Here is a 54,568-nt window from a genome sequence, read left to right on the forward strand (position 1 = left end):
TCACTCACTCACTCACTCACACTTAAGTACGCACCCTGTTTCATATAGCCTGTTTCGCGTCACTCGGATACCTTAACACATTCATGGCCTGTGACCGGTATATCACCTTGCTAAACTGAACCCCGTAACGCTGGAATCGTAGCAGCTCGCATACGACATTCGAAACGCGAATCTTTTTAAGGTCGTTTTGAGAAACGGGACCCTTGAGTTGAGGCGAGCCGACGTTCCCGGTTCACAAAGCAATTTAACACTACGACCATTGTAAGTTTATGTAAATATCACAGTTACGATAGCCGCAGTTCTTCGATCGCATTCATGTTTCTCTTGATGAAACCGACCTCCGGCTCCGTTCAACAGACCGATCTCACCGCCGCGTCCATCAAGTTGGTTGGTTGGCATGTTGTTTTACGCCGCACTCAGCAATATTCCAGCTATATGACGGCGGTCTGTAAATAATCGAGTCTGGACCAGACAAACCAATGATTGATATAGTGAGCATCGATCCACGCAATTGGGATCGATGACATGCATCAACCAAGTCAGCGAGCCTGACCACCCGATCCCGTTAGTCGCCTTTTACGACAAGCATAGTCGCCTTTTACGGCAAGCATGGGTTGCTGAAGACCTATTCTACCCCGGATCTTCACGGGTCCGTTCATCAAGTCTATGTTAGTAACATATATGTTATTCGGAGCGCTAAAGTTGCTTTGACGAAAGAGGCCCCAAAGAATTAGATTGATGATCTTGTATTGAGCGTTTAAATAGTTAACAATGGAAACTGGATCGGTTTAGAAGCAAAATATTCTTTCAATAACATTCACATTTAAAATAAGAAGACATTTTGGTATAAACTTTCCGCAGAAACAACTTTTATTATTGTTCATATTTTTTTTTATATTTTTTTTTTTTTATGAAAAATGTAACATAGAAAGCATTTTAAAATTACAGATGGGCAGGGAAACATCCAAACTATTCGGATGGGTAGAAATATACTGAGGATTGGCCGGGTCAGCGTGGAGGACAGTTATAGGGTTCAATAAGGTGTCTCGGATTTCAACAGCAGCCCTAATTGTATGCGGCGTCTCACCAGGGGGAGCCACTGACGACACTTACAGCCAACTGGTGACATTAATCATCTCCTAATGTGTTTTCTCTGATGAGGAGGGATAGTAATCGCATTGTCATAACGGTATCCATAGAGGGTAAACTTCAGCTTTGTTATATGACACGCGAGTTCACATGCTAACATGCCCTTCGGTCACACAAGCAGGTCGCCCTGCATGCAAATATTATTTACTATAGTACTGATGAAAGAAAAAAATATTGCGAACAAAGCCATTTTGAAGTAGTTAATAAAAAGAATATAAATGCTATAAAAGGATCTGATTACCTTGGACTACATGGCACGGTTTCAAATCACATCCTCATATGGTTAATAAAGATAATGATATGTCTCTTTATGATTGATGGTTGTCTGTTTAGTAAGGGACGCGAAATGGATGATCATGTCATTGTGACAATGATGTTGTGATATTAATCAGAGATGGGGAAATTTAAAACATAAGATGATTAGTCGTTTGTCCTGTTTACATTGCTTTCCCACATATCAAGTCCGTCTAATAACGACCCATATATCACTGCCCTGACAATACTAGAATCCGTCCAATTTGACCGTATACTTTTTCCCTGGCAATACCAGAAGCCGTCTGAATTACCGTTATGACATTATCTTTGCAATTCCAGAGTCCATCTAAAATGTGACCTTTCTAACATTGCCCTGGCAATACCAGAAATACTAGAAGCCGTCTAAATTGCCGTTATAACATTGTCTTTGCAATCCAGAGTCCATCTAAGTTGCCCTTATGACATTGCCCTGAAAATACCAGAAGTCGTCTAAATTGTCGTTATAACATTACCTTGGCAATTCCAGAGTCCATCTACTTTTGCTCTTATAATATTGCCCTGACCAATGTCAGAAATACCAGGAGCCGTCTAAATTGGCGTTTTGACATAAACTTGGTCATTCCAGAGTCCATCTTATTTGCCCTTTAACATTGCCCTGACAATACAAGAAATACCAGAAGTCGTCTGCATTGCCGTTTTAACATTAACTTTGCAACCCAGAGTCCATCTAATTTGCCCTTTAACATTGCCCGGGCATCTAATTTGCCTTTATAACATTGCCCTGACAATACAAGAAATACTAGAAGCCGTCTGCATTGCCGTTATAACATTAACTAGGCCATTCCAGAGTCCATCTAATTTGCCCTTACAATATTGCCCCAACAGTACAATAGCCCCCTCATTTACCCTTGGTTTATTAGAGTCTGTCTAATTTAATCTTGCAACATTGATCTGGCAAACACGTACGTGTAGGTATGCTGTACAAATATTCTTTCAACATGTTTTATGCCTAGCGAAAGGGATCAGGTACGATGTATCACTACTTAAAAGACCGTCTCCGCTATTACAGAGAGTACATATCACTGTAAAATAGTAGAAACTAACCTTGTTAGATTTACTGATTATGTTCAAATATATGCTGGGTTGTCACGCAGTGTATGCACGTTATTTGTACCTTGCTACAGGGGAATGATATCTTGGAACACAGGCCATTCGGTGTTTCATAACAGGCCAACATTCCAAATTACATTACATCTATCTGAAAAGAATAGAGTGGCTGTAGTAACAAGCGATGAATCGTGCAAGTTCCTCTATGGAAATGTCATCAGTGACTTTCAAATTAATGCCACAATTTAAATATATTCATCAAACATATAAAAATGTTAGACACACGTATTATAGATTACCCTTATGAAGGCCTCTCTAACGTGCCGAAACGCCATATCCTTAATACATCCGAAATTCAATATTCACGTGACGCTTTTCAGATAGTTACAATAGTAACCATTGGCCATTTGAAGTGTTCGTGTTCATAGTTTTCATGCGATACATCCAATTTCGTTTAAACAATAACAAAAGTTACTACCGGCCATTTAAATTGAATTTGAATTTGATTATCCGGTTTCAGTTGTTAACATTGACATCTTTATTTGATTATTATTCCTATATTTGCATGTAGAGTTCATGTAAAAAATCATCACAGTTAACACTGGCCATTTGAGTGTATATGTTTCCATAGACTTTATACAATTTAGACGATTTCGTGTAAACAATTGCAACTCATGTATCATATATATATACATATAACTCAGTGGTCATATATGTTTGTTACCATATATTTCAAGTTATCCGATTTCGTTTACATAATTACAATAGTTATTATTGGTAATTTAAATTGATTATTTTTTCAGATATAGTATACGAGTAATACTATTTCTTTTAAACACTTACTATGATGACCATTTATGGTTCGAAATGTGTTATATCACATGTTGTATATGGTTTATCTGAGTTCGTTGAAACAATTATAATAGTTTGTTCCTACGCTACAGCAATATATTTTCGTTACCACTATGCATCATGACTTTTTGAAAATTTGTGTTAGGTTGTGATTTTTAAACCAACTTCTTGACATTAATGGTAAGGCAAACAGACGAAAAGGGCGTTCATAGTAAACATATTTTCAATCAATCACAGCATTTGTACATTTCTTTAAACTTGTTCATTTGAAGGCTGTAGGACAGGTTCATACATAAAACAAGAATGATTTGCCTGGCGTTTTAAGTTTTATTCATAGTAAATGTTTATACGGAAGCGCCTGCCTAATAGCTGGTGAGTTTGGACTTGTTTCAAAGATGTGCATAGGCAACATGTGCACATAAGTGTGTATTATCCTGTATCAATGTGTGTGCGTGTGGTCGCATGCGTGTGGCCTTCATTATTTTGTGCACATGCATGTGTGTTTACGCGTGTCTTCATTTCTTCAATTACATGTGTCTTGAGGTGTCCAAAGACCCATATAGGTGGCGTATCGTACACGCATGTTTTTACACGATTTTGCTCGTTGAAGAAATATTCGCGCATGTATGAGCAACACGTTCAATTAAAAAGCGACAAAAAAAATCCAAAGTCATAAAAATTATCAACTAAATCAGAGTCCATTGTACGATTCCGACCATATCATAGGCTTGTGTTTATGAATCATATCAAATAGTGATGATACCAAGTGTTCAGGTAAAGGTGAACTCATCCTGTCCCACCGCCACAAACACATGCAAAGTCAATTGTTCGGTTGAAAACACTGGAACATTGTTTTACAAGCCAAATAGGAATTTGCATGGGACATCAGCTCTGTTAGTGATGCTTTCGAACTGATTTAACAATTGATTTTGATTAGGTTAAAAGTACTCTTGCTAATTAATATCAAGGTTACTGGTTAAAAAACCATCTTGATTTGAATTTTACAGTCATGGAAATAGCTGAATCTGCAAATAGGACACTTAGTGTTATAATCTGAAAATTTAAAGCAGCTGGTGGTTTGGCATACAGCATCTTTACCACTTTGAACGATAATTTAGCCCAGCTTATCTTACCCTATGGGTTCGCAATTTGGGGTACTAAGGAATTACTGAGGAAGCTGTACTAACGCTATAAGTACGCAATGCCATATAGAAAGTGGTCAAATGTAACAAATGTTATATTTGCGATAACATTTCCTCAATAAAGTACAAATTCTCGTACTTTTTTCAGCTGAGTCCCATCCGGGATTCGAACCCACACTCTCAGAGTGAGGCAAAATAGCATTAAAAATTGTACTTTACTAAGGAAGTGTTACCCATCTCTGAAATAGAATTAGACAAATTTAGTCCTCCACTATCTCCGCTTAATGAACGTATTTGTAAACTATGAAACAGTAATGTGGTTGAGCATAAGATATATCTTTTTGCTGTGGAATATAGCTTCTTATTTAACGCTGCACTTCACGCAGATGTTTGCTTGTTTGTTTGTTTGTTTGTTTGTTTGTTTGTTTGTTTGTTTGTTGTTTAACGCCGCACTCAGCAATATTCCAGCAATATGACGGCGGTCTGTAAATAATCCAGTCTGAACCAGACAATCCAGTGGTTGACATCATGAGCATCGATCCACACAGTTGGGATACGATGACATGCATCAACCAAGTCAACAAGCCTGACCATCCGATCCCGTTAGTCGCCCCTTACGGCAAGCATAGTCGGACATTGTATATTATACAGACTATTTCTACTGTCACTACTTGTCGATTTACAACGTGTGACACTATAATAAAATAAAGTACTTCCTCTTCTCAAATTTGATACCTATGAAAACAGTGAAACACACACACACACACACACACACACACACACACACACACACACACACACACACACACAAACACACACACACACACACACACACACACACACCTTAATACGAACAGCACCACGTATTTATTCAAATCTTCATTAATTCAATCTGAATAAACCATTATGTCATGGACATTTCTCTTTGACAAGTGAAAAGGAGACATTGCTATTATGTTGACAGATTAATGTTGTTGGGGATGTGTTGATATTAAATTCAAAATTCCTTGACTGAAAAAAAATCGAAAACGACCTTGAATAAGCACTGAATGTATTCACGAAGCGTTAAAACATTTTTATTCAAATTATTAAACAGTTAAGACACTGTATTTTAAGACAAATCTGTTTTACTTCAAAATTACTATGCGTCAACTCCTTGAAATTTGTAACGCTTATGTTGAACTTCGTCTTCAGTATTTACCACAGAAGTATTTTGTACATCCTACTCTTGCTAAATTCAATATGCTTATGGCGGTAAACAATGAAACTGTCATTAGAAATGTTGCAACTTTTATATACCATGCTATGAATGTTAGACTCCAAACACTAAGCCTATAAATGTTAATGATGGACCAAATATTGTACCATGGGCCGCTGGCCTACACATGTACATGAATAAAGAATTGAATTGAACTCCTTGAAATAATGACTCGATGATTTACCGAGGGATCACAGTTCCCATTTGAAAAACCTGACTATGCATATGTGTTTGTCATCATGGAGCGAGGGATCCCCATACTTTTAAGGACAAATTTATTTGGGATAATTAGTCGATGAGTTATCTGTTTTATTAAATATGTATTGATTTTATCCCTACCAATTAACGGTCATTAGGTACAAACTTTAAATGCATAAAAATGCGCGTGCACGTGCACGACTGCAAATGCATTCGCGAAGGGACCTCCGTCAGTATAAAATGCGGACTGGCGTCAGGGTGAATATTCATCCCCAGTGGCTGTGTATGTATAAGCCCTCACGGACCCCATTGTTTTCTGCATTAGACTTTAACCGATCAACAGCTCCGCTAGTGTCCAGATTAGCTCAACTGATATTTCAATTAAAGACCATTAGGAGTGTAAACAGAGCAAATAAGGCATCACTTACCGAGTGCCTGATAAACTCCGACGAATGTAATTACCCGCGAAAAGTATTTGTTATAATAATAATGGCCACGACCTCACCACGTTCACCAATAGCAGGGCCTGTGTTCCTCTCCTTGCCCTACAGATTTAATTACTGCAATCGACATTGTACAAAGAAAGTAATTAAAGCATATTAGCTGCCATAAATTAATATCGATCGGTTTGTGGCTATCAAACACTAACATTTTGGCCCCCTGTTGTTTTAAATAAGAGTACGGACCGCGTGTCAACACAATCTGTAAGTGACCAGTGAGTACACACGACTCAAGTGATTTAACGTGGTAATGAATATCGAACATTTCTTTCCGTCTTGTGATACTCCATGGAACTGTGGAAAAAGTGGCCGAACAGTTAATAGCGAGCTCATGCCTCATTGTTTAATACCGCAAAATGTCAGTTTGCAAATATTTTCTGTGTTTACGCAATTTTTGTATTTCTAATTGAATTTTGTGTCATAACAGTGTTATCGATATATGTATGTGTGAGAACGGTGACATGGAACGGTAAAGGTGAGGTGAGGTTAAATGGGCTGGACGTCGCGTCCAAGATTATTGCTCTTATATAGCGACGTGCATGCACGTGTGTGTGTGTTTGTGTGGCTGATTGTACTAGTCTGGACTGATGCCGATTTATCGTGATAGTCCACTGAGATACAATGCCGCAGCTTAACACGAATACCCCACTCAGACACAGTATACTGACTCCGAACCGACCAGTCCTTGTTTTATTCTCTTAATGTCGAGCGCCAGGCAGGGCAACAACAAGTACCATCTTTTAACGTATTTTGGTATGTCGAACCCCGAGGAAGATCAGATAGATAATGGAAGATTACAGGGATGGATGGAAGATTAGAACATGGGAGATCAGACGGTTGCTAATGGAAGATGGGGATGCCTCGATGAAAACGGCAACTCAAAGAAACTGCCTAGATGGATGGAACATTAGAATATGGAAGATCAGATAGCTCGTGGAAGAATAGCTGGATGGATGAAAGATTAGAATATTGCAGATCAGACAGCAGATATAATGGAAGATTATGTCCTTGGAGGGAAGAATAGCTGGATGGATGAAAGATTAGAATATTGAAGATCGGACAACAGATATAATGGAAGATCAGATGGATGGAGTGAAGATTAGAAGAGAGGATGGCCGATTAGAATATGGAAGATGATGTAGCTAATGGAAGAATAGCTGGATGGATGGAAGATTAGAATACGGAAGATGATATAGCTAATGGAAGATTAGATGGATGGATGGAAGATTAGAATACGGAAGATGAGAGGGCTAATAGAAGATTGGATGGATGGAAGATTAGAATACGGAAGATGAGATAGCCAAAGGAAGATTAGATGGATGGATGGAAGATTAGAATACGGAAGATGAGATAGCCAAAGGAAGAATATATGGATGGATGGAAGATTAGAATACGGAAGATGAGAGGGCTAATGGAAGAATATATGGATTGATGGAAGATTAGAATACGAAAGATGATATAGCTAATGGAAGATTAGATGGATGGATGGAAGATTAGAATACGGAAGATGATGTAGCCAAAGGACCATTAGATGGATGGATGGAAGATTAGAATACGGAAGATGAGATAGCCAAAGGAAGAATATATGGATGGATGGAAGATTAGAATACGGAAGATGAGATAGCCAAAGGAAGATTAGATGGATGGATGGAAGATTAGAATACGGAAGATGAGAGGGCTAATGGAAGAATATATGGATGGATGGAAGATTAGAATACGGAAGATGATATAGCTAATGGAAGAATATATGGATGGATGGAAGATTAGAATACGGAAGATGAGATAGCCAAAGGAAGAATATATGGATGGATGGAAGATTAGAATACGGAAGATGAGATAGCCAAAGGAAGAATATATGGATGGATGGAAGATTAGAATACGGAAGATGAGATAGCCAAAGGAAGAATATATGGATGGATGGAAGATTAGAATACGGAAGATGAGATAGCCAAAGGAAGAATAGCTGGATGGATGGAAGATTAGAATACGGAAGATGATGTAGCTAATGGAAGAATATATGGATGGATGGAAGATTAGAATACGGAAGATGATGTAGCCAAAGGAAGATTAGATGGATGGATGGAAGATTAGAATACGGAAGATGAGATAGCCAATGGAAGAATATATGGATGGATGGAAGATTAGAATACGGAAGATGAGATAGCCAAAGGAAGAATATATGGATGGATGGAAGATTAGAATACGGAAGATGATATAGCTAATGGAAGATTAGATGGATGGATGGAAGATTAGAATACGGAAGATGATGTAGCCAAAGGAAGATTAGATGGATGGATGGAAGATTAGAATACGGAAGATGAGATAGCCAATGGAAGAATATATGGATGGATGGAAGATTAGAATACGGAAGATGAGATAGCCAAAGGAAGAATATATGGATGGATGGAAGATTAGAATACGGAAGATGATATAGCTAATGGAAGATTAGATGGATGGGTGGAAGATTAGAATACGGAAAATGAAAATGACTGAAAATGAAAGCGTCGATGATGAAGGGAAGATGGAAAACAAGGTGGTGAGAGAAAGATGATGGAAAACAAGGTGGTGAGAGATAGATGATGGAAAATTTAACTAATGTATGGATTATTAGATGAAAAGGATGGCTGATTGATGATGAGAAACAAGAGGTGTGATGGATATAGATGTATGATATGATGGAAACATGGCGATTGATAAAGCTTAGATAATGGATGGATAGATGTATGAGATGATGGAAATATGGCGATTGATAAAGCTTAGATAATGGATGGATAGATGTATGATATGATGGAAACATGGCGGTTGATAAAGCTGAGATAATGGATGGATAGATGGATTATATGATGGAAACATGGCGAATGATAAAGCTGAGATAATGGATGGATAGATGGATTATATGATGGAAACATGGCGAATGATAAACCTTAGATAATGGATGGATTGATGGATTATATGATGGAAACATGGCGGTAGATAAAGCTTAGATAAAGATAATGGATGGATAGATGGATTATATGATGGAAACATGACGAATGATAAACCTTAGATAATGGATGGATAGATGGATTATATGATGGAAACATGGCGGTAGATAAAGCTTAGATAAAGATAATGGATGGATAGATGGATTTGATGATGGAAACATGGCGACTGATAAAGCTTAGATAAAGGATGGATATATTATATGATGGAAACATGGCGATTGATAAAGCTTAGATAATTGATGGATAGATGGTGATAGATTGGTGGATAATGGGCAGTTTATGTCGGAATCCGGTGCCGGTAGGAGAAATTATATGGAATACGTGAAAACCGTATAATTCAGATGATACCATTCCGCGTAATAATCCCCCGGAATAGCAGACATCCAGACTAACGAATCGTGTGTGCTCACTCACTCACTCACTCACTCACTGAATATAGACGAGTTTGACTGTGTGTATTGTTTAACACCCAATGTTATGAAATAGATATTTCATTCTGAAAAAGTATTCAGGCTGAAATATTATTCCGGCAAACCCAACCAAATGGAACTCAGATAAATAAAATTTGTAAATTTAATTATTGCACTTTTTTACCTCTTGGAAATAACATATATAGAGACATAGATATACAGATAAATAGATACATATGCCTCGATGGGAAAAAAGCAATAACGTGTCTTAAATAGCGATGTTATAGATATCATGAAATTGCCTAGATGCGGAAACCTATTATTAATGACACATCATTACTGAGAATTTCACTCTTTTCGGGACAATACCCTGTTGTCTAATGCGGTAGGAAGTTCATGGCCCTTAATTCTAAATCTCCTTGTTTCATATACGTTCACAACAAAATAAGTTTTTACCTCGAGGTGATATTTGAAAAAGACTATCCAGGTATACTTAGGCAAATTTGACACCATAATCTAGCTGAGTCATTACCTTGGTATTCAAAAAGATGAACTTTTGATTTACTCATCATCTACTTGGCTGTGTCAGCTGTGACGGTGAACAGTGATCGATATAGCTGTTATACGAACATTATAATATATGTAGGGTGTCAGAGTGAGTGATGAGTGCTAATGATCTTGTTATCATATTATCATTGTGTAAGATACACCTGTAAGAGGGTGTGGTCATCGCTGAATCAATCATAGCTCGTCATCTTTCTGTCATGACAGTGTTGGAGTTGAAGAGATGCAACATATAATATTGTTTTGTTTAATTTTAATTTAGCCTATATTGTAAATACATTGATGGAACATACGTTTGCAACTTATTTGGATTGAAACGGCGCAAAATTGGAATATTTTGAATTTTCAATTAACTGCTTATAGTTGAAGTTTGCAAACGTTCTCCATGTATTTTTAATATCGGCATGCTGCATTACGAAGATTTCCTAAATAAATGAACGGCTTGTTTACATGTCATAAAATGAAAAGATTAACTGTCTGTTTCAAATAATGTTGCATTATACAATGTATTTATGTTACAGAGGTAAACAAAATAGTAAACGGCTCCGCAAAAACATACGTCGCCGACAGGATTCGAACCTGTGCGGGGAGACCCCAATGGATTTCGAGTCCATCGCCTTAACCACTCGGCCACGACGACTGCTAGTGATTGGAGGAATTATGTCTTATATATTGTATTCGCTGGTAGTCAATGAAAAATTCAACTTCCGTGTTCGTCATAACTTAATTTCAATTGTATCAAATTACTGATAGATTCGTTTATACTTAGTATATTGGCGCACTATTGATTGGTTTATTTGTTTATATGCTGAGGCTTTACGAACGCTTCTCTTAATATTCAAATGATTATGCGTCCTGCAGCGGCGACCGACCGTCGAGTTCCTCAGAAGTTCATCCTTTCATTGTGAGGTCTCGATATCTATTATTTTACTTCGATCTCTCAACCTAGTAGCCGCACAAAGGACAATCATTAATTACGCGTTTCCTCTTATTGTTCCCAACACCTTTCAAGCAGCTTTACTAAAACTAGGCCTAGCGGCATGTATGTTTATATTGTATATTCATGGAAATGGAATAGGTTGATTTAATTTTAAACTTATGATTCAACAATGAAATAAAACTGGTGAGAAAAATAACTTATTTTAAGATCCTAGTCCCTGTGCAATGCCTGGTGAAAAAATGGGTTGTTTTACTTGTATTTGAGAATGTCACCTATATAATATGGCGTGGCGTTTAAATGCAAAACCATAAGAGTTATCTTTCCTTCACGAACAATGCCACAGGGTTGCCTTCAAGTTAGTCATAATTAGTTTTCTGTCCCGCTGAATACTAACAATAACGCGCTTTGAGAGATACCTGTAGGCACCTGTACATATTTCATAATAGTAGCAAGAATTTTAAACTTTTACATAGACAACTTAAACGAAACTATAACACAAGCTTCAGCTTAACATTTAACATACAGAATTGGGATAGTGAGACAGAATATGTCAGCACTCTCCAATCCTTGAAAGACACAAAACACAAGACCTATCAGCAATGACAATTTATACAACAATGACTGTACAGGGTAATCTGTTGCATATCATAGGGGCATTCATTACTTAACTTCTCCCTGTGAAGAAACAAACTCCAACACTTCACCAATGCCTTGGTGTGCAGAAAATAGAAACAGCCATAAATAATCAGACTTTGAATTATAAAGATTTTAGGCATACCGTTTTTGCCTTGTAAATTATATACACTGACCATTCATTTTTGACATTACAGCTGAGAGCGATAAATATGAAGAAGAAATATTTTAAAAAAGCAACATTTAAAACTCGTTTTCTAAGTCTCTAATAGATTCTAGAGACTTAATAACACAAGTTACAGCAAAAAAAACACACTGTCACTAAGCAAGAAAGGATTTATCAATGTTCTTTGTATACAAGTATTTACCTTGACATTCTGCGATTTTCATGTAGTTCTTTTCAGTGCTTGCTTTTGGTTGAAGATTATGCACACTGCAAATATCACAGAACCTGCATGTTTTTTTTGTGGAATATTAAACTCCGCTTATTTGAAGAAACTATAAAACTTTCACATATTCGTTACATGACAGGCACATTCAGGATTTTGAAAAATGGGGTTCCATTTAATTGGGCCATTTATTAATCATTTTATTTTAACAACCAAATCAACATGTTATCGTGGGAGGAAATGTGCATACAAAATGTCATCAGATGTGAAAAAAAGGTGTTTGTTTGGCTCTCCCCCAAACTCCCTCTGGATCGCCACTGCATGAGATCACGTTATATGCTGTGTGTATTCGCCTGGTGTTTTAAACAGTGAATAACTCCACATAAAGCATATGCCAGCTATCATAACAAACCAAAGTGCTGTGTCCATCCACTAAACATAGGCGCAAAATAGTCAGGACATCAAGATTGCTTTGTTGAACTGAGCTCAGGTAGAAGTAATTTGGAGCACTTAAGCGCTAACCATACTATTAATCACTAATATTAAAAAAATGAAGAAAAGAAATCAAACAAATTCTTCTTCCATGGCAACAATATCAATGGCACAGTTCCCATTTAACTACAGGTAGCGTATACTAGCTGAGTACAAAATAATCAATAGTATGTCATAGCTTTTAAATAACATCAAATGGGATGAAAATATATTATTTCTGTACAAAATCAATTGTTATAAATTAACAACTAAACAAATGCCTCATGAGAAAGCAATACACAATTCAAAGAAAAATAACACGCAAGTGTCAAGTAATCCTTATCAAACACCTATATATTCCACATTCTTCTGGCTTATATATTCCAGCAATCATTATATGGAGACAGTGGCTTATTCAATGTTTTATATAGATGTTTAACTGAGGCGAGCATACATCAGTTCACCTACATATATATAACTGAGCCATGTAACTCACACAGAGCATATATTGAAGGATTTACAGTAAATCCCAAGACTATATCAGTCATGTTGATCATATTAGTATATTTTACAAAACACTGCAAAAATAGTAAATAAAAAATATGGGATATAAGGGTTTCAAAGAAACTTCAGTCATATTTTAGACAAGACAAATTGATATATATGGGTCAAATAAGACTCTCCATTACTCCGAGTAAAAGATCTGACTTTAATAAGATTGAAGGGAGACAAGCATAGGCTAAATACTGTTCCATTTCTATTGCAACACCACAGTAAGGAAAACATTTCTCATTCAGATGCAGCCCATTTCTGGTGTCCCCCGCCATGATATTGCTGGAATATTGCTAAAAGCGGCGTAAAACCATACTCACTCACTCACTCATTCAGATGCAGGGGACATTTTGATACCATAACATTAACATTGATAAACAATTGCGTTATCTCTTGCTTGGTATGTTTTCTTTAAAGTTTCTACACATCCATATTTTCAATTTCCTCTGTTAGTTGTACAGGTCTGACATTACAAGCGATTTGTTAGTTTTATTCACTGGCAGGTCACCTGAACAGACAAATACACAGCAAGTCATTCCACTAATCTCCACAAGAACATGCCTGTACATCCTCGATGATCCAGTGTTTCATCTCCTTTCTAATTTCATAAAAACCAAAACACAACCAAGTTTCATTTGGAAACACCATCTTCATCACCCTTAAATCAAATGGGGCGGTGGGGTAGCCTGGTGGTTAAAGTGTTTGGTGGTCACACCAAAGACCCAGGTTTGATTCCCCACCTGTGTCCCCTGCCATGCTATTGCTTGAAAATTATTAAAAGCAGCATAAAACCATACTCACTCAATTCCAAAATCAACAACAGAATTTCTCTTGCTCAACATCTTGAAATCAACAACCAATCAAAATGAATCTTCTAAACAAGAGTTCTGCATAGATCTAACTTCAAAGTCTCAGCCTCAAACAAGCCAGCCTTCAATTCATTTACAGGAATCGAAGACTGTTATGATGATCTTTTCACTGGATTTTGGTTGGTTGGTTGGCTTGTTGTTTAACGCTGACTCAGCAATATTCCAGCTATATGACGGCGGTCAGTAAATAATCGAGTCTGGACCAGACAATCCAGTGACTGATATCACGAGCATCGATCCACACAATTGGGATCGATGACATGCATCAACCAAGTCAGCGAGCATTACCACTGACTTCTTGATGCATGTCATCGATCCCAATTGCGTGGATCGATGCTCATGATATCAATCACTGGATTGTCTGGTTCACTGGAAAAATCTTTCCTCGGTAATAAGATGGGGGAGGTAAGTCCTAATGCTAATGAAATTATGATGGTCCGGGGTATTCATCAAAATACATTAGGATAATACACTGGATAATTGAGGCGGAATGTTCAAAATAAGCAATCTCAATTCCACATTATACAGAACAAACCAAAATGAATGAAATACTGTATTCATACCATATTTTGTGTATTAACCACCTTCCTTCACTAAAACAAAACTACAAGGGCTCTTCACAACAGTCTGAAACTTCATATATTCGTATGTTCATATGGGGCAAACTTATTTCCTCCCATTGTTAGTTTCTGGGCTAAACATCTTTTTACAAAAACTCCAACCCAAATATCAATTGGTGACCATGACCATTCAGTGATTAGAGCTTTTTCTCATCAGTTAACAGGCGGTTTTGAGGATCTTATATTACATATGCATGGTTTTGAGTAAGTCCACAATAAGACTTGGAGTACAATAGGTGTACAGTTAATGTCTTGATCACCAAGTACAAAATTGCATTACCACAACTGCCCTCTCAATATACATGTACAGCTTGTAAAAAACACGAAAACAAATTAACAGGAAATTTTCATCAAAACATTTTTCTAAAGGTGAGGTGGAGTGCACTCCTACCATCATTCTCCAAGAAACCACAAAAGACTGAGGTTTCTTCAGTGAGGTGGATCTAGATGAAAATATCATAATTACTTTCACATAGACAGAGCTTTAAAACTTAGATATTTGTTTAAATATGCCAAAAAGGCAGGTCCCAAATTACAGTTAAAACCATTTCAGGGTCAGTTACTTAGTAAAGAACATATCCTGAAATTAAAGTTTTCGACAAAAAAAATGAAGTTCATAGCCTGCATAATTTCAATGAAGCACAGTGTCTTAACTTATTATTTTACTCTCTGCATAAATTAGACTACCTTCAAACAAGAAGCTATTTACTGTCCATATTGATAGTGTCATTTGTACAGTACATTTCAAAGACATAGTTGCACACATAAAGGGCCCCTGTTGAAATGAACATAGCCCCAGAGTCATTTTATAGAAGAGTGCCCAGAAACAGATTGCTCAAAGTGCTAATAATGCTATGTCATATAGATATGTTAATGTACTTAATTTTCAGTAGTTGTAACGCTAGAATTGATATGTTGAAAGGCCTCAACAGATACAGTTCAATCTGAATTGTCCAACTCATTGTTTTGTAGATTTGGAAAAATATATAGTTATTTATTCCCAAACATAAAATCAATCTCATCAAAATCCGATCTATTACTCCAAGATGACACCTCTCTGCGTGTAGATCCAACAAATCCTTCATAGGCTACCTCAAATGATCTTTCTACTCATGAGTATTCAGAGCAAGATGTCTGATGTTGTATTCCAAAATGAACATAAACAGGCAGTTCTGAATGTAAAATAAAGGTCATGCTACTGTGGTGAGTATATTTCACACCCTGCCATTTCTGAGCACCATGGCAATTCATGTTAAAATTAAAATTTCTAAATCGAGGTGGTAAAGAAATGAATCTCGACCATACCAGAAAGCTGATATTTGATTGGCTCAACCTAGTAAGCTGACATCTGATTGGCTCAAGAACCCATGCATCCTTCATTTGATTTGATCCTTCAAAGTTGGCCCATTGTTCACCTAATGTGACCTCCTATGGAGGTGTCTTCATACAGAGAGGTACTGTACCAGAGTAAAATGGTTTCACTTTAGATTTCCATCATATACAATTCCTCCTTCTGTCAGTAATCATACAGAAACAACACAAGGTTCCTTCATAACATTCATGACAAGTACATGTGAATTTCCATCTCAAATACTCCTGGAAATTATCATATAATAGCCCTGTATTTCATCTGTCATATCAATAGAGAATACATGTTTATCTGGAGCAGACCAATGAACAAGATGTGCACCCCATAACTATTTGGTCACTCTAACATTAGCTGCTGAATAACATAAGGATGATGTGCAATAGAAACATTTCCTTTCAAGTTCACCCACTTAAACAATGACATTCTCTTAACGAAACCGATGAATGATAAGCCAATTAGCTTGAATAAGACAGGAATGGAAACAATTAGGAATAGAGATAACACAGGGTTTTGTTACTTCATTTAAGGATTGACATCTGGTGGATCATTGTGAGAGGGATACAAAAGGTAATGACTTATTTCTGGTCACAATGGTTTGTCAGAACCCTCCAACTTTACATCGTCAATACTTCAAGGGTATGTATACAATACGTTTCTCATCACCCTTGAATACATTGGGCCGACAAGCAGTGTAGTGATGACATGTGTCCATTTTTAGTCAGGTAGTGAAATGAGGTGGGTTGAGGTGAAATGGGGTTTAACGTCATGTTCAAGATTATTGCACTTACATATAAAAGTGCATGGATGTGTGTATGTGTGGCTGCTTGTATTAGTCCGGACTAATGTCAGTTTTGTAGTGCGACACCACAGTGATACCATGCCGCAGTTTAACAATGATACACAACTCAGACACAGTATACTGATTCCATGCCGACCTGTCCTTGTTTTAGCCCCTAAATGCCGAGCGCCAGGCAAAGTAACAACAAATACCATCATTTAACGTCTTTTGGTATGACGCGGCCAGGAATTCAACCCCCAACTTTCCATTCTCTGGGCAGACGCTCTACCACAAGACCATGGAAAAGAAACCATAGACGTCAAATGAGCCCAACTCATAAGCGCTCTGTAAGCACTCTGTGTGAACCATACCATGGCCCGGCATTAATGATGACACTAAAAGCGCTTCATTATTATCCCAGTCAATGGATCAGAGTGCACTTGATTTCCCTTCTCAGCTCCCTGGGGAGTATACAACCCAAACTACCTGTGAGGCGCTTGAAGGTTGATTACATTGCCATCTCATCCTAATGGGTACCCATTCACTGCACTTGGTGAAGAGAGTGCTTCAGTGTGAGTCTGAACCGAAGTCCAAGAAACTTTCAGGAGTCAAGCTGCCAAACCCAGTCATCGATCCAACTACTTTCTGTGACCAACACTGCTTAACTTCACCTGATTTGTGACCTGTGTGTTGCACACAGAGCCACATGCCACCATGAGAAAGGTGATGGCAAGTTGCACACAACTGCATGAGAGAAACACTGATGTCTCTGCGATGTAATCTGAGCACTCACTTGTCTGAGCCAGGTCGTTGCTTGATTCATTGGTTAAAAAGTAGCGACTACACAACAAAGCAGCCATATCAAGCTACAGGTTTTGAAAGAATGTAGTCTTGTTCACAGATCCATGAAGTATTAACGATGTCAATAATAATGTTCACGTACATTTGCTTACAGAAAGATGCTCAGGCAAAGTCCAAATCAGTAAACCATCCTCGCTGGAGAGCATATTATACATGATTTGTGACAACAACAAACCCTGACACCGTGGAATCACATCTTCACTAAAGAAAGATACCATCTGACCACACAAATGTTATGAAATTAATTGCCTGAAAATGAACTGGTTTGACCTTTTCATTGATTTCCAAATATTAATCTGTTACCGTAAATTCAGATGTATCACAACAATCTCATACTTTCAATAAAAGAACTTTCAACATACAACACTCAAATCAGATTGCAATCAATACTACACAAGATCACAGTCTTAAATGAAGAGACAAAATTCTGCGATAATTGAATCTAGAATGTTAGCTACAGAGACCCAAGGGAGATAACCATGTAGAGAAGGCACACATCTGCAAGATAATTAGTCCATGTCAAACTGTGTCTCTTTTCGTTTGGGAGTGGCGTTGGCAGTCACAGGAGTGTCATCATCACTGTCCTCGGCACCCCCACCATCGAGGAGACTGTTTAACAAATTCCCTGAAAGAGATACCAGCATATGATAAAACAACGCATCACGAGCATGAATCAGATATCCAACCCTGATTTCACAAACACTATCCTTGATTTATACTGAACACTTAAATGGTGCAAAAGTGTAAGTGCTCGAGAAATAACATGTTGAGATTCATGTCCTGCAAGTACAATAATCTATGGATAAAATTCAAATGTCCTCTAAAGAATATGTCACATGGTCATGTTCCCTGTGCTGAATTATTGAGATGTTTGTTTTGTTGCTTAACGAAGCACTCAGCAATATTCCAGCTATGTCATGGCATTCTGTAAAAAATCAAGTCTGGACCATACTGAGTGAGTGAGTATGGTTTTATACCGCTTTCAGCAATATTCCAGCAATATCACGGCGGGGGACATCAGAAATGGGCTTCAGTGGACCATACTGTCCAGTAATTGACATTAGCAGCACACTATGCTATTGTGATAGGAAAAACTTACGCTTCCAGGAACCATCACAAAGATTAAAAAGGGTTGGACAATGAAGGTATTCAGGGATTTATCTTGGCCACCTCAGAGGCCAATATTTGTCCCCAAGTATGCAGCAAATGTCAGTAAATATTCCCAATTTGTACAAACTAGTTTTTCTGTTGTTGTTTCACACTGCACTATATGACCACTATCTGTACATAATCGAGTCTGGACCACACAATCCAGTGATTGACATCCTGAGCATCTACGCAATTGGGATACGATGACTTGCATCAACCAAGTCAGCAAGCCTGACCACCCGATCCTGTTAGTCGCCTCTTACAGCAAGCATGGGTTGCTGAAGACCTATTCTAACCCAGATCTTCACAGGTCTGTTAAACAGTAGTAGATTCCCTGGATAAATCTGGGGTATTGTTATCTGAATTCCTAACTCATGTATTCACAAACAGGAGAATGTTTTTTTTACAAAAACTGCAAGTAAGCCAGGGGTCTGGGGGACGATGTGATTTATGTATATATTGTTATGGCATGTATCACAAAAGTGACCCTTGATGTAACGAAATCCTCAGAATTCTTCAAAACATATGAAGTGGGAACAATTGCCAGTAGAGATACTCACCAAACAATCCTTGGCTGACTTGAGGGGGAGGAACACCAAAGAAGATCTGGCCTATTTTGTCTAAATACTGGAAATAAGAATACAGAACTATTCAGCATTATCGGTCAAAATCTCATTTAAAATCAGATCTTAGTTCTCGCTATCGCTAAACAAAGATGTGAGGACATCCCATTACGGGTCACGTCATAATGACCTTTCGCGAACTTTGACCAACCAATAAAATAAATGACAAGAAATCGACATTCGCCAACCAGAAGGCAGCTTTCTTGAGCTTTCAACACAAGTTTCAAACTGGTGACGACGCCTTGAAACATATTTTGACGTATTCTCGATTACAAATTTTTAAAACTGATAAATAGAACGTTCTGGAATGGCTTATAGATGGCCTCTATTGTATGGATATAATCATAAAACCCCTAACTGTCATACGGAATACCCTCTGTCACATTTTTCAATGTTGCATGATAAGAAAACATATTCCGTCCATCACTTTCATGATCTGGTAAGCAACGCTCTGATTGGTTGGATGAAAGGTTGTTCTGACGTGACCCGTAATGGGATGTCCACAGATCTTTGTTAAGGGGTTGCGAAAACTAAGATCTGATTTTAATGTGATTGGGTCAAAAAATAAATATCAAAGTTTCAAAGGAACAGTTTGTTCGAGAAAGAAAAACAACACTAAATAACTGAACACAGGTTATATGCCTAAATAAAATACTTGTTCGCTGGACATGCTGAAACAAATAAAATTGTATGTTTTGAAGCAGTGATGGAAAAAGAAATTCTGTCTCTAACAAGAATCCCAGGCCCCCAAGAATATTAAAGGGCATGCACTTTAGTACCATTTCCCCAGTAGTTACTTACTTCTTTATAGCTTGGGTCTCTTTTCAAGGAAGGTTCATATTTTTCACACAATATCGTAAACACTGCTAATTTGCCTCTGAAACAGGAAAAAAAAAAATGAATTGTCATCACGAGGAAACTGTTATGATACAACATGGCATACATGGCTCATATACAAGGCTTACTCATACAGAATCATTGGTCTTCAAGTTGAATCCAGCCAAGATAATATAAGGGAGGTAACTCTAATTCATTCATTGAGAAAGAAGGTGAACTTGTCTTCCTGAAGCATTCAGCATGAAAATGAGATTCATTTTACAGCATAATCCTGATAATGTTATTTGGACAAAAATATCATGTCTTAAATAGGCTCAATTTGATTGTAATTTGAAAAAGGCATTATCTGTACCCTTTATAAAAAACTATAAACTGCACTACTCAACATTTGATACAGACGGCATGGTATCTCAGTGGGCTAGCACCATGAAATTGGCATCTGTCCGGACTAGTACAAGCAGTCACACACACACATGTGCAAGACTGTTGCTATAATCTTGGACTTGTCGCTACATAAGTGCATGGATCATGACTCCATTTCACCTCATCTCTGCACATCAAGAAATAACAGAAATGTCCCTATCAACCGTTGAGTGGTATATCACATGTATCCTTACCCTTCTAGTGCCAGTAACAGGAACCAGAGAAAGTTCAACAAAGGTTTCACGAATGGGGGACCCTTCTCCAAATGTGGATGATTAGTAGTGTATGCAGTAAACACGGCATGTGCTGTGTCTTTGTTTTGGAGGCACAAATACCTGCAAGTCAAACAGCATGATGAGTCACACAGAAAGCAGTACAGGACAACTTGAAAATGCATTACCATCATCACATCTACATCATTTGTTTTGTTTATTTGTTGTTTAACGCCACATTTTATGGCCTGTAAACAATAAAGTCTGGACCGATCTTCCCGAGGCAAACTTCCTGAACTGCAAAAGTCCATTTTCGACCCTTGCCGAACTCGGCTGGAATTTCTGGGTTCAATCATAGCGCCACCTGTGCCTATAACGAGTTATGTCCCTTCTTTGTCCCTCCTATTATCCAATGAGATTCTACCCCTCATTACTTGCATTTGCTTCAAATAAATTGGTGTCGCCCGCTGAGATGATCTGATCCATAATCCCGATCTATATTGTAATAAAATTGGTCTTACTTCGCGAAGTGCATCAAATCACATTAGCACCTTGATTAAACACATGAAAAGATTTGGAAAATATCTGTTGACACTATTCAAAATTTTGAATGCACTATGCATAAACTAGTTAATCCAGCCAAAATATAACTCCATAATTCCAGGCTAATTCGGCAAGGGTGGAAACTGGACTTTTACAGACAGTTAACTCCCTTCAAAGTTCAAATCGCATAAAAATTTGTGGCTCAGCACATGTGAATCAAGGGCAGATAAGTATATTTCTAAAAGACCCTATTGTTGTGTCGAACTCGTGGGGACCTGGAAAAATGTTTCAGTTATCTGGGGTTGGAGACAACCAAGAAAGTGAAAAACCAAACATCGTGTGATTAGAGATCATTACCAGGTCAGAACAAAACACTAGATTTCAAGGTGTACATAAATTCCAGTACGCAGGCTGCTGGTAGTGATGGGGGAGGAAACTCAGGTGTATCTTAGCCATCTGGGCCCACTTGCACAAAGCGATCTTAGCGCTAAGATGATCGTAACTCCCATACTTTAACATAGGCTTACAATAGTTGTAGCACTAAGATCACTTTGTGCAAGTGGGCCCAGATGGCTAAGATACACCTGAGTCCAGCTGAGGAGCAATCCAAGCTCACTGATCACATTGTTTTTACAAATTGCAGGGTGGGCTACAAGCCTTGAGACAGCCTGTTTTACCCAACCAGCTACAGTTGGGTGGGTTCATGCTCAAAGATGGACCTTTGACACTATGGTCACATCACAACATGTTCCCAAATACTCACTGTAGCACAGCTTGTGCGATAAATAGGTCCACCTCGGAAGGGTAACCTTGACTACTATGATACTCTATCAACATGGCTGCACATCCTTTCCCATCTGTGGAGTGGATAAGGTGGTAACGAGCTTGTGCATAGTTTTTCTCTGAAAAAAACAATAAGACGTTGAGAAGAAAAGTTAAGCCAGAAAATGTTAACGCACATTCAGTACTATATCAGAGTGGCCTGCAAATAATCAAGTCTTCAACATACAGACCAGTAGTAGATATCATGAGCAACTTTTCACGTCAGGATACGAGTGACTAAGTCTGACCACCTGATTCATATGAGTTGCTTGTTATCCCAGGTATACATTACCATCGATATGATGTTGGTTTGTTGGTTGGTTTGTTGTTTGACGCCGCACTCAGCAATATTCCAGCTATATGACTTTGGTCTGTAAATAATCGAGTCTGGACCAGACAATTCAGTGATTAATATCATGAGCATCAATCGACACGATTGGGATTGATGACATGCATCAACCAAGTCAGCGAGCCTGACCACCCGATCCTGTTAGTAGCCACTTACGACAAGCATAGTCACCTTTTACAGCAAGCATGAATTGCTGAAGATCTTTTCTACCCCGGATCTTCACGGGTATGATGTCAATAGACTTGCACTCAGATGGTTACAACTGTTAACTAAATTACCAGGGCCCCACTCCTTAAAGCGATCAAGCCTTTGTTAACAGGTGGGAGTTACAATCATCTTAGGTGAGGTGAAATGGGATTTAACATCGCGTTCAAGAAAATTGCACTTATATGTTGACATGTATGTGTGTGTGTGGCTGCTTGTACTAGTGGCCGATTTTATAGTGCTAGCCCACTGAGATACCATGCCAAGGCTTAACATGAATATCCCACTCAGACACAGTATATTGACTCCGAGCCAACCAGTCCTTGTTTTAGCCCCTTAATGCCGAGCAACAGACAGGGTAACAACAAGCGCCATCGTATGATGCGGCCAGGGATCAAACCCCAGACCTCCCGCTCTCCAGGCAAACATTCTTCCATTTGACCTGGGAGGCACAATTCTTGTTTTTTGTTGTTTTTTCGTTAATACCATCCTATGTTTCTGGAAAAGTCCATAACCAAAATTACTTGAGTTAAAGAAGAATGAAACATACCCTGCCAAAATGTAATTCCAAATCGTTGATGCAAGTCAGGATGACCTCGTTTGTGGTCTGCATTCACTTTGTTTGTCCACCTAATGGCTGAGGTCAAGAAATTATGTCTTTCTGGACAGTTAGGGTCCATCTGCTGGAAGAGTGTCACAACCCGATCTGAAGAGACAAAACATGCATCGCTCATCATGGCTGTGGACATCACACATAGATGTAATTAGTAGTGACAATGTAAACAAACTTCTAGGCAAAGAAAGTATACACTTGAATATCGAATTTGACCTAAACATTACAAACGTAATCATTACAATACAAGGCTGAATACAGGACCGAAAACTGGTAACTTAAGGTCTAAAACACAGCTATGATACCATAATAAATTACCATCAAATATCAAGTTCTTGTTTGTTTGATTTTAAGCCACCATCAAACATGGGTGTGTAATTTGTTTTGCCCGTCCTCTTAGTAGGCAGGCAATCTGTGACTTCAAACTCTAGTTCAAACCTGTGAGTAGTGTTTTAAGTCCTTTTAGCGATATTCCAGAAATATCACGACGGGGGACACCAGAAATGGGCTTCACACATTGTACTCATGTGGGGAATCGAAACCGGCTCTTTGGTGTGACGAGCAAACGCTTTAACCACTATGCTACCCTACCACCCCCGCTAGATTCTAGTAAAATGTTGTTTGGCCAAGTACATGTAGTACACTCAGCAGAGAAAGTCCACATATTAATACTAAAATCTACTGAACATGATAACAAGAGGCCATTTCAAGCTAGTGGACTTAGAAGCTTGTTGATACAGATGGGTAGGTCTCTGCTTACACACAGAAAGAGATTCAAACAGTTAACTTACAGTACTGTTTAGTGTTACCTGAAATACTGTCTACAGACGTTTCTTACCCATTGTAACACCGCTAACTTCCTGTTTTGAGCTGTTCAAGACATTTACAAGGAGTAAAGCTAAGTCTGCTCCACTGGAATACTGAAATAAAGGAAACAGCAGTCATAAGAACAAGAATAGCTACCCTTGTTACCATGGTTACCACTATAATAAATATTCATTTGTTTGCTTGTTTGTTGTTTAACACCACGCTCAGCAATATACGCTCTGTAAATCAGTGAGTCTGGACCAGACAATCAAGTGACTGACATCATGAGTATTGATCCAAGCACCATCCAAATCAGCAAGCCTGACCAACCGATCTCACTAGTCGCATCTTACGATAAACTGAAGACCAATTCTAACACAGATCTTCATGGAGGAACTAAAATACTTAACCACAGCTAGACTACTTAAATGATACAAATTAACAGTGTTGGAAATATTTTTGGTCAATGTCCATGACGTAAGTCACTGGCTAATCACACATTCATATATTTCAATGAATACAAAGTCAACTCTACATGCAGCCTATGGTTAGGTGTATTTGTCTGTTCACGTCTTGCACCATACATTTTGCCTTTGCCATCATCTTTAACAGCATCGCTTACTCTTTGCTTCTCTGATGTAGTGGCACAATAACACCAATCAGTTTGTCAAATCTTAATTTGTAGGGATGTGACATATTATCAAACACACTGGTGCATCTTAATAAATGTCTCATTAAATTTCTATTGCTAGGTCAAGTTTTCATGGGGACCTTGAGGTCTGCTGCAAGAGTTTTTTCTTTGGAGCTAAAATCTTAATGTTTCAACATAATGGTAATGAGTATAATGACATGCACTGATGGACCTCTCATGTGAGTGACAGAGTGAGGGAGTTTAGTTTAATGTCCTTTAACAGTATTCCAGTTATATTTCAGTGTGTCAGCTTAGAGGAAAGCCTGAAGTGATGCAGGTCTTTGACGTTAACCACTTTGATAATACCCACATGCACAGGTATAGTGCAGCCTGACTAAACACAAAACATCATCATGACAAACTGGGATTCAAACCCACAATCATAGGTTTCTGGCATACCCAAGAGACACAACTCTGCACAGCAAAGTGCGATGCCTTATACTGCATCTATATATGTATAAATGATTTCAGCATATTAGGAGTGAGTGAGTATGGTTTTACGCCGCTTTTAGCAATATTCCAGCAATATCACGGTGGGGGACACCAGAAATGGGCTTCACACATTGTCCCCATGTCAGGAATCGAACCTGGGTCTTATGCGTGGCGAGTGAACACTTTAACCACTAGGCTACCCGACCGCCCCTCAGCATATTAGGAGGGAAATGGTACATGACATGAACACAAGACATTATTGTCATGGTATGTCCATGAATTCCTTAACAATTGTTAAAAACATGGGCTCATGCACAGAATTGTTCAATCCAACTTTCATGGGTCTTCACTGTTAGACTTACATATTTGTTCAACCCTGATCAGAATCAAACAATTCTTAATGCATCATCATTTCATCAGAAAGCAAACATGGCAAATAGAGCCAGTACTATCGGAACTTGTTTCTTACCTGGTTGTGTTTAAGTAACGTCAGGGAACCTTTGTAGAGGAGGTCTGATGCCTCTGCATACTTTTGACCAGCTGCATACCTGGAAATATTGAAAAGAAGAATTTTGTCATACATGCCTTAGTTAAAGAAACGATGTGAAGCGATGTGGTCTTCGGTGCAATACATACACCTACATACTTGCATCATGATTCTTGACCATACAAACTACACATTTGTAACATACTCCGGTACTTAACAAAACAAGAATGGATAAGCGTAAGTTTGAAAAACCACCTGTTTCCAGCAAATCAGCTTTTGGGGATCAATTTGGCTCTGTGTTACCTTTTTGGACGGACAGTTAAAAAGGAGGAATCAGTCTTTCGCCTTTTTAGTAGCTCAATTTTAAACCACAGGTATTTCAGTTTGTGGCCTTTGTGTTGTGATTACCGTATTCGACGTAATAAGCGCCCAGGGCGCTCTCAAAATTAGAAATAGGGGGCTCTTATTAGAATATTATTTTGGTGGGAAAAAAAAGAGTTGAAAGATAAATTTCGTGGTTTATGGTGACAGCCTGAAATGTTTATGTACGACAGATATATTTTTCCAGAATTTAATTGCCCTTAATTAAAGGTGCATATAACACACGAGTGTGCATATGCGCGAATAAAAAAGTCTTGTGTACATTGTACATTAAGGGGTGCTAATTAGGATTGTTTACTATCCAATATATCAGCAAATATCGCCGTGGGCGCTTATTAGAGCGGGGCGCTTATTACGTCGAATACGGTATGGCAAATTGAGATGTGTATCAAATCGTGACCAGTATATCGTGATATGTGTCGTATCCTTCTGTAATGTGCACCGCTAATACAAGTGCTGCTGAAAAATGCCCATTGCTATACCATCTCTAGAATAATGGCACAGATTTCAACCAGCTACAAAACTAATGCTGTGTACCCTGGGACAACACAGTACCTTGTCCAAAGGTACAACATGGAATAATTCAACACCTGGCAACCAGGTGCTTTAAAGCATGCAGAATCAAAACTAACACTAAGTCACTTACTGAAAAAGTTTGAATGGCAATGTGGTTGTTTCCAAATTGTTGTCGCACAACGACAAAAAACTGAGGAAGCAAAGTGTTCAAAACAATTTTCATTCAAGACTTCATCGCAGTTTTAGGCTTGCACATGGTCACATTTTAACTTTCAAGTCATGAATATGTCACATGTCACAAATATGTACGTAAAACATCATGGATGACCCAAGGGTGCAGCATTACACATGGAAACAGTTCAAACACATCAATCTCCCGCAGTTGCAGACAGATTCGTTATTCGCAGTTTTCTTTAGGTATTTGGTATATTTTTTTCTTCCTGGGGTCCAGTCTTTTGGTTATCTTTAAAAGGTCGTTCTGACGTGGCCCGTAAAGGGATGTCTTCAGATCTTTGTTTAGCGGCAGCGATAACTCAGATCTGATTTTAATGAGATTGGATGTGTGTGTTTTGGCTACCACACAGTTGCCAAGATTGCTGGGATCTGGTGGGCAAGATGTCAGACATGTACAGTGTGTTTGAAAACCATACCTGACTACTGCCCATTTATTTGAGATAACTGATACAAGAAAACATGTCTCCCACTTTAGATAACAAATTCTGATGCATAAGAATACTACTTGCTCCATGCAATTGGATTGTATGTTTTATAGTCAAGACTTCATGTCATACTAATCAAAAGAAATTACTTTGCTTGCCACTTATTAGTTTATCGCCGCCATTTCTCGCACACTGTGTTTTTTTTCGGAAAAGGTGTTGTCAATTAACTAAGATCTGCTGTTTACGACTACAGTCAAGGTTATTCCGCTGCAGTTGACCGATTTTACCATGGTGGCTGAGCACAGGGTAACGACCACTGTCAAGTCCAGTAGTGTTTCTTTTTGTTAGCATAATATATGCATTGAGTTCCAACACGGAGGCTGTGCTACCAATACGCCTTCATTTTAAACCCCTTCAACGCTTTTTATCCCAAAAGATAGGAGGGCCTGACTCTTGCTTTGTTTAATTTTCCTGCTCACAATTTGTATGCAAGCAAATCAAAATTAATTGAGAAATGGGGATTAATTTTGTGTATTGTTGTAAATATGAGGCCTATCTGGAAAGTAAAGAACAATCTTAGTGGTCTGTAGTTATTGAACCTGGGCTACACACAGCTGTTGATGTGCCACTAAACCAAACATCTTATACAAGAAAAGTCTGGAATTGGTGAACCCATAACAGAGGCACCGCAGACCACTGGTACTGAGAGACATGGTGGACAAGACATTTGTTACATCCTTGTAGGATATAACAAGAAATAACATGGATAACAACTTCTGTATTTGCACTTTAGATAATATTAATAAGGAGCTGGTTAAAATCTTTTGTATCTGACATGTCACATGGAATGCTTATATTGAGTAACTTAGAAAGAAAAGTATCTGAGGCTGTCAATTAAGTCAGGATGTGTTCTTATAAGTTATAGTGAGTGAATACAAAAAAGTCAATGTCATTTGTCAATGTCAATAGCACAAAATCTACACAGTACATATAATTACTTGTCTACATATAATTACTACAATATTATCATCATGATTATTACCTTAACTAGCAACCACTGTGACACACTATCTATGTATATATGAAATAATAAAAGCATACAAACATGATAAAGACAAGGAAATATCAATAAATGTGATGTATATTGATGAGCATGATGAGTGATACATGATGATAATTGAGAAGAAGAAATCTGAGTTGGTCGTAACTTACTTTATACTGAAGTTAATATGTCATTCCCCTTATGAATCTCCAAAGGTCATGATTGATTAGTATTTAGCCTTTCATGAATGAGTGAGTGAGTGGGTTGGGTTTAACGAGGCTTTTAACAGTATTCCAGTTATATCGCGGCGTGTCAGCTTAATGTGGGAGGAAAGCTCGAACTGATGCAGGTCTCAGTTGTTTACCACTTCGATGAAACCCACGAGCACGGCTATGGTGCTGACAAACCTAGAAACAATCGGGGCGAACCGGGATTCGAACCCACAATCATAGGTTTCTGGCGTGCCAAAGAGACGCAACTCTGCACCTCAGACGACTGGGCCACCCATGCCCCCTAGCCTGTCATGAAATCCCCACACTACGTTTCAAAGTGTAAAGACAGGTCGACCAAGTTGAACCAAGTCAAGAAATTGTCCTAAACTCTCTCTCATTGAAGTAACTGTGCCAATACGTTTATGTAGTACATGTATGAAATATACATCTGAAAAGCAATTCTGCCAGTCCTGTACATATTTTATCCAAGTTCATTATCATGATTATGCGACACCAAGATAGCTTTTGATTTTTACATCGCTTACATTATGTCCACTGATGGGGATGCACAGTATTGGCCAGCTGATGCTAAAATAATCAAACAATATAGGAAAAGAACTTAAGATCTAGGATTCTTAACTAAGTGCCCCCAGTATTCAAATTGTGAAAAATCGTTATTTTGTTATATAAATGCACATATTCTTAAATTCAGAGGTATTTGGAGATTGCATTTAATGCAATAAGTTAAAACGAAGCATTAACACCTGTTCCCATTTGTTGGTCTTGTAATAATTGAATGCATGTTACTTCTACAAAGCCATAAGTTAGTCATTAGTTATATGTATATTAATACATTGTACATTATGTAACATGAATTTGGAAATGTTAAGTTCCAAATTGGGAATTTTTATTGTCATTTGTTGCAGACTTGGGGCCGAATATCAGCCTCTGCGCAGATCTTGATAAATCCCTGCAATTTATCGGTTAATAATAAAGTTATTTATTTTGTATGTGTATAAAAAATAACAATTTACATCATTAATGAATGCACATGTGTGTGTGTGTGGCTACTCATACCAATGCTGATTTTGTAGTTCTAGCTCACTGAGATACCACAGTTTAACATGAATACCCCACTCAGACACAGTATACAGACTTTAGTGCCGATCGCCAGTCAGGGTAACAACAAGTACCATCTTTTAATGTCTTTGGTATGACGCAACCAGGGATTGAACCCCGACCTCCAGCTCTTCGGGTGGATGCTCCACCATTAGACCAGGGAGGCAGTCATTGGATACTCTGAATAGCCGTCCATTGGGTTAGGCACAGTTAGAACTAAACACAAAAGCTTTACTAGCCTGGGTAAAGATAAAAATTAAAATGCACTTGTAATGTAAAAACAATGGGGCTCATGTTTTCAATCACTGGATTGTCTGGTCCAGACTCGATTATTTACAGACCACCATCAGTATTCACATAGCTGGAATATTGCTGAGTGCAGTGTCAAACAATAAACAAACATAAAACAGTAGGAAAATTTGGAAATTTGTACCAGCCTGCTGGAATCTGCAATAACCCCGGGCAAGCAGGCTGGTATAAGTTCTAACCCTGCTAGGGGATGACATTTCAACAACTTACAATGATCATTGTTGTACAGGCATTGGCGACTAAAAATCAGATCAAATGTCTATTTTGTGTATAGTCCTTGCATTAAGAGTTAATAAACAAACAAGAATACTTCAGGAGCAACATTTACAAAGTACTCAACAAAATGATAAATGCAGTGCAATCTGCATGAATTTTCAAGAAAATCAAAAGCATTGAGAAGCCTGGTAGTTTTTACACTTGTGTGTTGTGTGCAGAATGTAATCACATTAAGACAAATGTAGGTCACATGTTATGTCAGTCTTTTCAGCCTCTCAGTATGTCTAAATTGATGGAATTGTTACGTATAGGTAAGCATCTTAATGTATTAGTACACAAGAAAACTGTTAAGGGGTCAGCCCAATTTTGATATGAATATGTGTCAATACCTGTACAACAAGAATGAACTGACTCACATTTGATCAACAGATGCACATGATTATTACATTACTGAAGATATTCTAATTGCACCCCTAGGCTAAGTTCTGTCTCTTAAAGCCGATTAAAATGAATATGCATGATGGGTTGGGTTTTTTAAGTGTTTCGCGGGTTCATATCATGCATGTTCATTGCAGACCCTAATACACTGATATAATCACAAATTAATTAATTGCATTTTCTTGGAGTGAAACATTAGTTTCGACAAATGTCCCAGACTGTAAAATAATAACAAGATGAAAGATCATCTTTGGTCAGATGACGATTTGATCATTCGGATTTTTTCTGGAACGTTTCAAAATAAAGTAAAGTAAGTCAACAATCCAAATACAAAATCCTATAGACTGAATGATACTGACCTAAAATATAAAGTCCTGTACATTTGATGGGCTTCATAAAAGTTACCAGCATCTACACATGCTTGACATTTCGCTAGCACACGCTCTACACCGCGAGCGGCCATCTTGAATAGTCAACTTATAAAAAAGATCGATTTGATATCGAAGTTAGATATTGCTTGGAATGTTATTACGACCTTCCATTGGTGTAAATTTATAACGGAAAAATCATCTTTATATATCAAAATTATTGGATCGGTCGATATAAGATTAACTTCCGTAGATTGTTCCAGTTTGTTTATAGATAAAACTTTCTAATTCGCGCCCCGAGTCATGTTTTAGATATCACCGAAACAGGCTTAACCGGAAGTTGTCTTTGTTACCTTTCCTGAGCGTGGCAAAAATAATCGTGTTGGAGACATATTCTATTTGGTACGTATGGCAAGTTAATAATGAATGTGGATAAAATATATATGGTTTTTTTTTATTAAATTAATGGTCTGTTGCTAACTATGCATGGTGTAACCTATGCACAAAGGATCTAGCCTATAGGCCGAATTTAAGTCGAAATGTTTGCTTTGTTTCTGCATGATCGTTGACAGAGACAAGAGGTCTAGTGCCTACTTACATCCGTGTTTGGATGATGATGTTGACCAGTAGAATTCCGCACTGTTTTAAATATTTCAAACATCATAATCATGTGATTATGATTTCATATGGAAAATACATGATAATTTGAAATTATATACTGTAGTCATCTTAGAGTTGTTAAAATTTTAATGATTCAGTGCAGATATTAGACCATATACACAAGTACTGGTCTGGTGGTGATGGTTGGCTAGTTGTTCTAGTCTATTGAATATATATATATCATGTCATTTTGTTCACATAATTTCAACAAACATTATTCACCTTATTGTTCCAAAGATATTATTCTGAAGATTTTATACAGGTCATGTAAGATTAATGTTTTGCAAATAAAAAGACTTTGACCAATTTGTTATGTTATTTGTTTTTCCATTTTTTCAGATTATGGCTGATGAAGAAAATGTAATGGAGACTAACTCCCCTGTTGTGAGTAATCCTGGGACTCCACGATCAGTTGACCCATCAGAAGTTCGTGCCACTCCCCCATTACCAGGTGTGGTTCCCAGACAACAGCAGCTCCCACCAATGGCACACCATCAGCAAATGAGCAAATACAGTCAGTTGTTGGCAGTTATAGAAGACATGGGCAGAGACATCAGGCCAACATATGCTGGCAATAGGACATCGGCTGAGAGATTGAAAAGAAGCATTGTTCATGGCAGAATCCTTGTCAGAGAATGTTTAATGGAATGTGAACGAAGTGCAAGAACTTGAAGATCATTATTTGAAAATATGGAGAGAGGACATTTTATACTTGTTGACATATGCACAGTCTCATGAACATTTCTAAAATGGCCATCACTACCTTGTCCGGTTTTTAGAGAATGTTCCATGTACCAGCAAGGCTGAATAGCAATCAGTAATTTGCATGTGGATGTGAAAAGTATTGTTATGTAATGTGAAGGATGAACATACAGTCCAGTCTGGAAACAAAGCATGTGTCATGTGTGATGATCCCTAAAACCACCACGCCTTGTCAAATGTTGTTTGTGTTAACATGTGTTAAACCTGGATTCTACTGTTTAGGTATTGTAGTGCTAAAAACATTGAGATAAAGTCATTTACCATATTCTTCAAAATGCTTCAAAAGCACCCTGACAAACCCTTAGACCAATCTACAAGTACTCCGCCTTAAAGTTACATGACAGTCTGTATTTTGTTGTGTATGAAATATAAAAATTGTTTTTTTAAAACAATGGTATACATGGTATAGATGGGGGTGCATGTTATGCCAAATGACATTTAATTTTGACGTTCTCTCCAAACACATCACAGTTAGCAAAGTAAAACTGATTATTGACTTTGTTTTATAAGACTTCCAACAAATCTGTGTTTATGTACGCCATTTACACACACCCATTTGTCAATTTTCTAAACTAAAGAATGCAGTTAAGGTGTACTCAGACCCTACTGTGAACACTGCAAAATATTGGAATATGAGATAATTCAAATTGGAGGAAAAATGTATGTTGCTAACAGTTTCATTTTAATGTTGTGCTCATGTGTAGGTTTGTAAATTTAACTAAATTAGTTATGAAATTTTATGAGGTCTCTACGAATTACAATAATTCAATATGAGTTTTTAGCATAGAGGTTTGCTGGACATCAACAGTTGACTGTTCCCACCTGTCTGTTTCTGCTGTATATTGTATGTATGATGTGCAAGGTTTATGTTTGAATAGGTGTTAGTGGATTCAAAGAAATGTGTTGGATCTTGTACAGTATTGAATTCATGATTATTGTGGGAAAAAACATGCAGTCATTGAAGAGCAGCACACAGCAGGAGGCAAGGTTATTTTCATGTACTTGTACTACCATCATACTTCCAATCCTGAAAGGAAAACCAAGTTATTGTTAAAGAGCCATGAAAGAGACCAATGATGAGTGTGCTTCCATCATTCTGAGCAGGAGGATCTGGCGGAAATTATCATTACTGGATATTTTGTTATAGCCTAGTTATGATTAATGTGGTTACTTTAAGAAATCCAAAGACCTGGGTTTGGTTGTCCAAAATGTGACCTTGATGCCGATGTCTGCTGCCTTTTGTTGGGATATTAAAAGTGTCACCAGTCACCTAAATTATGAATGCATTATAAGTAGGTAAGAACTTTGCTTAACTTCATGAATATTACGCTTTCGTTTCAAATCAAAACAGACTGAAATCATGAATCCTGGCTTACTTAGGACTGATTTCCCCCTAAATGTTAACATTTATCATTTTTGGTAATGACGATGATGCCTTGACTTTCATGCTAAATTTCCAACATTGGGTAGATGCAACATGTATAGTATCATCAGCATGATAGATCATCAGGTATATATTAGTGATGTACTGAGGTGTCAGTAAATTGCGACATCCCCATGTGATACTGATGCAAAAGAATAGTAAAATCTCATTCACTGTTTTAAGACATCTGGCAGGTCACTGTTTTGTTGTATTCATATTCAAGTCAAAGCATTTTTCACATTCTCAGATACATTTGTCTTCCATCATGACCTTGAAAATTGATACTTTAAATCACTGAAGTGCTAAAAGTGCTTCACAAATGAATCATAGATTAGCTGATGAAAAACATTTATGTTTCTTCATTTAAAGACTGAGTTATGTCATTTGTACTTATTGTGTCAAAGGGAGTTGCTCAGCATGTTCAGCTCTCATCTGCACAATACTTAAATATATAAACACCTGTATTAAGACAAATGTGAATAAAATTTTCAATTTGTTTGTCTTTTGTTTATCATGCCTATAGATCCAAATACAGCTTTGTTGTAGGGCTGGGACAAGTCCAAATTTACTACCCGGGCATCCACCCCCTATTTCTTAACCCTATCCAGGTACCATATGTCAGATTGGGAATAGTTTGACCATAGTCCTGGCACAATGTATTCAGATACACATATTATTAGTTATGGTGTCCTTAGCTGCCGTATATACAGTGTTATATTAGGTTGGCAGAACAAATATTGGGTGTTAGCAGAGCCTTTAAAAGACAAAACAGTGTCGAATAACAAATTTCTGTACCAGAATTTTTATGTGAGGTAGGTGTTAGAGAATCAAATATCGCTGTAGTGACGGCATACAGACTCATATGGGGTTAGTAGTTCTGCTCTCTGATTGGTCAATCTCACTTTGAGGCATAATAAAAAAGGATCTGGTCATGCATACACTGAAGTTGACTAGAGTTTTTATCTTTATTCAAACCTATAAAGGTCAGAAGGAATGGGTGCATAGTCAGAAGGAAATGCCAACATTTCCCAGAACTGAAATCTTGCATCCTATGTGAAAAGAAATTGAAAATGGAAGTCCAAAAAACACAGAATGCATCCACTGGGACACAGAGACATTTGTATGTTTAAAAAACAGCTGCAACTACAGGTATTTCATGATATGCTACCTCTCTAAAATATATGTATATTTCTGTATGTGATCAGCTACAAACAGAGTGTTTTTTCCAGGTGGTGGCACACACTGTCAGTATATACAAGTAAGCAGTTGGAGGGGTAGTAAAACAACTGTTACAATGCCACAGTTACAAAACATTTCAGTTCATAAGTTATTTTGGTTTCTGTTTTTCAATATAAGTTGCTCAGAAAAATAGTTCATGATCCAATTTAAAAACTGGCAATTTTAAATGGAAATAAATAGCTGGTGCATGAAGCCAGGACGGCTTCATACCTCCTTACCTTCATTTGCGACACAACATGCGACACTATTCACCGCAAGAGCAACAATTCAAGGGATTTCTGTCCAGACAGTGAGGAACTGCTTTCGTGGGGTAGGTCTCACATCCAGATTGCGTGTCAGAGGTGATGGTTTGAGGCAATAGCAAGGTCAACCGTGATAGCGGTGTCAAGCAAACAAAGCTTGGCTGTACAAGCCAGGGAGAACTGTTGGCTTCAGCGACCAGTCAATTTGTCTGCTTCAAGCATATTAGAGAGCCAGGGTGTACCGACCTTGCCATCAAGCTTTACCGACAGCTGCATATGAATGATGCAGATACAGATTTTGAAATGGCAGCCTAATGCTGTGGGCGGTAGTCTCTGTCTAAATATCCAGCTTTGAACCTGACATACCAACTATGGGACGAATTGGAATGCCGCCATGACAGCTTCATCAAGAAACAAGGTCATTGCACTACATGCTCAGTGGGCTAAGTATTCCCATTGTGTGATTCGTACTTACATTTCGTCTGTGGGTAGGTGTCAGGCAGTATTTTGAGGCTAACTGTGGACAGACGAGATGGTGAGTTCTCATGACCATGACCTTTGCCATTCTTGTAATATCTTCTTATTGCACAGTGTTCTGTTTGCAACATGTCATCACTATTCAAGTGTTCAGATGTACAGTATATATGTGTTATGTCCCACACCATAAAACTGGTTATGCGTTTCTTTTCTTTTAAGAATACGTATCAATGAATACACATCCTGTATTGTCAATCTCACAATGCCATTTCTTTACTTCTGGACAACTCTTTGATAGGCATTTAGAAGTGAGGTGATACCACATAGTCAGGGGATTATGACAGAGCTGAAGGTGTATACAAACGATGGCATTACAGTAATATTATTATGTGGAGGCTTTTTTTTTGTCTTTGAATATCTATTCTGCGCACGGAGTTTATAGTGTCATGACTGACCTGCGTAAAAAAAACTATTAGTTTCGAATACCACCTGTTTTATCTGTAGTGGCACAGATTGACACGCTGATGAATCTGGAACTAGAACTTGTATGTGTAATGTACCCAGCATCTCTCCATGAAGAGTAAGATTGAACAGACAGGGTCAAATTAAGGGTGGTACTAGGATGGAATAGACTGACGCATAATCTCTGAAAACATATAGTTTTAGCAGAAACAAACAACTCCATTTAAACTGAAAAGGAGACCCAGTGAGATCGGAGATTCAGAACCTGACGCAATCTAGACTTAATTCATTTAGTGCTATAGAATAACAGTAAGGGCTGGGTGGAAGAGAGAATAATCTGGTTCAGGGATTGTGCGACAGACTATGGGATGGAAACATTGTACCTTAGAAAATCACCCAGTAAGCACAGGGCCTGGCAGCACTCATGTGTAATCTCACGGCGACCTTGATCTACATTATTCTCTTTTCCACAAGACCTGATTTTGCGTTCTGGTACAGACGAAATTGTTCTCACCGCTGTTTAAAAATCAATTTTTACTATTCTTACGGGACCGGTAATTTGGTATTTAAGTTTGGAGAGAGAAGAAAATCTAGCAAAGTCGAAGTTTAGTTCTCTAAGTTTGTGGCTCGCTGAAAACATATAGGTCTTACTGTGATCAAAGTTCTCCCCTGATTCATACTAACATAGTAAATTCTATGGGGGGTCACTGGTGGCCTGCTTTCGCCTTGCTAGGATCCGCTTGTTGATGGTTCGAATCCAAGATTTCACAAAAGCAGCAAACGCCATTGATCTGCTTTTATTTGGGATTTACACGACGTGTTGTGTTTGAAATTCTGTTGAAGCGGCGTTAAACGCACCCTCTCACTAATCCGCACCAACCACGTCGGGATTCCGGGTTAGAATAGGTCCCCAGCAACCTATGCCGGTCATAAGAGGCGACCAAATGGATTAGGTGGTCAGGCTCGGTGACTTGGTTGATAGCGTATTCTCGTACCCCGACAGCGTGAATCGTTGCTCACAATATCCGTCACTGGATTTTCTGATCCAGACTCGATTATTTACAGGCCGCCGCGATACAGCTAGACTATTCCGGATTGCGGAGTTAACAAACTCATCCACACCAAAATACGCAATTCTTCCAATGTTTAGTGTACTATCCCTGTGATAACTGAGCGGTTTAAAATTATTCTGACAATCATTGCCAAACTGTAATTGTTATTTTAGATCTCCGGTCAGCTATGGCTGAGGGCTCACCTGACCCCTCCAGTCGCGGATTGGTACAGACCTTTGACACAGAACTGAATGCAGATTCAGTGGAATGGTGCCCAGTGGAGGGGTGTCAGGATGTGCTGCTGTGTGGCACCTACCAACTGGAGGAACAGGACAAGGTATATAAATTATTTTGTATCTAATAGAGCGTCCTCGATTATCCAGACCATATTGTATTGCTGGATAATTGGGAATGGTAGGAAAGTAGGGAATGTGTATTGACGGCCCAAATATTGTGGTGATCATCCGTGGTTATTGCATCTTAACAGACAAATGATAAAAAAAAACATCATTTGAAGAATATCGAGAATGCAATAGCGTCAGTTGTTATGTGAGTGGGTCTAGCCTTTTGCAATATTCCATCAGTACCACGGGGAGCGCCAAGAGGGAATCCATTAACCACAGTGCTACTGTGTCAAATCAGATATAGTTGTTGTTTTTTATCAAGATAACGTGGACCAATCAGATCTCATCATTCAGACATGGTGGTATGATAATAAAGAACATATCCGTGAAAGGGCGACAATCATCGCCTAATCCGAAACAGAATTCATCTGCCGCAACGCAACGCAACGCAACGCAACGCAAACAATCATATCATACACAGCATAATAGCTCGCAGATTTGTCCTAAAACCCTTTTTTCAGATGTACTATTTTTTACACACACAAACAAAATTATACTAAAAGTGCAGTACAACGTACATACAGGGAGAATCAACGTGTGACGAAAAGCGACCACAGACCCGAGTAGGCCAACTGAGGGTGTACCGCTTAGAGTCCACTGAAGCCAGTCCCAGGAGCCTCTCATTGCATCATTGTCTGGACATGCCGGGAGTCCTGGACATCAAGTGGTGTGCCCGGGCCTGTCTACTGCTCACGTGTGGACTGGTCAACGCTGCGGGTCACTTACAACTGTGGCAGGTTGCCGACACCGCCCTGATGACACCCCCGAAGAAACTGACCCAGATTGACCTGGGCCTGACGTGTCTCGGTCTGTCCCTTGACTGGAGCGACAGTAAACATGACAGGTAATGTATGGTGTGTATGTTGTAATATTCCCCCCGAGTGTCAAATTAGCATTAGTCGGAAGCGCACGTAAAATCTGAAAACGCCTCACAAACGCAAGCAATCTCATTAAAATCAGATCTTAGTTTTCGCTACCGCTAAACAAAGATCTGAGGACATCCCATTACGGATCACGTCAGAACGACTTTTCGCGAATTTTGACCGACTAATGAAATGACTGACAAGAAATCGACATTGGCCAATCAGAAGGCAGCTTTCTCGAGCTTTACGACACTAGTTTCAAACTGGCGACTACGCTTCGAAACATATTTTGACGTATTCTCGATTAAAGATTTTAAAAACTTATAAGAAGAACATTCTGGAATGGCTTATAGATGGCACAGATTATATGGATATAATCATAAAACCTGTAACTGTCGTTCGGAATACCCTGTGTTAAATATATCGTGGTTGCATGATTAGAAAACACATTCCGACTGTCACTTTCATGATCTGGTAAGCGACGCTCTGATTGGTTGGATGAAAGGTCGTTCTAACGTGACCCCTAATGGGATGTCCTCAGATCTTTGTTTAGCGATAGCGAGAACGAAGATCTGATTTTAATGAGATTGAAACGCAAGTCGACGATTCATTCCTTTGTTTTTTACTTCCCAACTCTTGGTACGTGTATCAGTCAATATGCCCAGACTCTGAAATCATTACTTATTGGTAAATGAAAAAAACCATTGTATTTTTAGTGACACGAAGTATGTAATAACTCAGATGAATTACATGGTATTCAAGTCTATTGTGTGTATATGCACAGCCATCTTAACCCATGCTTGCCTTAAAAGGCGACTATGCTTGTCGTAAGAGGCGACTAACAGGATCAGGGGGTCAGGATCGCTGAAGCTTGTTTGTTGTTTAACGCCGTACTCTGCAATATTCCAGTCATATGACGGCGGTCGGTAAATAATCGAATCTGAACCAGACAATCCAGTGATTGGCATCACGAGCATCGATCCAGGCAATTGGGACACGATGACATGCGTCAACCAAGTCAGCGAGCCTGACCACCCGATCCCGTTAGTCGCCTCTTACGACAAGCATAGTCACGTTTTACGGCAAGCATGGGTTGCTGAATATCTAATCTACCCCGGATTTTCACGGGTCCACATATTATATATACATATTACTGATTGCATGAACACATCAATGTCTCTGGGTATACCTTTTCGATTACTAGAAGCTACAGATAGATCTGAGTGAGTGAGTGAGTGTGTTGGGTTTAACGCCGCTTTTAACAGTATTCAAGTTATATCACGGCGTGTCAGCTTAATGTGGGAGGAAAGCCCGAAGTGATGCAGGTCTCAGACGTTTACCACTTCGGTGAAACCCACGAGCACGGGTATGGTGCTGACAAACCTAGAAACATAATCGGGGCGAACCGGGATTCGAACCCACAATCATAGGTTTCTGGCGTGCCCAAGGGACGCAACTCTGCACAGCGAATCGCGGCGCCTTAGACGACTGGGCCACCCGTGCCCCCCAGATAGATCTGAAGTAGTGCAGCTAGGATTTCAGTTTGGTATTTTGTAAGCCCATACTACAAAACATGCAATTTGTTACGCTGAAAAGAAGGGCCAAATATTTTTGGGTACCCATATTTTTCAGGAATGTCAGTGAACATTGTATGTTTGTAAAACCGGACAAACATGTTTTTCAAGTATTCTCGGTGACATATCATAAAGAATTTTAATATGTTTAACTTTCGTTTATTTGTTTGCTTGTTTGTTTGTTGTTTAACATCGCACCGCGGGTAATATGTTAACTTCTTTATGGTCATTGTACAGTAAACTACGGTTATAACGAACACGCTTATAACAAACTGACGGATATAACGAACTTACTTTTTTAGTCCTGACTATTTGCTGTAGTTATGCTGTATATATGCTTATAACGAACTACGGTTATAACGAACTAAAATTAGTAGTCCCTATGGGTTCGTTATAACCGTAGTTTACTGTATATAGTTTGGAACATTTGTATTGTATTTTATATGTACAGTTAGCAGATATTTAACACATTTTATATTTCAACCTCAAGCCTTCAGATTGTGACGTCAGATTCCACAGGTTCGCTTTCGGTGTTTGACGTAGATAGTGACGTGACAAAGGTCAGCTCGTGGCATGCGCATGAATACGAAGCGTGGATCTGCGCATATGACAGATGGAACGAAGATGTTATATATTCAGGTGAGTCCATGTTCAGTACAGGTGTCATGGTAAATGTACTGATGGGAAAATAATAAGAGCTAAAATATAAACATATTACTGGAGAAAGAGTCATCGAGTCATACTAAAAGGCGGGGAGACCTAACACGTGGTCTAAATATGTCACAAAGGAATACCCTTTCTGCACACGTCAGCCGGACAATGTCTTAATTGAACGTATCTGGGAAAACAAAGTATGAGTGAGTGAGTTGGATTTAACTCCAGTTTTAACATTATTCCAGTTATATCACGGCGTGTCAGTTTAATGTGGGAGGAAAGCCCGACGTGATGCAGGTCTCGGACGTTTACCACTTCGGTAAAACCCAAGAACACGGGTATGGTGCTGACAAACCTTGAAACATAATCGGGCCGAATCGGAGTTCGAACCCAAGATCATAGGTTTCTGGCGCGCCAAAGGGACTCAACTCTGCACAGCGAATCGCGGCGCCTTAGACGAATGGGCCACCCGTGCCCCAAACAAAGTTTAAATTGAGTAAATATAGTGTTCTGAGTTTTTGTTACATAATGTCGACTTTCAAGCCTTTTGTGAAAGAATAGCTGGATGGCAGCCGTTCAATCAACACGGGAGCATGGGCGTTTCGCTATGCAGAGTTGCTCCTCTTGTCGGAGCCAGACTCCTATGATCCAGGTTTCTAATACAGGACTTACAAATTACGATTCTTGGATTATTAGCACCCCGTCGGCTTCTCCAAAGTGGTAAACGTCTAAGACCTGTATAACTTCGGTCTTTCTCCCTACATCAAGCTGGCACGCCGTGATATAACTGAAATGATGTTCAAAGAGGCGTTAATCCAAACTCACTCACTCAACAAAACAACATACTCATGTTGTGGTATCTGATTTGACAGTACCTTAACAAGAAACGTTGTTCATATTTTGTGGACATATCACCCATCATGAAACAAGTGTTACGCCTAACATTTGTCCCATCGGTCCTGTCCATCAGAATATCTATAGACCCGTGAAGGTCCGGGTTAGAATAGGTCTTTAGCAACCCATTTTGCCGTAAAAGGCGACTATGCTTGTCGTAAGAGGCGACTAACGGGATCGGGTGGTGAGGCTCGCTGACTTGGTTGATGCATGTCATTGTATCCCAATTGTGTGAATCGATGCTCATGATTTCAATCACTGGATTATGTTGTCCAGACTCGATTATTTACAGGAATGTGATACTGCTGAGTGCGGTGTTAAACAACAAACTACCACCACCACCACCACCACCACCAACAACAACAACAACAACAACAACAACAACAACAATAGTGTGTCCATACACCTGGAGAAAGGTTAAGAATAGCTGACGCTCTGTCTCTATGTAAATAGCTATTTATAAATCGTATCCTGCTTTAGTTTCCTAACTTCACACATTCATATTGAAACACAGACATTGAAACCGATATATCTTTCCAAACATACATGGTGGTTCGGGTGATATGAAAAAATAAGAAAAGGCGGTGCTTAATCTTTTTCTAGGTGTATATTTCGTCATTCACAGACACCACACGAGAAACTATAAATTGGTTGCTCGATTGTGTTCTTTCAGTCTTATTTGAAGAAATAGTGTTATCTCTCCTGTTATTACTAATCTGTTTTATTTACTCTATGTTGTGTTTACAATACTCTCGAGAAAGCAAATCAGTGCTCATCTGTTTACAAAATTGTTGTTACTGCCTTCTTTATATCACATGCATTTTGGTATTTCGTTGATTCACTCACTTGTTAACTATACCTAGTAAGGAAAAACAGGCGTGGTGGGATTGGCCCTGTCGTGTAAGGCGCCTCAATTTGCTGTGCAGAGTTGCGTCCCTTAGCCGTGCCCGGAGCCTAAGATCCTGAATATGTTTCTTGGTTTGACCTGACCAAAACCGTTCTGGTGGTTTCAAACTAAACTAAAGTCGTTTCGGTCTGAGACAAACATCACTTCAGGCTTTCCTCCAACATCACGCTGACATGCCGTCATATAACTGAAATACCGTCCAACGGCGTAAGTTGCACTCGCTCACTTTAGTAAAAGTCCAGTTTCTAACCAAGGTGATTAGATGATCAATAACACCCCCGATATGTACAACCACAGGAGGGGACGACGGCATGTTCAAGGGATGGGATCTGCGCGTAGGCACGACGCCTACTTTTACCAACAAACGGTAAGCCCTCGAAACCGTTCATCACCATACACCAGTAAGGCTTTAAACCCCTTCGCCACTGTGTTGACGCCCGTCGTAATCTTCTCGATGAACACTCCCCACCTTTAACGCAGGGGAACATTTCTGAAATACCTAGGCACTGCTGTGACATTTTGATGACATGCCACCAACCCAATCAGATTTAATATTAATCGTGGACATAATATTGACACCGATGGTTCTCCCGTTTATATAGCTATATATACAATATGAGGATTGCAAGCAGTGACATTTAAGCGTGATAAATGCCATCAGTAGCGTCTCTGCTCATGTGAATGAACTGATATGGTAGATAAACAAGATAAGCGAAATCCTTTGAGCGCTCCGACAATATGTTGATTAAAATTTGTTAGGTGAAATTAATTTTGTGGGTCCACATGTTCTGTCACGTGTCACATCGAAGCCTTCTATCTGAGCCTACTTACATTGGTATTGAAGCATTCGTCACCACTTGCCCCTTTCCGTAACCTGCAAGAACAATCGTGACAAACACGTGTTATGCCGGGACAAGCCGAAGAACGGCCCGAGCCTATCTCGTTGCAATTTCAAAGTTAAAAGAATTGAACTCGTTGCGTAATGATTCACGTATATTTTCCCCATGTCGTATATATTCCAGATGCAGTTTAAAACAAATCGGCACTTACGGGATTTAAACAGTATGATTGTACACATTTAACTGTACTTAGGGTATTTTTTAAGATGTAAAATGAAAAAATATTCCTGAGGAATTCTTTGCCGGAGTACTTGAAGTCATACGCGCATTGTGATTGGTTTGTTGTTTTTTTCGCGTGTAACATTCATCGATAGGGGGAACGAGTCTTCTTGCTGGTTACGGAAAGGGTCGAGTGGTGATGAATGCTGCCTGAAGCGCCATTCAGCTGGAAAGACACGAGTGGTCACGAATGTGGTATAATGCCTTTAGACTATTCTCAGCGTTCTTAAACTTCGTTGGAATATTGATATAAGGAATAATTACATGCGCACTCGCATGTACAGCGGCGGGCCTAGACTGTTCTCCGGAAAAGGGTTTAATTTAATTGTATGCAGAGGAGACGTTCAGTAAATATATTATTAATATTCCTTTGCCATTCAGTCGGCGGGATGGTTGGGCGGGGATGTTACAGTTTGGATCGATGCTCATGCTTTCAACCACCAGGTCCAGATTGGTGTTTACAGTCTTCCGTAAACAACCGGAAATGTTGCTGATTGTGGTGTCAGCACACGCACTAATTCACTCAACTGACCCGTGAATATCCGGGGTGGAATAGGTCATCAGCAACCTATGCTTTCCGTAAAAGCGACTATGCTTGTCGTAAGTGGCAACTAACGGAATCGGGTGGTCAGGCTTATTGACTTGTTTGATGCATGGCATCGTATCCCAATTACGTGGATCGATGCTCATGATGTCAGTCACTGGATTGTGTTGTCCATTATTTACAGACCGTTGTCATACAGCTGGAAGTGCGGCGTTAAACAATAAACACATAAACAAACAAACACTCACTCAACTCGTGGTTCTGCATGAAATTCTGCTGGTGCATTTCAGACACAGTATGGGCGTTTGCAGCATACAGAGCAACCGTCTGCAGGAATACAAGCTGGCGGTGGGGAGGTAAGGCGTGATGTAACAACACATTCGTGAAGATATTTTTGATTGAAATAATGAATCAAGGAAGTTCGCATCTTGACAGCTGGTAAAAATCGACATTCTTTGCTTGTAGCTATGACGAAGAGCTACATGTGTGGGACACGCGACAGATGAAGCGCCCCCTGGCGGTCTGTGATTTGGGTGGTGGCATCTGGCGTGTGAAGTGGGACCCGTTTGAAGGAGACACCATTTTAACTGCCACAATGTATAACGGGTTTCATATCGTCGATGCATCAGGTAAAACATGAACACATATGTGTGGTTATAAGATGGTAGAAGAATGCTATAAAACATTTCAAAGGAGGTAGGGTAAGGGTCCTTTTTTGCCCACTGGAATGTTAAAGTTTGGTGTTTCGGTCAATCTCATTAAAATCAGATCATGGTTCTCGCAACCGCTAAACAAAGATCTGAGGACATCCCATTAGGGGTCATTTCAGAACGACCTTTCATCCGACCAATCAGAGCGTCGCTTACCAGATCATGAAAATGACAGTCGGAATGTGATTTCTAATGATGCAACCTCGAAAACTTTAACACGGAGTATTCCGAACGATAGTTACGGGCTTAACGACTGAATCCACACGATCTAGACCATCTATTAGCCATTCTAGAATGTTCTTTTGTTCAGCTTTCAAATTTTTAATCGAGAATTTGTCAAAATATGTTTTGAAGCGTAGTCGCCAATTTGAAATTAGTGCCGTAAAGCACGAGAAAGCTGTCATTAACTTCTTGTCCGTCATTCCACTGATCGGTCAAAGTTCGCGCAAGGTCGGTCTGACGTGACCCGTAATGGGATGTCCTCAGATCTTTGTTTAGGGGTAGCGAGAACTAAGATCTGATTTTAATGAAATTGGTGTTTCGGTGAACTTTGAAATTTGGTATGGAAATTTGCACCTTTTCTCCCAGAACCGATTGTCATATCTCTCCCACCATGGGATGCAATCGTTCGGCCATCGCGTTTATCAACGTTGCCGAGTTACATCTATGGGGATCAACTCACAAGACACCCCCTCTCAAAAATAACGTCGTCCAAAATACGACGTCATCAGCAGCTTTTCTCTCAAAACGGATTGTTACATCTCTCCCACTTTTGGATTCGATCGTTCGGGCATTGCGTTCATCTGCGCTAATAAGTCTCGGAGTGTAAGGCAACAACACTTGTCTAATCATGGATTTTTGGATTAATGTCTTAAAACACAACGTGATTCCCTTATCAGTATATAAGGATTATTTTATCCTATACGTGTAAAACCTGATCTCTCGTTGCTGTTACATTAATTTATATTATTCTTGTATATAGGCCTCTGGCCTCAAGTACAGAAATAAAGAATTGGTCCGTTCATTGGAAACGGAATGGAAACAATAGAGGCCGTGCTATAATATTGTTGCTATTTTTACACCCTGTCGTTTCTGAGCGCCATGGCATCTACACCCAAAGGTAGTACTATAATGAAAGAATATGTGTGCTCTGTTTTGGTATTCTTTTGTTAAGTTGACGTTAAGAGGTGTCCAAATGGATCAGGGGTTTAGTTGATTACATATCATCGTTTCCAAATACTGTAGATGCCCGAGGGGCGGTCGGGTAGCCTAGTGGTTAAAGCGTTCGCTCGGGGTTCGATTCCCGACATGTGTGAAGCCTATTTCTGGTGTCCCCCCGCCCTGATATTGCTGGAATATTACTAAAAGCGGCGTAAAACCATACTCATTCACTCACTGTAGATCCTCGTGATGCCAATCACTGGAATGTCTGGACCAAGTATATTTGCAGACCGCAAACAACAAACAAATAAATTATCCTCTTAAGATCTGAAAGGTTGATCCCAGCATCCTCGATTTAGATTGGCAGATCACCACGCGGAAGTAGCTTATAGTAGTAAATGATCTGATTTCATGGAATGAGGATGCTTTAAGATTTTGTCAGAATTGGAATGTCGCCGCCGCGCTGTTTTTAACCATGCCGTGCTTGGACAGGGATTCATATAAGTATATCTCCGTTATAGACTTGGGAATTGTTGTTCATACATTGACCAGTTAGGGACGAGGTCACCCTCAAGATCATAATCTGAAGAAAAGTTTGTTTAAAGGATAAACGTAAAAAGCCATTAGTAAAATATTTTCCTGCAATTCACTTAAATCTTATGTTGTGGTTACAGTATTTGAATACTTATGTGTCACAGTCGTTTGATTTCATGAGTAGGTGACGGTGACCTACTTTCAATGAGTAGCGACCGCCTCCGTGATCTAGCGGTAGAGCGTCCGCCCGGAGAGCGGAAGGTCCGGGGTTCGATCCCCGGCCGCGTCATACCAAAAGACGTTAAAAGATGGTACTTGTCTGGCGCTCGGCATTAAGGGGCTAAAACAAGGACTGGTCGGCTCTGAGTCAGAATACTGTGTCTGAGTGGGGTATTCATGTTAAACTGCGGCATAGTATTTCACTATTAATCGGCATCAGTCCGGACTAGTACAAGCAGCCTCCCCCCCCCCCCCCCCCCCCCCCCACACACACACGTGCATGCACGTCGCTATATAAGTGCAATAATCTTGGACGCGATTTCAACCAATTGAACCCCTTTTCACCTCACCTCACCTCACCTCAATGAGTAACATTTGCACCAGGCGATCTCCTTTTAAAATCTTAGTCGTATTTCATATTCAAATTGTCACACTATGGCACAATCAGTATGTAATGATGCATGAGCTCACAAGGAGATATGCAAGTTCAATATGGTACTAGTGAAACAGGCACCGGTGAATATTGAATTGTTGTTGATGATATACAGAAATTTTGAAACCCACATTTGTTTGAATAAACTCCTATTGTATGCATCTTTAGTCACTGCAATATTGTGTTTTACAGATACGTTATCGATAAAGGCCCACTACACTTCAGCGAGCAACCTTGGATACGGCGCCGACTGGTGTCACAAGGCAGGTGCAGCACGTGAATCTGCATCTGATGACGTCACAACAGACACGAAAACGTCTACCATTGCAACCTGTTCATTCTATGATCATTCATTACAATTAAGATCTTGGCCAACATGACGAGGGATAAAGTGTTTTTTTCATTTGTTCTTGACTTTCATTTCACACAGAAGTCTTTACTACGCGTACGCGTGTTAATCGGCTGCTGAATGTACATCTTCCCGAGGAAAAGGTATTAACTGACTCAAAAAGTCCAGCTTCCACCCTTGCCGTACTCGGCTGGAATTTCGTGGCTAGATCGTAGCGCCACCAGTGGCTGTTACGAGTTATGTCCCTTAGAACTGTCTTTCCTATTAACCAATCAGATTCCACGATAATCAAGATCTTTATTTAATAAAACGGGAAATTACCTCGCGAAATGAATCAAATCACTTGAGCATCTTTATTAAAAACGTGAAAAGAATTGAAAATGTATGTCGACACCCTCTTGACGGTACACATGCTCTGCAAATCCTGCAACCGACCGAAATCTGCACTGCAGTCGCCATGTTGTTTATGAACCGGATGTCGATTTCGTTACGCGTTTTTGATTGATATTTGCATAGACTCGTTAGTCCAGCCAAGCTATAGCTCCATGATATTCCATCCTAGTTCGGCAAGGGAGGAACTGTACTTATATAGCCGGTTAACTCCCTTGCCTCGGAAATAAAAAGGTGTTGAATGTAAGATTTGTTGAACTTCTGCCACGCCAACTGGTTGGTGCGTATTGCCTTCAATGATCCATATTATAATTGTTACACTAGGTAAAGTCATGCAACCTCTAACTTTAGAAGAAATATCACAGAAACTTGCATACTCATAGGCATAATCATGAAAGACAAAGGATCACAGTCGGTGATCGGAGCCTAGGATCTTTGGATCCAGGAAGCTAAGGGATGCAACTCCCCTCAGCGAGTTGCGCCGCTTAAGACAATGAGCTTCAGGGTCCATTTGTCTAAATGGTGGTTACACTGAATTTTGATTCAATGCCAGTTCATAACATGTAATTGTAAGATAGACAATAAACTCTATATCCTTTATATCAATGCACCGATGTCAGTGGGGATTCCGGGGTTAAATTCCTCCTCAGTTACCATAGCATGTGGTAAAAGTCGATCTGGTGGGTGGGGGCGTATTTATCAAGCAACTCATGTGGGTGATTTGGGTGTTAGCGCCACATCGTGCCCAGATGGCGTGGATCGTTTCTCCTGTTGATTAATCAGTTGTTCGCCTTGTCCAAAATTATTTATATCCAGACCACCTAACGTAATACCTACGCTAGAGACTTAATTCTTATTTTTTTGATACCCACAATTATAATTGTAATACAATTTTCATGGAATTATGTTTTTGTCTGATAATTAGTGCACATACTTGCAGTTTGACCACCGGTCAGAAAATGAGTGTAAAACTACCCGCAGAATCCGGGCCAGAATAGACCACCAAAACCTCCAACATCATTCCCAACTTGTATCAAAAATCGGTTCAGCGGTCATAATGGCTACCCTCAACGAGAAAAAGTATGCTTGGATATGCTAATTGTGTATTATTATTAATAATAATAATAATAATACATGCATTAATAGAGCGCAACAATTCACAAAATACACATGCTCTGTACGCTAAAGCAACTGTCAGAGTGTTGAAACAGAAATGTCTTCAGCTGAGATTTGAAAGTGGATATAATGGGAGCAGATTTCAGATTTTCTGGCAGATTGTTCCACAAAGGCGCTGCAGCGTATGAGAATGTTCTTTTGTTGAAAGTGCAGGTTTTAACAAGGGGAACTATGATTTTATAGTTGTTGAAGTCAGAGCTCCAGATAAGCTGCGTATCTGCGTAAAATACCCATCAGAAATGCAGAAATACGCAGTAAAATAAAATCCAAGCGTATCAAATACGCAACGAACATTACAGATACGCTACAAAAATAAAACTTGTGTGTATCCTCAAAATATTGTGAAGTAACCCTGCGTATTCGATTAGCAAATCAGCAACTTATTTTGAAATTATAAACGGGCATTCCGTCAACCAACCTTGCCAAACTCCATGATGACAGTTACATCATGATCATTTGCCATCACACTTTCTTGTAGAAGTATCGTGGTATTTTTGAGTCCTATAAAGCTCTCGAACCCACTCGACACAAGTTTGCAGGGACAAGATGAATAGTGTTTTTAAATATTTAACTTAAATACCAACATGTGTAAAAACTAGTGGGTAACAGAAATTTGAATATCCAGATAGAATTACTGAGACCCAATGATTTTAAAATGTATGGGTAAAATACCCACAACACGAAAAGCTTATCTTGAGCTCTGTGAAGTCGGATGGATCGTTTAGGAGGCAGGCAGGTGCAAGGTTGTTATAACAATGTAGGCATTGATGAAGATCCTATAGCTGATTTGTGCAGCCACTGGCAGCCACTGGAGCTCCAATAGATGCTGGGAGACATGATCAAACGTGGAAGATCTGAATAAGATCCTAGCAGTTGTATTCATGATGGCCTGAAGTCTGTTAATCTGCTCTTTAACCCGCGAAGATCCGGGGTAGAATAGTTCTTCAGCAACCCATGCTTGCCGTAAAAAGGCGACTATGCTTGTCGTAAGAGGCGACTGACGGGATCGGTTGGTCAGGCTTACTGACTTGGTTGATGCATGTCATCGTATCCCAATTGCGTAGATCGATACCCATGATGTCAATCACTGGATTGTCTGGTCCAGACTAGATTATTGTGCGGCGATAAACAACAAACAAACAATCTGCATTTTGGTTACATTCACAAGGGGGCTGTTACAATTGTCAAATGTGGATATTATGAGAGAAAATACACGTTAATTTCCTCTTATTTCTTAGATGGTAATCATCTGTTTGGCACACCCTGGTCACATGCTGGTTCATACTCATTATTCTTCAACTTATCAGATCGAACACGACCCGTGAAAGGCGACTATGCTTGTCGTAAGAGGCGACTAACGGGATCGGGTTGTCAGGCTCGCTGACTTGGTTGGTGCATGTCATCGTATCACCTTATCAGATCGAACAAGACCCCTGAAGATCCGGGTAGAAAAGGTCTTCAGCAACCCATGCTTTCCCTAAAAGGCGACTATGCTTGTCGTAAGAAGCGACTAACGGAATCGGGTGGTCAGGCTCGCTGACTTGGTTGGTTCATGTCATCGTATCACTTGATGCTCATGATATCAATCACTTAATTGTTTGGTCCGGACTGGATTATTTACAGAGTGCTGAGTGCAGCGTTAAGCAACAAACAAATCGAACAATGGCAGTATCACATATAACAGTTGTTGAACATCAGTGCATTGTTGCACTTCGGGACCTGTCACATTAAATTCTGTTTTGTTCAGGTTACGATTGTCTGGTTTGCTAACGCCGCCTGTTTTCATCCACCCTACCAAGTACCAATTGTCTTTCAACGTTTCTGACCGAAATGGGGGCGGTTGTAGCCTATGGTGGTCAAAGCGTTCGCTGTTAACGCCAAAGGCCCGCTTTCGATTCCCCACATTCCTACAACGTGTGAAGCCCATTTCTGGTGTCCCATTGCTGGAATATTGCTAAAAGCGGCGTAAATGTATTCTCACTCACTTACTCTAGTCAAAATGTATTTTGTTTTGTAACGTTTTCGTGTGTAATTAACCTCTCTAACCCGACAGGGTAACTACAGAGTTACATCCTCAACTTGTCAACACGTCCATCACAAGTACCCTTTCCCTTTGATAAGGTAACGAAATACTTGGACTGGCACGCGCCACAGCTACCCCAATCCCTTGGTGACGTCACGAGGTGCCTACCCCGAGAAGGTGGAGCGACGAAGATTTACGAAAACTGGGAAGGTCGCTTTGTTTTGTTGATGAAGAGATTAAGTGATGGGCATGTCACGGTATTCCCATCTACAATATGTAACCTTTGCTCTTGTAGGGAAGGAAACTGTGAAATAAGAAAACACACCCTATTATTTTTAGTTGATATAAACAAATATGTCCTAAAATAACATATCGTCGGATAATAAGTTTTCGGATGTCATATAGGTTTTCGGACGGTCATGTTTATCGCGATTACTCGCGCTATAACAGGAGGTGTAGCATCACACAGACATTGTAAATACTCTGATGATGGCTCGTTTTTTAGAGAGAGTTGTCTTTTTTATAAGTGAATGAGGTATTTTCATGTGATTAGAAAGAAAACTACGAATGTTTCTTAAGCGTCCGAAAACCCATAGCACGGGGATATATGATCTTATAAGGATATAATCGCAGCATTGAATACTAAGACCAGTATGAATGGACTAGTTTAAATGTATGCCTGATGAAAGTCGTATTAAACTTAGTTTGAATCAAGATAGAGTATAAAAAGACATTATTTAATATATTCATTATGAGATGTTAAAACACGCAAAACGTAATGAATGTGGCTTTGGTTTTGTGTTTGATTTTCGATTTGTTACTTTTTCAGTGTAACGATTAAGAAAATAAAAACTAACGTTTAGGTTATTTATTAAATGTTATCTTCTATATCAGTTTTAACGGCATTAAAAAACACCTTTACAGCAAACGCTCTTTTGTAGACCAAATTGAAATAACTCCTGCACCTCACGTCACGCCAAAAAACCTCCGTTGTCACTGGCTGTCCTGTCGTGTATACGTGCTGCGGCAGCGCACAGGTAAAGAAGGACAAAGTCCACCTCCGTGGATATAGCCTACCTATGAGTTCAAACAGCAGTGTACCAGCTGAGCGGGGGGCCCTGATTTGGCGTTCCACAGGATATAGTGTACAGGTGGTAGACAGATGATAAATGTGCTGTGTCCACGTCCATGCGACCTGTTACCGAGGTCAAGCAGTTAGCCCAGCTTCTCTTTTGAATGAGTGAGTGAATATGATTTTGCGCCGCTATTAGCAATATCCCACAAATATCCCGGCGGAGAAGACCAGAATTGGACTTCACACATTGTACGGGATTGAATCCGGGCCTTCGTCGCGATAATCGAACGCTTCAACCACTATGCTTACTCCACATACCTTTCTTCGAATGTGTGTTTGTTTGTTTGTTGTTTAACGCCGCACTAAGCAATATTCCAGCTATATGACGGCGGTCTGTGTGAGTCTAGACCACACAATCCAGTGATTGATATCATGAACATCGATCAACGCAATTGGGATACAATGACATGCATTATCAACCAAGACAGCGAGCCTGACCACCCGATCCCATTGTCGTCTCTTACGGCAAACATAACTAAAAGTAAAGCAAAATTTTAAGGTTGTGAGATTGTGAGTGGATGAATTGTCACTTCACTTCCAGCAATACTAATGTAAACTGCCGGGCAAAAGTTTGAAGGCGGCTAAATAAAAAACCCAACAAGAAATAGTTTTTCGATGGTGATGTATTTGACACGGGAACAGTAGTTGTGTTTTTGGACCTCTAGTTTGCAGTGTTTCGGCGACTGTATTCAGCCAAGTAACGTTTTGATAACTTTTGTAATTTTGGTCAAATCCATTTTGAAGTGTATACTTTCTTTATGCCTGGCAGTATATATCAGGGTGACCAGGTGTACGTTCAAATGAATGAGAATCTGACATTTTATCACATCAATGTTTTGGACTTAAAACAACGCGGAATGTATACATCAGATTAAATGAATTAAATTAAATTTAATTAATGTTTAAAATTTTAGAGGTTTTTAATAAAGGGTTTGTTTAAATATTTGAACATGAACAAGTCTTCAACCCAAGATGTAGATGTGATGTAGATAAAGGCAGTACACACATGTCGTAAATCATCACCTTGTGCTCATAGTTAGATTAGCTCTTGATGTTGAAAACATCAGCCTATTTTGCCTTTATTAGCCATTCTTACGTACTTGAAAATGACATAAGTAAAAAGAAATTCGGAGTATAAAAGAGAAGATAACGGTTTGTTATCAATCATTTGAAATGTCTGATAATTTTCCTACAATTATTGGCTTTAACGTACCTTTACTTTTTTCACATTTCTAATGGGCCAAAAAAGGTTCTTTTCCTACCTCGCCCTTTCGAATGAGATATACAATGATGTATAAAACTACAGAACTACGCCGATAATACACCTGATGTTGAAAGCAAGAAAATACAATGATTGTTTAACCCCCCTTCGTGTCTCAGTCAGCTGACGCATGTAACAATCAATCAGTTTTATTCAGTACTTAAAAGGCCACAGGCCTATAGTACAATACGTATTTACATGTAGGTGACGTGGTTGTTAAATAACAATTCTGTTTCTATGTGACATCGCGTGATAAACATATGTTGACAGGTTACATAACATAGTTTCATTAGATGAAGTTAAAAGATCTACAAACTTATGGACATTCGGGTGTACAGAGTAGAAAGGTGGCTAATATTTTTCACGTAAATGTTTGTAAGCTTGACATACCAGAAGAAAGTGAAACTCATCTTCAATTGAATTTGTGTTACACAATGTGCATATTCTGTCTCTTCTATCAGTGTGATTATATCTACCAGTCTATACAGGTTGTGTGAGGAACATCTAAATCGTGCTAGTGCAATTCTAAAAAAAATTAAACTCAAGTTT

The 54,568-nt window shown here is 39.1% G+C and overlaps 2 protein-coding genes and 1 non-coding gene across 3 annotated transcripts; 1 reads left to right on the forward strand and 2 right to left on the reverse strand.

The window, feature by feature from the left end:
• Window positions 1–10,977: 10,977 nt before the first annotated feature.
• Window positions 10,978–11,059, reverse strand: Trnas-cga. Its single transcript has one exon. It is a non-coding gene; the product is annotated as a tRNA-Ser (tRNA).
• Window positions 11,060–15,037: 3,978 nt separating this feature from the next.
• LOC124138566 (Golgi to ER traffic protein 4 homolog) lies at window positions 15,038–31,467 on the reverse strand. Its single transcript, XM_046505289.2, has 9 exons — window positions 31,345–31,467; window positions 26,076–26,154; window positions 24,515–24,596; window positions 23,614–23,769; window positions 22,452–22,590; window positions 21,128–21,268; window positions 20,475–20,550; window positions 19,611–19,677; window positions 15,038–18,526 (listed from the first exon to the last, which is right to left on the reverse strand). The coding sequence occupies exons 1-9, from the start codon at window positions 31,446–31,448 to the stop codon at window positions 18,411–18,413; spliced, it is 960 nt and encodes a 319-aa protein (XP_046361245.1). The 5' UTR covers window positions 31,449–31,467; the 3' UTR covers window positions 15,038–18,410.
• A 203-nt stretch (window positions 31,468–31,670) lies between these two features.
• On the forward strand, window positions 31,671–48,090 carry LOC124138575 (diphthine methyltransferase-like). The gene is made up of 8 exons (XM_046505301.2): window positions 31,671–31,755; window positions 37,844–38,007; window positions 38,599–38,918; window positions 41,002–41,150; window positions 43,264–43,333; window positions 44,919–44,984; window positions 45,094–45,257; window positions 47,878–48,090. The coding sequence occupies exons 2-8, from the start codon at window positions 37,858–37,860 to the stop codon at window positions 48,063–48,065; spliced, it is 1,107 nt and encodes a 368-aa protein (XP_046361257.2). The 5' UTR covers window positions 31,671–31,755; window positions 37,844–37,857; the 3' UTR covers window positions 48,066–48,090.
• Window positions 48,091–54,568: the final 6,478 nt, after the last annotated feature.

Source organism: Haliotis rufescens, unplaced genomic scaffold (genome assembly GCF_023055435.1).
Source record: "Haliotis rufescens isolate VD_foot unplaced genomic scaffold, xgHalRufe1.0.p SCAF_40, whole genome shotgun sequence".
In the NCBI taxonomy this organism is placed as follows: domain Eukaryota; kingdom Metazoa; phylum Mollusca; class Gastropoda; order Lepetellida; family Haliotidae; genus Haliotis; species Haliotis rufescens.

What these genes read in the sequence shown, in the direction of transcription:
- LOC124138566 (XM_046505289.2), bottom strand. Translation starts at nt 31,448, where the DNA reads ATGGCCGCTCGCGGTGTAGAGCGTGTGCTAGCGAAATGTCAAGCATGT. An exon ending in TACAGGACTTTATATTTTAG is followed by an intron (nt 26,155 to 31,344) that starts GTCAGTATCATT and finishes CAATATTTCCAG; the next exon opens with GTATGCAGCTGGTCAAAAGT. An exon ending in ATCGCACAAGCTGTGCTACA is followed by an intron (nt 21,269 to 22,451) that starts GTGAGTATTTGG and finishes TTTGACTTGCAG; the next exon opens with GTATTTGTGCCTCCAAAACA.
- LOC124138575 (XM_046505301.2), top strand. Translation starts at nt 37,858, where the DNA reads ATGGCTGAGGGCTCACCTGACCCCTCCAGTCGCGGATTGGTACAGACC. An exon ending in AGCGACAGTAAACATGACAG is followed by an intron (nt 38,919 to 41,001) that starts GTAATGTATGGT and finishes TTCAACCTCAAG; the next exon opens with CCTTCAGATTGTGACGTCAG. An exon ending in TCATATCGTCGATGCATCAG is followed by an intron (nt 45,258 to 47,877) that starts GTAAAACATGAA and finishes TGTGTTTTACAG; the next exon opens with ATACGTTATCGATAAAGGCC.